At 40.6% G+C, this 72,089-nt stretch overlaps 3 protein-coding genes across 3 annotated transcripts; all 3 read right to left on the bottom strand.

Annotated features, from left to right (window-relative positions):
- Positions 1–40,374: 40,374 nt before the first annotated feature.
- On the bottom strand, positions 40,375–42,109 carry LOC145447135 (uncharacterized). The gene has a single exon (XM_080325556.1). It carries the CDS (start codon positions 41,462–41,464, stop codon positions 40,508–40,510), a length of 957 nt encoding a protein of 318 aa, XP_080181682.1. The 5' UTR covers positions 41,465–42,109; the 3' UTR covers positions 40,375–40,507.
- Positions 42,110–47,376: 5,267 nt separating this feature from the next.
- Positions 47,377–50,461, bottom strand: LOC145447131 (uncharacterized). The gene has a single exon (XM_080325551.1). It carries the CDS (start codon positions 50,424–50,426, stop codon positions 49,332–49,334), a length of 1,095 nt encoding a protein of 364 aa, XP_080181677.1. The 5' UTR covers positions 50,427–50,461; the 3' UTR covers positions 47,377–49,331.
- A 4,782-nt stretch (positions 50,462–55,243) lies between these two features.
- Positions 55,244–57,311, bottom strand: LOC145447132 (uncharacterized). Its single transcript, XM_080325552.1, has one exon. It carries the CDS (start codon positions 56,585–56,587, stop codon positions 55,532–55,534), a length of 1,056 nt encoding a protein of 351 aa, XP_080181678.1. The 5' UTR covers positions 56,588–57,311; the 3' UTR covers positions 55,244–55,531.
- Positions 57,312–72,089: the final 14,778 nt, after the last annotated feature.

Here is a 72,089-nt window from a genome sequence, read left to right as displayed (position 1 = left end):
GTGGCGCTACAATATATTGTTGATAAAGAAAAAGTACCGTATTTTGGTGCAGAATTACTCTTAAATATTAGTGGGGCCGGGGCCTGCGATATTTGTAAGCCTCGGTGGCGCTTCGCGCGCCTTACTGTCAATCTGCATTTCTTGATTTTATTGTGCGTATACCCAGGCCCGTAACTGCCGCACCCCAAACCCCCCAATTGGGGGGGGGGGGCGAGCTCGAAGAGGGCTCAAAATTATTTTGTGAATTAGTATAAATTGTAGAGTATTTTTTGAAACTTTATGCAACTTTTTCAAAAAAATTTTCGCGCCGTGCGCCATTTCGGGTTGCCAATTATCTTGATTTTGGGGTTCTCTTCCTCCAAGAAAAAATAGGCAAGATTTATAGAGATGGGCAATTGGCGTTGGCCATTACCGCTCCACGACGCACCAAGACATATAAAGTAGGCCATGTAACATGCGACTCCAAGAAGGGTGCCAGAACAATCGGCAGCGAGAAAACCTTGGCCGAAAAGGACCGCACTAACGCTGACCGAAAACTTCGTTATAAATACAAAATACTGTCTTGGCAATCTGAGCCTCTCAAGACAAATACCATCCCGTAGCGAAAAATTATATGCCAGTGAAGAAATACCAATTTGAAATCGTGTGCGTCTTTTAGTTTCGTAGCCTACGTTTGGGCGATTCTATATTCTTTTATATAGCAGACAGGAGGTCACGAAATAACATCATGTTAAGGAGTCATACCAACGGGCCCTACAGTGTCCAAGACATCTCACTCAGCTCTACCGGTAAATCTGATTACGTGAGCAGAGAGGATAAGAAGTTGATAGCAATATATATGCGATTCCCGATCTTATTGTCCGATTTTATCATGAATTTTCCAAAATTTTCGTGCATCGCGCTGGCTCACTGAGCAGTAGGCCTACAACTGATTTCATCGCAAAAGCGAACAAAGTGATGGGGGGGGGTAGGTTTATCACCCCATGGGAGCCCCAGACCCATGATTTTTTTGCGGGGCTTGACGAAGTGCTGTTTCATTCCTGGCAATGGGTATACGCCCGAAGATGCTTGATTATAATATTTAGGGGTCCTTCCTTTTCAATCACACCTCACTCAGCTCTACCTGTAAATCTGATTACGTGAGCGGAGAGGGGACAAAAATTGATAGCAAGATATTGCAATTCCCGATCGTATTGACCGATTGAATCATGAATTATGGAAGATTTTCGCGCCTCGCGCGATTAGGCGGGAAAAGCTGACCCAGTAAACAGCCCCCCAATATAGAGGATAAGTAAGTAGCGGTATTAAGCGAACAGCCTGAGGGGGGTCTGGTTCATCAACTTATTGGGAGCCCAAGACCAACGTTTTTTGGGGGGCTGGCGAAGTGCTGTTACGGCCCTGCATATACCAGACAGAATACGCATAATTCTACAGAAATAGGTGTACCCGTATTCACAAATATGAGAGCATCGCTTGAAGCCATTGGGATGCATAAGTATAAGCGTGTGCAACCTGCGGGTGCATCATCGGAATTCCATCTCTGACCATCATTTCCGCGCCAGAACACACCAAGACAAGACGGTTTGGCCTGCGTGCGACTCAATGAGAAGTGCGCTGCCGAAAAGATCACTGACTATTACACCGTGGCCCAAAATTATCACTGCATGTTGGCTGGGACCTTCGATATTGATATGTTCAGGCGCCGAAATAGCCGGTACGGAATAGTCCTAACCCAAGTCCCGCGCTGTGCAAATGCGACCCGCGAATGAAAAATAATGCTCGCCATGTTGAAATGCAAATAGAAAACGAAATTTCCCCTTAGTTCAGTCTGGTACGTTACGTGTGAGCGATTTCAATATCTGTCGAGTAGCGACATTCATTACCAGTTACGAAATGACTACATTCTTCAATAAAGTCATTATATTGACGAAATCGATTCATTATAAATCTAAAAGGACGTTCCTCTTAACGCAACAAGAGAATAACTGCACACTGTTTTTATACGTCTGGTTGGGGCTTACTAAAGCGAACGAACCAAAACAAATTATTAAGTCTTGCGTTTTCCGTTAGCTATTTCATCTCGTTCTTGTATCGCGTAATGTCGTTTATGAATCGTATATACAAAGAGTAGTGATTAAATTAGCCTTAAAGGGTTAATTAAATAGTATATTCATATTGAAATGAACCCGAATATTTTCGGCTGACACTCGTCAGGGGTAATCGTCAGCAACTAGTAGAGAATTGGAAAGAACATTGTATATCAACAATCGTATCACAAAATATGACGTCACCAGTGTCATCCGAAAATATTCGGGTTCATTTCAATATGAATATACTATTTAATTGTATGTTGAAGTTCTGTACCTCCAAGATGCTCTTTAAAGGGTTAAATAAGCCTGGAAGGGGTCTGAAGGCTTCGTTCCCCAGTTATTAGGTAGTTCGCCTTATGAGGGCGAAGACCACCGTATTCGGGGTTTGAAAGTACATTTGAACCGGTTGAATATGATTCAAAACATTAAGGTTGCGCTCTCAAAAACGCTAAGCATAGCAAAGCTGGTCGCTACAAACAGCTACACCCTCACATGAGCTTTAACACCATAAAATCAAATGTGCTGTTTTCTGTTGATTTCGTAAGGGGCCGCGACACATTTAAAATGTCGCCAGTAGGGTTACATTCAGCTCAACTACAAATTACAATTGATCCAACTCTGGTGTCCACACCATATAGCTGGGGCGGGCAACTTCTCCGGTCGGTGGGCCGGATATGGAAAAATGAAGTACTTGGAGGGCCGGATTACAGATTATATACATTAATCGCGTATTTATCCACCTATATACAAGGAATAACTCGTACTTAATATAGATTTTAAGTTTAAAAGCATAGAGACCAAAACAGTATTTAATAAATTTATCAACAATAGCTGTTGAAGTCAATCAGACATCTGTAGTCGGTCAAAGTTGATAACAAGTTCTTTGAACTCTGACTGCATGTCGTATGTAGAAACCCTTAGTAAAGACGGCACGTGAATATCAATTATATTGGAACGCAGCCTTGTCTCGTTAATGGTCATTAGGGCTGTTCAAAAATAACTTACTTTTCTGGATTCCAGTCGTTCACTTTTCTAGATTCCAGTCGTTCGGTTATCAAATTGTCAGGTTACCCTAAAAAACGCTGCACACCAAATTTGGTTCAATTCTAACAAGTATAGGGCTCCGCAGATCCAATTAAATTTATTAATTTAAACAGGAAAATTCAAAAAAAAAATTCAAAAGTTTCTGCCAACCCCATGAAATTGTTGAGCTGTCTTCAGAGACGATGCAAAACAAATTTGACTCAATTCCAACCAGCAGAAGCGGAGTTATTGGAGTTTTTCGTTGATAATCGTCGGATTATCCACCAATCAGGGATAATGGAAGTTTGCATGTGCAGTGTGCACTAGACAGGAGTGGATTTCACAAGTCCAAATTCAAACATTGTTTTCCATTTTAGAATCAATTTCCTGGCATGTAAATTGTTCGCGTGCAACTACATAGATATCGTATTACCTCGTATGCGTCAGATATGATTACACGGAAGTGAGAAGCCATATACAATTCGATGATCAAATCTAACATATTGCCGTTTTACAAATATCCTAGTTCGGCAAAACGCTTTGCTGTTCTTCGTATTTCCACAGTCAAATTCACGCTTATATCTGATGATAATGTCAAAAAATACTAGCACAATTGTAAAGTATACCTCACGAGAGTGATAATAGCAACTACAGCGACTAATGCATCTTTGTAAGTAGGCCTACATGATTCGACGTCGATTATACTGGACAAGTATTTCATTTATTTATAATTCACACGGCCTGAATGCCATCATGAATTCTCACGAGAGTGTTAAATTCAAGTTGTGAATTCTATGGTCAAACATATCGTTTTTGATTGCCGATTTTGTCGCATTGTTTTCAACCATCAATATGTACAAGAAATATTGTTATCCTGCATTTTATGATATATTGGCATTTGTTACGGGCGTTACTACCGCGCGGATACTTAGCAGTCAACTGTAACTAAATCAATGACATAATGCTTACATAGCTTTCGGGTTGGTTGGTTGACGCGGAAGCTCAATGAAGCGCGAACGATCAACCAGGTACTAAAAAGTTTCGACTCACGTGGCGTGAAATAGGAATGCAGCATGACACAGTGGCGTCATACGGAATTTTACACGTACACTCGTGCAAGTGAAACCTCGCCAAATGACATACGCACTTTTCACGTTAAACTTGGTCGAGAAATGGAAACATTGCGCAGTACTAGAATTAGAATTTCGTGCAGCAAGAGACTCTTTGAGGTAGCCCTACATAACTTCAACATACACTTTAATAATGTATTTACCATAGAAATATAACCGCATATTTTGTAGCTGACGCCTTTTCGGGGCAATCCTCAACAACTAGAAAATTCAACACACGCGTTGAAATTCAAATGGTCTATGATAGGTATATAAAGGACTCAAAGTAGTATCCTTATTAAGAAACGGCAGGTTAGAAACGGCCATTTATTAAATGGTTTTCACATTGATAGCGGTGTTGGGATCAAATCTCTTCCAAGTCACAAGTCATGTCGAGTCCTTGTACATTTTGACTCGAGTCAAGTCAAATTACACGACTTTTGGACGTTATACTAGGGATGGTGAGAACCTCTGAAAGGTTCAGGTTCGAGTGAACGCGAACGTGACCCTCATGACGTCACGGGACGTCATATTGCTAATTCCAACCCTACATTTCAGTGATTTGATAGTCTATATCAGTGGTTCTTAACCTTGCCTCCAGCGCCCCCCAGGGGGCGCTGGCGATTTTGAAGGGGGCGGAAACGCTCAGGGGGCGATATGCAGGGCGCTGGGCTCAGGGGGCGGCATGGGGGGCGCTGGATAAAAATGGCTTCGCAGTAGATGATGTGGTGGTAGGACATATCCCTAATGAGTATTCAGAGCAAATGAACACCGAAAACTTCGACATATAGGTTTAATTGTTCATGGGCGCCTATCTGACTGGCACCGAATGTTCCTGTCTTTGGCAATCTGAACCCCGGAAGACAAATTCCATCTGGCAGGGAAAAATCACATGCCAGTGAAGAATTCCCAATTTGAAATCGTGTGCGTCTTTTAGTTTAGTACGATTGGGCGACAGAGATATCCAAAGCTAGATATTCCTGTTGCGCGATATCCCTGTTTGGCGATTCTATATTTTTTGATATAGCAGACAGGAGGTCACGAAATAACATCATACAACGAAGTCATACCAACGGGTTCGCCCGCCCGAATATGTTTAATTATTAGTTACGGGCCCTACCGTTTCCAAGACACCTCACAATGTTCGCTCTACGTTTTGACGAGTCTGCGCACACTCAACAACTCACTGCGCAGACCCTTGGACAACAGTGCGTAACGACAAAAAAAAGGTCATAACTTCGGATTGTTGTGCGCAACGTAGATTTTCTGCGCGCAGAGACCGTGTCAGCACTGCGCACGTGCGCAGCTTAGAGGGCACATTGCACCTCACTCAGCTCTAACGGTAAATCTGGTAACGTGAGCAGAGAGGACAAGAAATTGATTGCAATATATATGCAATTCCCGATCTTACTGACCGATTCCATCATGAATTATCGAAAGTTTTCGCGCTTCGCACTGGCTCGCTAAACAGTACAGCTGATTTTGTGGTAAAGCGATCAACGTGATGGGGGGCGGTCGGTTTATTACCCTATGGGAGCCCAAGACCCAAGTTTTTTCAGGGGGCCTGACGAAGTGCCGTTTCGTTCCTGCCAACGGGTATACGCCCGAAGATGTATAATTATTATTGAGGGGTCCTACCTTTTCAATCAGACATCACTCAGCTCTACCGGTAAATCTGTTTACGTGAGCAGAGAGAGAATAAAAATTCATATCAATATACATGCAATTCCCGATCATATTGACCAATTCAATCATTAATTATTGAAATTTTTCGCTCTTGGCGCGTCTAGGCGAGAATAGCTCGCTCAGTAAACGGACACCCAATGTAGGTGACTAGTATCAGCAAATAGCGGATAGCCGAAGGAGGGTCTGGGGGCGAAATTCCCCGGAAGTCTGGCTTATCACCCGATGGGGGGCCCAAGACCAACGTGTTTTGGGTGGGGGCTGACCAAGTGCTGTTACGGCCCTGGTAACGAATTAATTGTACCTACGGGCACGCCCGAATATGTTTAATTATTAATTACGTGCCCTTTATTTACCCATACAACAGCTCACTCAGCGCTACTGGTAAATCTGATTACGAGGGCTGAGAGGATAAAAAGTTTATAGCGACTTATATATGTAATTACCACCTATTCATTCATGCATTATAGAAAATTCTGGTACCTTAGGGCGACCAGGCCGCACAAACTTTGCCTACCATCGAAATCACGCTACGGCGGTCTTGGGGGCGAAGCCATCAGAAGTTTGGTTTATCACGCTATGGGTGCGTAAGGCAATCGTTTTTAAGGGGGTTGACGAAGTGCTGTTACGGACCTCCCTCTTAGTCATTGTCTTTATTACATTCCTTACAATATGAGGTTGGGGGGCGCTGGAACACGATAATTTTTGAAAGGGGGCGCTGGAGGAAAAATGGTTAAGAACCACTGGTCTATATCAATGTACTGGGTACACGATACCCAGCGACGACCCGGGCCCCATAATGCCACAATGCTGAAGTACGTAGGTCCATTGACGTTTTAAACGTCGCCAAATATATCAACTGGGGCAATCAAATGATATAATAATCCCATAAAATCAATATTTTCCGTCGCTTTGCCAACAATTTCGACGAGGACTTGAGAGCGAATATAAGCTTACGCCTTAATGGTCTATGCCAGACCGGACAATGTATTCGGCGTCTGAGTATTGCTACGTTAATATTGAGAAGAGTGTAAAACGTGTATTTATACTTGCTACCGATGATAGGCCTACCCCATTATCAAGTTATGCAGCAGTAGATTAGCCAACACCCCAATCGCACGGATTTGGTTCACAGTAAACATATGAAGTCAAGATTGAGCCCGTACACCTGCTAGATTTTTTACATCAGACAACGACATCAATTCCATTCATTGATTGAGTAAACATCATTCGCTGACTACATGTAGCTTATTTAGCTTTTGATGTTGTGTGATTGCAGGTCCTTCTAACAGCAGAGAGTCACCAAATATTCAAAAACGGAAAGCTGGATATTTCGAACAAGCTTTTGTAACAAAGCAAGTAAAATTTTTGATGTTGTCAAGGTGCATGCTCGTGTGATGTTGATTGGTTTTATGCTGCCAGCGTCACGCATAGAGTGGCCCGCATTTGAAATGCAATAAATTTCATACAAATATGTTACAACTTATTATGAAGTGAAAATTGTAATATATGAAAAGGGTCGACGGTGCAGAACCTACCAAGGTTCGTTTGTGATCGTTAACTTCTACACTTCTGAGGTTCACACACAGAAAGCGAACGCGAACCTCACGTTCACACCATCCCTAGACGTTACTTGAGTCAAGTCAAGTTAAGTCATAAAAATCTGTCGTATGTTAGACGTACGACGTACGAGGCATGATTCCAATCATGTCATTGTGGAAGATGATTAAAGTACAGACTGAGTCGCTATTCTTTCTCTATCGAGTAGCGAATATCGAGTTACTTGATATGCCTGCAACGGGCCGTTGCAAGCTGACATATACGTAAAACTGCTACACTGCGTCGATTACTGTCTTCCAAATAGATTATAGAATATCAAACCCCAGAAAATTAAAACAAAATGCTATGACCCAATAGACAATTCACCTACGCATCCATACGATACAATTGTTGAGGAGTAATATGAATGTATTAACGATATCAGTTCGAATTATGCAAGAGGATCGCCGAGGTGAGCACTGGGCACTCTATTGAACAAAATACATTGTCATAGATATAATACTACTATAGTCTACGACAAAGTGAGCTCTAATCACTTCGTTAGCGGTCAATTTATTGGTGACATAACGACGGAAGCTCAGTAAAAGCAGGCTACGCATTCGTTGACTGACTGGTTGCTCACACAGGCAGAGATCATGTAGGCCTACATACATGTTATACAGTTATAGAAAATTAGTCGACATCTAATACTTAATCACTTGAAATTAACTTTAAGATTTTGCCTTGAGTCACGAATCAATCGACATTTTTGAAACGCCGAATCAAGTAGAGTCATTTTTGCAAATGGACTCGTGTCTAGACAATTCATCTAAAAAAAAGACTCGAGTCGTCCCAACACTGCTTGATAGCATGGGCTTAATTTGATTTGGTGCAGGTAGGGCATCTTTTTGCGTCGCAGTATAATTTATTAAGCAGTATAATTTATCAATGTATGTGCCGATGCCGTTTATTGGTATGTAGGTCACACATCACTGCGTTTGCACTACTGCAATTGTTATCGAAATGGGGTCCGCGGTCCTTTTGGGGTCCGTGAAACATTTGTTTGGGACCGCGAAGCAATTCCAAAAAATTCAAACTATCCATAAAAAATTATTTTTGGAATATAAAAAAATTCTGGAAATTTATTTTTTAAACAAAAGTAGAATGTGGCGCTACAATATATTGTTGATAAAGAAAAAGTACCGTATTTTGGTGCAGAATTACTCTTAAATATTAGTGGGGCCGGGGCCTGCGATATTTGTAAGCCTCGGTGGCGCTTCGCGCGCCTTACTGTCAATCTGCATTTCTTGATTTTATTGTGCGTATACCCAGGCCCGTAACTGCCGCACCCCAAACCCCCCAATTGGGGGGGGGGCGAGCTCGAAGAGGGCTCAAAATTATTTTGTGAATTAGTATAAATTGTAGAGTATTTTTTGAAACTTTATGCAACTTTTTCAAAAAAATTTTCGCGCCGTGCGCCATTTCGGGTTGCCAATTATCTTGATTTTGGGGTTCTCTTCCTCCAAGAAAAAATAGGCAAGATTTATAGAGATGGGCAATTGGCGTTGGCCATTACCGCTCCACGACGCACCAAGACATATAAAGTAGGCCATGTAACATGCGACTCCAAGAAGGGTGCCAGAACAATCGGCAGCGAGAAAACCTTGGCCGAAAAGGACCGCACTAACGCTGACCGAAAACTTCGTTATAAATACAAAATACTGTCTTGGCAATCTGAGCCTCTCAAGACAAATACCATCCCGTAGCGAAAAATTATATGCCAGTGAAGAAATACCAATTTGAAATCGTGTGCGTCTTTTAGTTTCGTAGCCTACGTTTGGGCGATTCTATATTCTTTTATATAGCAGACAGGAGGTCACGAAATAACATCATGTTAAGGAGTCATACCAACGGGCCCTACAGTGTCCAAGACATCTCACTCAGCTCTACCGGTAAATCTGATTACGTGAGCAGAGAGGATAAGAAGTTGATAGCAATATATATGCGATTCCCGATCTTATTGTCCGATTTTATCATGAATTTTCCAAAATTTTCGTGCATCGCGCTGGCTCACTGAGCAGTAGGCCTACAACTGATTTCATCGCAAAAGCGAACAAAGTGATGGGGGGGGGTAGGTTTATCACCCCATGGGAGCCCCAGACCCATGATTTTTTTGCGGGGCTTGACGAAGTGCTGTTTCATTCCTGGCAATGGGTATACGCCCGAAGATGCTTGATTATAATATTTAGGGGTCCTTCCTTTTCAATCACACCTCACTCAGCTCTACCTGTAAATCTGATTACGTGAGCGGAGAGGGGACAAAAATTGATAGCAAGATATTGCAATTCCCGATCGTATTGACCGATTGAATCATGAATTATGGAAGATTTTCGCGCCTCGCGCGATTAGGCGGGAAAAGCTGACCCAGTAAACAGCCCCCCAATATAGAGGATAAGTAAGTAGCGGTATTAAGCGAACAGCCTGAGGGGGGTCTGGTTCATCAACTTATTGGGAGCCCAAGACCAACGTTTTTTGGGGGGCTGGCGAAGTGCTGTTACGGCCCTGCATATACCAGACAGAATACGCATAATTCTACAGAAATAGGTGTACCCGTATTCACAAATATGAGAGCATCGCTTGAAGCCATTGGGATGCATAAGTATAAGCGTGTGCAACCTGCGGGTGCATCATCGGAATTCCATCTCTGACCATCATTTCCGCGCCAGAACACACCAAGACAAGACGGTTTGGCCTGCGTGCGACTCAATGAGAAGTGCGCTGCCGAAAAGATCACTGACTATTACACCGTGGCCCAAAATTATCACTGCATGTTGGCTGGGACCTTCGATATTGATATGTTCAGGCGCCGAAATAGCCGGTACGGAATAGTCCTAACCCAAGTCCCGCGCTGTGCAAATGCGACCCGCGAATGAAAAATAATGCTCGCCATGTTGAAATGCAAATAGAAAACGAAATTTCCCCTTAGTTCAGTCTGGTACGTTACGTGTGAGCGATTTCAATATCTGTCGAGTAGCGACATTCATTACCAGTTACGAAATGACTACATTCTTCAATAAAGTCATTATATTGACGAAATCGATTCATTATAAATCTAAAAGGACGTTCCTCTTAACGCAACAAGAGAATAACTGCACACTGTTTTTATACGTCTGGTTGGGGCTTACTAAAGCGAACGAACCAAAACAAATTATTAAGTCTTGCGTTTTCCGTTAGCTATTTCATCTCGTTCTTGTATCGCGTAATGTCGTTTATGAATCGTATATACAAAGAGTAGTGATTAAATTAGCCTTAAAGGGTTAATTAAATAGTATATTCATATTGAAATGAACCCGAATATTTTCGGCTGACACTCGTCAGGGGTAATCGTCAGCAACTAGTAGAGAATTGGAAAGAACATTGTATATCAACAATCGTATCACAAAATATGACGTCACCAGTGTCATCCGAAAATATTCGGGTTCATTTCAATATGAATATACTATTTAATTGTATGTTGAAGTTCTGTACCTCCAAGATGCTCTTTAAAGGGTTAAATAAGCCTGGAAGGGGTCTGAAGGCTTCGTTCCCCAGTTATTAGGTAGTTCGCCTTATGAGGGCGAAGACCACCGTATTCGGGGTTTGAAAGTACATTTGAACCGGTTGAATATGATTCAAAACATTAAGGTTGCGCTCTCAAAAACGCTAAGCATAGCAAAGCTGGTCGCTACAAACAGCTACACCCTCACATGAGCTTTAACACCATAAAATCAAATGTGCTGTTTTCTGTTGATTTCGTAAGGGGCCGCGACACATTTAAAATGTCGCCAGTAGGGTTACCATATTTTTGTGGTTCAAATTTCGGACACTCTTTAGCGCCTACTAGCGGGTATTACAATGAGTTATGAACACATTGTCAGCCAGAATGACGTCACACTAGCAAAGCTTGGCCCATCGACTGCTACCAAACGGCGTTAACCAATTCTAGGATAATACCGTTATCTTGTAATTGCGATTACAATTCGACTTATTTCAGTAAATGATGGTTTTTTTTTCTTGATTGCATTTTTTGCGAGAGCAGTGCGTGGTCTGCATATTAATGTCGATATAGGTTGCACTAAATCGCTCGCTGAGCAAAGAAAAATTTCAGATAGCATAAATCTGTTTAAACATAATATTGTTTATGTTGATTTACGAACAAATTTTGAGCCAACTTCAAGCCGTTAAAATTCAGGACATTTAGGCATATTTTAGAATTTCCTCCCGGACGCTGTTTTTACAGTCAGCATGCCAGTCGGCAAATTAGAAAGACAGATAGTGATGCTTCTGAAACTTAATCATCGCAGTCTGTCCACGCACTACGTGATTACGATCAAGTCACTGCTTGTAATTCTGTTATTGGGCAAATCCCGAGTGTGATAAACATTACTGTGACAGCCAATATTCCATGGTTCCTCGTGGCCGTTCTCTTTTTCATCTAATGGTCTTATAATCTACCGTCATAAAGTTGCGAAATACGATCCTTTGTAGACAGAAGAAACCCCAGCACACATTAGGAATATCTCATTGATGCTAGGTGTTGTTGTTTTCGGTCATTTATATCGGATTATGTATTCACTAACGTTTGTTTTGTATCGTTGCTACCGTACCATACTCTCTACTGGATGTTTGTTTTGGCATTATGACGTCAAACAGGCTAAACATTTCCTCAATTTAGAATTTGATACACATACTAAAAAGAGTTAGTAGAAAAGCTTTTAGTGAATAAATCACCAATACAAACATATTGTTTCTTGTTAATCTCGTGATCTGTACCACGAATCGCTTTACTTGGCGGATTATTGTGTGTCGGTCTGTTCCCTGTTTCAGTGAGCTTTCCTGCGAAATTTTGTTATGTTGAAAGTATCCCCGACAGGGCGTATCTCGCGAAGTTTTCATCTGTATTATCTACTTAGGTTTCACTTCAACTTTCACTTTTTACTGTCACTTCTATACTAGACCTATATATATTGCGTAGCAGCTTAGCCTATTACAAGTCTGGCTTCATGGTTAAAGCCAATAGAATGCTGTTTCGTATAGGCGCTTATACAATACTTTATAATATATATGTCTCGTCAGGTTCCGTTTATGAGCACTTGAGCAGGTATCTGTGAAAATTACAATAATTTTACGTTAGAACAGAGTTCGTCATATCTCGGCTACAATTTAGCGCCATCTAGCAGTTGAATATAAAGGCTATAAAAAACTGCGAAGTCGCATTTCTTTCAAAAGAAACTGAACTATCGAAGCCCATTTAGTCGATCTAGACCAGTGGCTCTCGACCGGGGATCCGCAAAGCATTTCAGGGGGTCCGCGAAACCTTTATAATTGAAAATTGATTGAAACCTTAGTTTGTACGCTTTTTAAGCTATCGAGAAATCACAAGACAGTTTCGCTTCTTGACTGCTGAAATTCAGGAATCACATCAGCAGAATGAGAGAGAGAGAGAGAGAGATATGATATTCTTTTTCGCCTGCACCATCGAGATGCTTTTGACGACGGAGTTGCGATACGGCCCCATGAGGTCATCTAGTCTGCGCCCCCGTTTTTTTTTCTCCTCCATGCTATCCGTGATTGCTGAGCGCCTAGCAGGATAGCTGCGGATACCATTTTTCGAGTCTTTGGTATGACCCGGGAATCGAACCCACGACCTACCGCTCGAGAAGCCGGACGCATAACCATTACACTATCTCGCTCGGTGGCCGTCTGGGATGAACTATCATACTCTGCCAATTCATTTCAATTGTCAATAGCCTACTGATACAAACATATCGCTGTTTCGTGATGTTTTGTTGGGGTTTGTGGAAAAAATAAAAATTCGGGGTAGCAAGGTCAATCAGGCTTACTTTGAAATCAATTAATGGAGTCATTTTCCTAATCTGTACAAATATAGGGATTGAAACTCACCACGGAATCCATTTTCACTCGTGATAGAGATAACACATAACCATACTATTCCAGAATAACTACAAGATGACCTGATAGATAAAAATTGCTATGGAGTGGTCGCGAAATGTTCGGTAATAAATCTGTTTTTCAATTTTCGTGCAATATATGTTGCGATCATAGCCAAAGGTATAGTCGGAAGCTTTACGGGTTAATGTTACATTCTCCACCACCTATCTCTGTGGAAATGGATAATCGGCCTCGTCAGGGGATAAGCGGCAAATCTTTTTGTTAAATAAAAATGTCCCCGAATTTCAAGAAATTCAGCTGCAAAATTGGCTTTGACTAATATAGTCTACCCAATTTCTACATATAACTTTTTTTCTTCAGGAAGAGTCATTTTGTTGCCATTTATCATTAGCCCTTAGCATTAGCCCAAGACAGATGACGATTGTCGGATATTTGACCTACATTTGACCTAAAATTTGTGGGGCCCGAGGGGTTCCGTGAAGGGGTCCGCGAAGACAAAGAGGCTGAGAAACACTGATCTAGACTATAGGGTTACCATATATTGGAATTGGGAAAGGGGGACACTTTTACCAAATTAGAAAATTTTGTCTAACAAGACTGAAAACAGCTGATTTTGCTATTTTTGCAGGAACATTTGTTGAGTTGACTAAAAAAAAAGTCAACATTTCTACTCGACTCCCGAGTTACCCACTTTTTACTTGGATTGTAGTGTTGACTAAAAAAAGGTCGTTACTTTCATTCGACTCCCGAATGACCCGCTAGAACGTCCGTATTGCCTATTTCAAGGGCTGGGCACAATGATTCGAGTACTCGAATCTGAATCGAGGGTTAATTTTAATGATTCGAGTCGAGTAGTCGAAGACGATTTTTCGAGTACTGAAATTATACACTCCTCGCCCCTGAAAGTTAATTTATCAGCTAGAATTAGAGTTTGTATACTAATTTTCACTGTTGAAGCCTTGAAACCTTGATTGGCCGTATCGCAGCATACGAAACATATAGTACAAAGCTTCGAACGTTACTGGAAATAGTATATTTCCGAAGTCATGATCAATGATCATCCAACAAAAGTGTCACCAAGTGCAATGAAATCGGTATGGTCGAAAACATACAAAAGTATCTTTAATGTGATGGATAACAGGCATTATATTCTTTGTGGTCGCATAAAAGGTACATACTTGAACTTTGACATATCTATTTTATTATGACTTCATGATGAGTGATACTCGATTACTCGACTCGGAGCATATTACATGATGCAGAATCGAAACACTCAGCTACTCTATTTTGCCCAGCCCTACCTATCTCCCGTCCTCTATGCTGATTTTGCGTTGCACCTGTCCATTATCCTTGCTGTAAAAGCTGCAAAGGAGGACGAATTGCCTAAAAGCAGGACATTCAGGCGTCCTCGGAGGACATTTTCAGAAACCCGAAAAAGGAGAATAAATCCTCCTAAATGAGGGCGTATGGTAACCCTATTCTAGACAGAACTTCAGAGACACTTCAATAGAACCACTATAACACGTCTAATATCAAAAAATATCATTAAGTGAAGTGTCCAATATTTACTTCATGGCTACATATATTTGTCGTAATTGGAATTTCGGTTAATTTTGATTATTGCAGATTCGCTGGTCCCTAGCATTTATCTTGATGTTTTTTCCGGTCTGCAAGGTCAATAACGTTGAGAACCATGCTCCTGTGGGATGCCAGCCTAGACAAAATTGAAATTGTACAACAAAAAATTACTATCTCTTTCCTGCGAATTATAACTTTGCGACCGTTATACCTGCTATCGCGGAGTATCCGACTTATCCACGAACACCGTTCTTGACAGCATCGTAGGCCCGGCCAGTATCAAAGAATGCGTTCTTTTACAAGGAGTCCCAAAAGTAACCCAGCTTCGGCGGTGCCGTGCTAGAGTATCCTACTGTAGGTTCGCACAACTCATGCCACCGTTTCTTGCCGACAGACCAGATGTAAATAAATCGTTGGCGGATCAGGAAATCTACCCTCCAACAGGGTGTGTTCCCTACACAACAATCAGGATTTCTCACACATCCCTTCGAAGAAAGGCTTCTAGGTCGGACCGGCGAAGATTGGATGTGGACTTTATTGGTGCAGACTTTTAGTTACCGGCTGACAATTCACTGCTTATTGCAATGTTTTATTTGCCGGCCGCGCCTTTAGTTATACCATAGTGATTCGTCTTTAAGAATATATATATTTATCATCCGACACACTTCTCGAACAGGTCAGACGATGGGGACATTGGGAAGTTCGACCATACAGCGAGAATTCAACGGCGAGCCGTTTTACACACCAGTTCACTGCATCATGTATAGTCCGCAGTTTTTTTCTTTGTCTTCACGGTATTTGCCACAATGTACCGCTGCTGGCGCACACATCTTTTTTATGCCTCTGATTTCTCGAATTTCGCGTTTCGCTGTTCTTCCGAGGGTTTTTGAATTGAAGATCGTCATGATTCGTCCGCCCGTAAGTAGCTTTCACTTCTCTCGTTAGGTTGTAGATGTTCCCCATTAAACAAATCACTGTTCGTTAGACGGAGTCGACGTTATCTTATTTCTTCGTAATGATTAAACCCGGGCTGTGTTACTTTATATAACCTTCCGACTAATAATTTATTTATTCATGTATTAATTTCGAATATTTGAATTTTCAAGTCTGTGCGATCCTAATTGGTGATAGCACATATATGTTACACTAAGTTTGTGAAGACTGGCAACTTGACAATGTTGGGATTGTATCAAATATGAGTTGATTATAGCATTCAATTATATCCGATTATCATATATGAATTACTATATTTGATACAGGCCGTCCATTCTATTGGAATTCGTGGCATAAGATGTATATACTAACCGATTATATACAATGCAATTAATAAGTTGTCAACATTGCCATCTTATGCTAATCTAGCATTCTGGAGGGCGTTTAGGACCTTCAAAAGAGACACGGCGCTAGTCATTTGCTCGAGGCGAAGCCTCGTGTCGTCATATCCATATATCTGATTTTAATGCCTAACTAAATAGAAAATTTTTCCAACAGTTCTCTGTAGTGGGTAGCATTCTTCTTACGCTCAGTGTCCCCTACCTGCCGAGTTTATGGCTAGCTTCCCCTTGCTGTTCGCAAACGCTTCCAGGGGGCGTTGCCGTTTACTTTAGAAACCCGTTGTATCAGGGTTCCCTAAACATAAACGCTGCTTGATGTTAGAACGTAATATCCAAGCACTGCAAACTTGTGGGAGCACTGGTTAGGCAGATATAATGGACTGCTTGAAGGCTGGCTATGACCTTGAAACAAACCAAACTAAAAAACAAACAAAAAAAGATTCGCAAGATCAGGGGTTATAAAGTAGCACATTGACAGTTACAGCTATTTAAATGTAAAATCTTGAATTTGACTAGGTAATTTCGTTATTGTTAGATTTCATACAATACTCATTAATTTATAATTTAGTCACATCTCCCCCAGGGTCGCGAGCGCCGTCAAATTAGAAAGTGTCGTCACTGTGGAGCCGCGAAATCAATACCTAGGATAATATTGGCACAGATATTGGATACCACGCCAAAGCGAAGGTTGTCATGCTCAATCGACCCCATCCCTATGTTCGTAAGCACACATTGTTTTGCTTTAGCCGTAAAGTCGGTATAAGTCTAGCATTCATCTCATATTATGATCCGATTTATATTATAGTTCTCAAAAGCTCCCGAATCCATATGTACAATCAGAAGCAAATACATATTTCGAAGCACCAGCGAATGATGAAGCAAGATACCTTCCGTTCTCTCCAACTGACAACAACATATGTTTTTTTTTCAAAAATCATGATATGTGAGATCGATTTAGGGGTAGGCCTATATCAGTGGTGCAGAGTCCGGAAATGGCATTACTTTTGCCGAATTGGCTCTATTTTTTGAGATATTGCCTCTTTCTACATATGCCATGAAAAGTAGTATGTTTGTGGGTAATAAAGGGTAACTCGTGCTTGAGGGGGTGAATATGGGCTTAGATTAGTTTACATCGTCACCCATGAATTCCTAACATGTGCGTTGTAGTGTACTGACTAACCAATAATTGGTTTTATCCTGAAAATTATCATTTAGAAAATATTTTCCGACAGATCACGTCAATTAACACCCCCCCCCCCCTCATTTAAGCTACAGAAATAGTCAAATGACACTTACACTTATCTCATCACCGATGATTAGTGGGCTCAAATCTAAAACGCTTTCCGACACTTTTTAATATTAGATACTGTCCCTTGCTATCATTTTCAGAAATTTCAATTCATGGGTGTTGTAATAAGTATGGTCAAAATTGAGTGATAGCTAGACAGAGAAAGTGTCGTAATTACCTAGATTTGTTTTGTTACATATGTTACGAGAACACGTTGAACATGAAGTGATTCAATATGTGAAATGTCACCAATTGCGATTAAAAGGAGTAATTTGGTATGACGTTGAGAGATCAGCAAGATAAACGCCGGGCACCGCAAACGGTCTGCCAGCATTAGGCTGAAAGTTCGCGCTTATGGACTCAAGGTAAAGTCAAAATGTTGCAATTTGTAATCTCCGTAGTTTTGTGCGAGCCAAAGAGCCACCATGATGATTGATATTTTTACATGAATGAGATGTAAGGTTGGAACAAAAACAAGAGGTCATAGCACTTCCTCAATATTGACTCTGCTTTACAGCCAATTACTCACTCCCCTGAAATTCCAGTTGCAGCTTTACGTCCCTGCCAGATCTGATTTCGAATGATGCTACGATATATGATGTAGTAGAATATGCAGATGGCAATAGTATATGCTGTAGAAAATCCATTAACACCGACTCCCCAATATTATTACGAATACAGAGTGAACCATCGCCTTTCACTCGAGATCAGCTAAACAGCGAATGTCTTGAGTTGTGTTGAGACGACAAAAAAAGAAACTATGGGGATATCATGGGGGTGATGTTCATGAACGTTCTTGGATCAAGGATAAGCATGACCATTAAAGTTCAGTATCATCGCTTCCCCCAAAAAACGGGAAATATGAGTGAGGAACGAGGTGGGAGGTTTCTCCTATAGATCAAATAAATGGAAGAGAAATATCAAGATAGTTGCTCACATTACAACTGATTACAGCCAGCTGGCTATTGCGGATCTGCCCCAATCAAAATCGTACAAGAAGACTTTCCTGCATATGACTTCAAGCTAATTTGAGTTATTAACAGGAGTTTCATCTAAGAACTTCACTAATGCACATCCCGATATTGCTTTATTTCTACGAGAAGATTTGAATACTCATTGTACACAAAAATATTGCTTGCTTGTTTATTTCGTCTGTGTTTACAAATTGTCCTCATGCATACTTGGATTGTTAGTACGGAATTATTGCTACTTGTTATTCACTTCAAGCACATTGATCGGTATAGGAAGCTTGTTGTCACAAATTACAATATATTAGGAGAATCCTATAAAAATACGAAAAAATAGGGTATTTTTGTATTCGATATGTGGAAAAGAAGATTTATGCAGCTCAGGTTCGTTTCGCCGATCTAATTTTGTTTTACATTTCTCACAATATCGGACCTACTAAAACATATAACATAGGCTGTTAGGATAAAATGCAACCTAATTTGAATAAAATAAAAAAATGTTCAAATTCGGTGATATATCGAACAATAGAGCCAATCTGCAGAAACCAATGCCATTTTCGAGCTCGTGCTCCCGATTTACCCTAAAATCGTTCTCACCTACCATTATGAATATTTTTTTGTCCAGTGTTGTGGCTCATGCAGAATTGCATACTTTTCAGCAGTGCGCTCTTGACGAAAGTAGCCTACTGGATATTCGCACCCAAAAGGTGGCGCACGTTCTCGTGGTGTCGTTCGAATATTTCACAGGACTTACCGACCGAGAAGTATATCCTTGTCTTCCTTATTGGTTTTGCTTCTGAATCTGTTTAAAGCCCGTTTGTGTGCTGCTAACACTTGAAAAGAGAAACCCGTAAATTATTCGAGTTTTATCAAATGTTCTACTGTAATGGATGTTGCATTGAAAAATATACTTGTTTGTGTGTTTCAATTTACTTACTGCACGGTTTGAAGTAATCATCATTATGAATTGCCGTTGTTTCGTGCTCGGTATTATTCAATGGCAGGCTTAGTTCTTCTGGTTATTCTGGGAAGAGGAAGGTTTTGCTTTCATGCACCACCTTTTTAGGTATGAATACACACTCGTTTAGCGAAGAGTGTTGCCTCTCTTTGCGCACTTGTCACATCGAGCTTCCACAACACGATGTAGACTTCATGGTGGCTCTTGAAGACCTCCACAGAAACAGCATTTCCTAAGTATGACTCCATTTCATTATTATGATTTCGGCAAAAAAACGGCTTGATTATGATATATATCAGCAGCTGTTGATTATGAATGCTTCATTGTGAAAATCGTAATGTTTCTATCATTTGACGACCTACTGCCATCCAAGCAACAACGGTCAAGATGCGTTTAACTAAGCATAACCAGTCATCAATACATAAGTTACTATTTGAAATTAGGTGGAGTGGTGATTATTATCCTGCTGCGAGATAATGGCGTCTGCATTGTATTGATATCCCGATATATTGCATGTTGGGTGTTCTTACAACCGCACTGCAGCAGTGGTTCTCAAACTGGGGGCGCACCCCCTTTGGAGGGCGTGAAAGCATCTGAAGGGGGACGCGAAGCTGCGCTCAACTGGAAAAATTTCCCGCTCCATCTTTCAGAATTCTCTCATCAACAGTCATAACCTTCCATGCCATCAAACTATCCGTTAGGATTGCTAGCATTCTGGTTGCATTTTGTGATATGGCGATATGGGGCGCGCGAAATTTTTCACTATCATGAAGGGAGTCGTGTCTAAAAAGTTTTGGAACCACTGCATTACAATGTACATCGAACACAAATTAACCTGGTATAATATCTCTTTCTTGGTCACGAATATTCAGTTTATCTCATAGTCCTTGTACGAATAAATATTAATCGTTCTTTCACAAAGAAATCGATTAGGTACGTGAAGTAGTCGATTACGATTACGATTACTTCGGAATTTTTTCGAATGTGATCGATTGCGATTACGATTACTTGAAATTGCCGTAATCGTCGTAATCGATTACGATTACCAATCGCGATTACCCCATGTCTCGTCAAGACACACATATCCGACTCTTACAGCAGACGTCACTCTGCTTTGTAGTGATTTTCATTACAATATCTATGTTTTCTGTGTAAATAGTGTTCAATTCAATTCGTTTTGTTCTTTTGACATTGTTGCTGTTGCACAGTTCATTGTGTACACCAGAGGTTACCAACTCAATATCGCAATAAAATAGGCCATACAGTTTAACAACCAAGTTTTTCAAACTTTACGTCGGTACAATGTTATGCTCTCTCACATAGACGACTGGCATAGTTACCACAAAAGAAATAATTAATTTTCAAAAACATGCAAATACAATAAGAATATCATTTCATTATATTTTGAACTCTGAGCTGTTCACCCGGCAAAACCTTTAAGCGACTAAAGAATTGATTTCTGAGTTATCTATACACGTTATTTGCAGGAAACCAACTTTTCCTAAAGTTGGGTACTGTGGGGAAGCCTCAAGTCGTTTTCTAAACTTCTTGGTTGTTGTTGTTGTTGTTGTTGTTTATAGTATTCATTAGGAATGGTGCGAACCCCTGAAAGGTTCAGGTTTGCGTGAACGCCAACCTTTTTGAAAGGTTCTATGTGAACGCGAACGTGAACCTATGACGTCACGCGACTTCATACTACTAATTCCAGCCCTACATTTCAGTGAAGTGATGTATTAATGTGCAGTGTACGTACACGATATACCTAGCGACGATTCAGGACATATTTTGCCGAAGTACTTGCTCGCGTTTTAAACGTCACCAAATGTATGAACTGGAACAAAATCAAATGCTGTAATAATCCCATAAAATCAGTATCATCCGTCGCTCTGTCAACAATTTCGAAGAGGACTTGCACATGAATATAAACTTACGCCTTAATGGTCTAGGCCAGACAGGACAATGTATTCGGCTTCTGACTATCGCTAAATTGATATTGAACAGAGTGTAAAGCGGGTTTCTATATTTGCTATCGATATTACCTCATGATAAGGTTCAGAGTGCGGAGCCTACCATGCAAGGTTCGTTTGTGAACGTTAGCCTTTAAATTTCTGAAGTTCGCACACAGAACGCGAACGTGAACCTCACGTTCACACCATGCATAGTATTCATGGTATTTGTCAACTACGATGGTAATTTACACCAAGCCGATATTCCTTATTTTCAATTCCGTAACGGCCGACTTGTAGCACGGCCCACTTCTAGGCTTTTTAGGACACCGCTCACGCGGATGAGATGGCGAGAAGAAACCTAGATAAACCTCTAGCACTTAGGTAGGAATTCTGGAGTGGACTTCGGTCGGACTCGAGCCCACAACCCATTGGTGTTGTATCTGTAGATTAAAACACAACGCTATCTCGTCACTAAGCGTCTTGGTCTTGGCCGTGACTGGGCCATAGCACGTTGAGGCATAATATGCCCATTCCTATCCGCTAATTCTTTCTCCATGTTATGCTGTTATATCTGATATCTCAATTCAGTTCACGGCCGCAAAACCTGACCTCGTAATTCGCGAGTTGGTGACGCCTGGTGTACACCATGTATAAGACGAGTATAGTATCGTAGATTTTTCTTTGACAAGGCGAGCGTTTGGGGTTCACCCTAGCTTTGCAGAGTAGTGTATGAGTTCGCCAGGTTAGTAAAGGTTAGGAACTACTGATCTATAGCGATCATTGTGAATCAGATTAATTCATCGTCCAAAATTCATCAAAGTAACTGCCACGAGAATGAAATCGAAAGATTTTTTTTAAATCCGCTCGAACTGTAATAGGTTTGAATATGTCATATCCGTGCTTTTTCCCATCTGGTATGCTTTGACTCTGATTTATACCAATAACTCAACACTTGAGTCAAGTCAAGAGAATTACTTCAAAATAGGGAATCTGCATATCATATTCTAAAGTGGTAAGCCATCTTTATCATTTCAAGTCTCATTTGTGCACTCATCAAATACCAACCAAACATTGAAATGTTATGCAGATATATACATATAAGTATCGTATATGCACGGATATAGTATGAATGCAATCGTTTAATTGTCAAACTTCTACATGCATACTTTCCAAACCTGTGTGAAGCGAATGACTGATTTTACATGTAAGGATTCGCTACCTTAAATCAGTGGTTTCCAGTCTTTTAGTCTATGCGGCTCCACCCATCTGTGATATAACTCGACACCTACCCACCAAAGCGAATCGAACCGCATTAGAACACGCTTTCAAAAGGGAAGGATCATTGTGGTGATTTAAATTAGCCAGAAAACCAGTGGATTTCAAAATCGTTGACAGCTATGAATTTGTTTATCTGCAGTTAGTGGGTCCAATGTGGCGATAAAAGTACAATGTCACTAGCAATGTCTTGCTTTTGCCCACATTGCTCCGCAGTTTCGGTCTCTACCATTCCATTAACAGCTGTTTGATACGGATCGGAATCGGAGAGGATAAGATTTTAAATACTGACATCTACAGATCTGCTAGTATTCCGTCTAGGTTTTTGATCATTCAAAACCAATTAAGATTACGCCAAATTACTACGAGGTTTCGAAATTTCTGGTTCAAGTGTCATATAGTGATATTTTTCTGGATCCAGAACATTTTCACATCCATAGCCAATAATTTCAAATATTAGCAGAATTTGGCAATATCTTGACCAATGGTATAATTGAGGGGTATAGTAATGGCGTCACCGGGCAGCCTCTGCTGGTTCGTTGATTTTCAGAAATGCAGTAGACCGTCTTTTTGTATCGTGTAGTCGCTTGGCTCGATGTTCATTGTTCACTTACGCGACGGTGATAACCGTTCAGAAAAAATCGAATAAAACGCGCCTACTTCTCAAGTAGAATAATGAGAAAACATATCGAATTCGCATCCGTCTAAACAGATAGTTTATTGACGGCATAGCGCACAAGCCAGCTTTCGTAATTTTACTAGGCAACGTTACCTCAGTAAATCTGCGAATATCTCAGACCATTGTGGTATTACATCGCATTGGCTACTCATACTCACACAGTTATGTCCATAACGATTCGAATCAGTGACGTGCGGTCCAATGAGGCAGGTGAGGCAGTGTCTCACCTGTCGTCAGGGTGCGTAAGTGAAAATTGTAAAAAACCCTCCATGAGTCGATGATTATTGATATTTTACATCGATGTTCATAAATAACTAAATTTGAATATTTTTTCACCCAACATCATCAATTTGCATAATTATTATTCAAAAATACAGCGCGAAAGGAGAATTGAGGCACAGGAGAGGCACGGGCGGGTCGTGCCTCACCTGCGACAATGCAATTCATCAGAAATAGCTCGGAATTCATAACAACTGGTATCAATCAAATGCTATCGTCACACTGATTCCGAAAATCCAAATATGAACAGTGTCAGAGCACCAGAACCCCCCAAAATCGCCAAGGAAGGTGACATTCGGTTTTATTACAAACAATGCCATCGCAGAGAAACAATGGCCAGGTGAGGCACAAACGAATCTGCCTCATGCATTATTCGCTAACAATTGGACAATCGCAGCACAGTTAAACGCGCTATCGATTTCGAAATACAACAGTCCTGTACGAATTATATTGTAGCGACGGCCAATACGTAATGCGGAGCAAACACATTCCCTTACTTACGTAGCTGTTATGTATTTTCTGTTAAATTGTGGTATGTGATAGCTGCTTGCATAGGCTGCATTGTCGTTGTTTGTGGCCTTTATGGTGTGTTCAACTGCAATACCTATAACCTTTAATTGTGGTATGTGATAGCTATACTTACATAGCCTGCGTTGTCGTTGCTTGTGGTCAGTGGTGCCACTCCTAGTGTTTTACACTAGATCTAGTGTATTTTGACTTAGCCTAGCGTCCTAGTGTATTTTCATTCGAAATTCGGCAAATCTAGTGTTTTTTACTGAAAAAATGTTTGTAAATGAGGATGCTACTGTCATGACCTTCGAATAACTTTTACCGGTCTAAACTTGCCCATTTAGCACAACAGCGACCAGTCCTACATGCATTGTAGAACGTGGAATCGCAACGGCTACCAGTGTTCAAAGAGAATGCTCTCTATACCCGCTGCTGTTGTTATTCACATAATGGGTCTCTTTATCAGGCACTTTACGCGCATGCGTGTTCGTGTGTGTGCGTATGTGTGGGGGGTCCGTGCCTCACCAGCCATGAACCTCATCGCACGTCACTGATCCGAATGGAATCATTCTGACGTACTTCTTAAAATAAAGTAAGCTCATTGGACTCATAGAGTCATTCGATATACGACTGCTCAATTATATCGCTGGAGAATTAGGATAGGACGCTTTTCGTAACGAGCGAATAAGCATATACACTTGTGTCACAGATAAGGAGATGACCTGATTGTAGTGTCTCTTGGCATCATATAATAATATTGTGTCAATTTCAAGCTCGATACTCTGTATAGTCGCAAATATTTCCCGTTTTCAATGAGATCACTCGATTTCTGTCTACTTTTCATTTCGTTATCGTTCAACGCTACATTATGATTATTAACAAGAGTTGCCGTTGCGCCGGCGCTTACAGCAGCATGCGTCTGCTTGGCAGTCATCCGTTACTAAATCAATCAAAGTGCGCACTGCGCAGGCATTGCTTTCCGGGTAGTTGAAAGTGAAGAATTCAAATCCAGATGTAAAGAGAAGTAATTGATTTGGGCCTCAGTAGAGCTCTTCTTAAAAAGGTGAAGATTACGAATACCCCATTGCGCGTGATCACTGGTAAACGTGTGTACTATGCGTTGTGCATTGTGCAGCGCACGTTCGACCGCCCAGTAAACATATGGTACGCATTAAGGCATATATGTCACTTTTCGCTGCAAAAGTAAGAGAATTGCGTTCGACAAAATAGTGTTCAGTCCCACTCGATGTGTGGCGCGTTATTTTGCTCTAAAATTAGATAAATTAGTATTCAATGTTTGAATTAATATTTAGCAGTCTTTTTTATAAGCATCAACATTCCTATAATATGCCGATAAACGATTCATAACGTGTTTACGATGTATCGGCTACAGGGTACCTTGTACACATTTATCACGTTTCCGTCGCTACGATGTTGGAGGAAACTATTGGAAAATGTTTCATTGATCAAAGATTTTAATACGTCTGCGAATTGTTCAGAAAAGACACGGTTCAACTACGGTTGACGAGGATTTCGCATTCCGCTTGTCTCGCGTCTCTCAAATTCGCCGAAAATTATGATTTATTCAGTCATCGCTCTGGAAGACCTTCATTTTACCCGTATGCTAAAATTGCATATTTCCTCCGATATGAATGTTGTCCATACTAGACATGAAACATGGAAAGATACACTTACACACTGGCAATAAAATAAGATTGAAGATAACCAACAGCAATAAACCAATCCACGGATACGAAGCATCATATATGCAGATTGCAGAGTCAAGTTCAAAGCATTGAATTTTATTATTATTTTCATCATTTCTAAACACCACAAAACTGCGATACAATGAGAAGATAGGAAGGTGTCATCGAGACGACTAAGTCGCAGCATTTACCACACTACGATCGTTCCGATAGTATTTTGTAACTGATCGTAATACGAACAGACTATAGCCCATTTCAAAATTTTAAAATACAAATAATAATAATAATGATGTCGATGACAATGTGATTGTGATGATTCAGATTTGATTTCGCTCGATCGTCGACATTATTAGAGACTGTCATTGCATTAGAAATCATCCACAGATACTAAGTGCTATAGAGCTGTTGCTGTGCTGGCAATAATTTAGACACGTTTTGATATTACTTGTTGTTGGTGAATTTTACGTATTCTCGCGCTGGCTATGTCTGCCATAGGATTCGTGCTGCAGAGTTCTTAATAGTTGAGTAGCGAGTATATTTTGTGCGTGCGAAGTATTTATTTATATTAGTCGGTAACTTCTGGTATCAAGTTAGTCAGCGGATTTTTAAACCCAGCGAAATCAAATCGTGTTGATAAACATTTCGTTCTCGCCGACTGAACGCGTGATTTGTTCTCAACACGCGCGCTAAATATTGCTAAAGCTTGTTGACAGAGACAGGACACCGGCGTAGTTACACTGTAAAACGTATGATATCTTCACGCCTTTAGATCAAAGTGAAAGTCACGGTATTACAATTTCCTGATCTCCGACAAATACGACTTCCTTGGCAATTGTGCCTGACAATTCATAAATGGACGGACACATTTGTGATATCAGCTATGTATACGGGTGATCGCAAAATACATATTTGACATAAAAACAATAGACGCATGCGCAACATGACCAACATCTGGTGTAATCTAGCTCACGCTGCAATGCAAAAAGGAGGTTGAACCGTCGCCTATTACGTTGACTCTGATTACGTCAATAAAAACAAACTTGCTTGGGGTTCACCGTGCGGATTGTCTTTTCGTGTAAGCCGGGGACTTGACCCAAGCCAAAGTCGGACACTAGAAAGTTCCGGTGAGTCATTCTTTTTGTTCGAAATGAAATAAAACGCGCCTAAATATGTGGCAAACCGTCACGGGCAACTGGCTGCTCAACAGCGGTGAGAAAATCAAGCTGAAGCATTTTCTAGGCGTTATCCCTTTTCGCCCCATTTCAGACTTTAGATAACTATCCGCGATGGGTTGTTGCACTTCAATAGTGAAATGCTTAGCGTACGCTATTTGCATGTATTATAGAGGTGTCAAACGGCTTTTGGATGAAGTGTTGCCACTAAAATCTTAAAGAGAAGATGTAGCGTACGATAATGACGCAAACAGGGTCAGTCTATTATAGCCTTATCATAGCTTTATCATGATTGTTCTTATATAGCCTACAGTTTGTGTACTATAATAGGAATTAAGACTGTGGGCGAATTTTGTTTCACTTGAGCTTTACGAACTTGATTTACTCACGGCAACGGCGTTCGGTGGTGATTTCTGCGAATCGAAGTGAAATAGTTAGGGTGGTAAGATTTTCAGCAACTGTAACTTAAAAATTGTAAACGGTTAATACAGAAAATATTGAAAGTTATATTGAATTTCTTCAACGTTGCACGTTCCCGGCACGATTAATCAGTCAAACAGAGAATGAAATTGAGATATTCGTTAGCCGATGTTATGAAGGCATTTTGGATGGTGGTCAGCCTGTGTCCAGTAATATATCTAGAAATTTTGCAATGGGTTAAGAAGCGATAAACCGTGACCTCAATATCGAAGAGAAATATGCAGTGCGACAGGACTGTGTAATTTGAATACAGCGGTTTTTTAAGAAAATTGCCCGCTTCCAAAACTTTTTCACACATGCAACGTTAATTTGAAGCGGCATCGCATTTAGAGAGCAGTGTCCCTTCAACTTTGGCATGTTTATATATACACTACATAATGTATTGTATTGAATTGAATTATCCTAATATTTGTAGTACATATGGGCGGTTTGATCACGTTGGAGAATCTAGCTGTATCATGCATTTCAAGTTGTTACGACTACACTATTGATCATGATCGTGGAAATATAGACAGTTTGCTTGATATATTCTCTGTACGCGGCGATATGTGTGCAAATATACCTCCCGATATCCTACATCCATGCGCTGAATATATCTTTTGTGTTCTATCATTCTTCGAGATTTATTTCGTTAAGGTGTGGACGGGCCGTTCAATATTCATTGTTCATTTTATTCTCCCTTATCAATGTGACCTAGCTGGACGTTGGTGTTAGGCCTGTAAGGGAAAGACGCTCATCGAGAAACAAGGAGTCAGGATGTCTTAAATAGATGACGTAGAGAGGGCTGACAAAGATCGATTACGACACAATGAAATTTATGATAACAGGTATTGAATGCATATAAGTGCTGTGCTGGAGGTAGGAGTGCTATATTGTTTTGGTGGTGGTGCAAACTACAGGTTGCTTTGGTAGTCGGATCAAGTCGAGTACTTTCCAGTTACAAAGTGCGACCACAGTATATGCATACTTTCTGTGTGCAACGGTTGAATTGGCAATAAAGCGCATGACAGCAGGATTCAAGTTTTCACGTTTAGCCACGATGAAATTTGAAACATTGCTATCTTGACTTATCATGTCACGGTCCGAGTGTACTTTGGTAGCACCCATTTAGTGGAAGGTTACTCTAAACCTGTTAGTTGTGGTATTTACACAATAATGTACTAACAACGTTTATGTTGGAGTGAGCCCAACCCTTGCAGCACCTAAATAAATCTAGTAAATTCCGAACTAAATGCAAACGAGCGAGGCTGTCCTCGTCTCGTTAAAGTGATTCTTGTACTGCTATTTTAGAGTTTATGTGACACTTTGAGTCTCACACAGAAATAACTACGATTAGTTGACTACAGCTTAATTCGGGAATTCTGTCGGTTTGGTGATATGGGAATCTGTCCCTTTGTGGACCGCGAGGACCTTCTTATCCTTCAATACGGACCACCTAGTTCTCTAAAATGCTGATTTTTTAAGTAACACTTGGCTATCGTTTAATTTTCCTCCATTATGTAGGGATAGATTTTCATGGCAAGCACTGTGAGTTTTGTAGCGGGAGATATCATTTCTGCAGTTGCATATTCTTTGTGATGCTATATATAAGAAGATGAGGCAGGTTTGATGGTAGGGAAGCAGCTTGATTTGCGATGCTATTTCTTATCTGCAGAGGTAGGTTTAATACCCGGAAAACATATACGATCTGCGTTGTGATGCAATCACTATTCATTATGGATATTTCACTGCACAGCACTCTTTATAATGCATTCATTGAACAAATATATTCAGTATATTTGTGGTGCATAATCTTTTGACATAAATGGATTCAATGAACAGATCATCATGATGCAGTTTTTTGATATTGCTCAGTTTCCCTGAGATATATGGGGAACACATTGTTACCAGTATTACGTTCATAATTTAGGAGTCGCTATATGTGCTTGATTTACTTGGATTGGCGAACCAACATATTACTAACCTTTTCGCTTTGATTTTGTGTACTAGATAGCAGAAGTTGTTTCTGTCATGCGATGGAAACGAGGTTGCGGTGTTTTAACTCAATACAGTTCTAGGACGGAAATATTGCTCAGTTACATATAACGTTGCCTGTTCGATCGAGACATGAATCCACAATGACCAAGTATAGCTTGTGAGGGGAGCGAATAGTACTTGTTGACCCCAGATCAAAGCGGTGCGAGTTACAGGATGTAGGCCCATTTCGAACTCGCCTATCCATGGAATTTTGATCATCATTTTCATTCCATAAAAAGGTTCACAGGGTAAGACCTACCAAGGTTCATCAGCGAACACGAACTTTTGGGTAATCATAGTTCGTGACTGCAGAATGAATGATAACCGGTGTAACAAAGTAGCGGAATAACTCGAGATATTCAAGCAATTATTAAGCTTAGCAAATCATCAGTCGATTGAGAGAAATTTAAAGTCGCTCTTTTACTCAGCAACACACGCGCTCGGCCTTTATAAATGACCATCGTATAGTCGAAAAACACCAATAATACCACGAACAGCAACAACACAAGAACATCAAATGGTCAGAAAATCAAATGACTCACGGTAGTGTCAAAAGCCGAGATGTCATAGTTTCCGAATTATGTAAACATCCACTTTGTTCGCAATGGGTCAATTACATGATACTCGAATACACGACTATGAATCGTATCAGTTTGGTGCTAGATCTTTTCCATAACCATTAATACAATAGCTTTATTTATTGATCCATAAAAGACAGTGCCGACACGCTAAGACGTGGATGATTGCATCAGTATTCTTCAATTGTTCTGTTCGAATGTCATGCCCTGCTTACCAATGAAGGTATTCCGTACTAAAGTATATTGATATCTATGAACCAAAATTTTGAAGCCACATATCTCGATTTGAAGAACTTCTTGGAGGTACAAAACTTCAGTGCTGGTGACGTCATGTTTTGTGATACGATTGTTGATATACAATGTTCTTTCTTATTCTCTACTATTTGCTGATGATTACCCCTGACGAGTGTCAGCCGAAAATATTCGGGTTTCATTCCAATATGAATATACTATTCAATTATATCTCGATTTGTGTGTTTTCTCGTATAACAAAAGACATACACAAAACTTTGAACATTCTTGCATTGAATTTAAAACATATTTACAGCGTCATTTAGTGGAGGAAGCTCCATTTCAATCAAAAAGCATTTTGATAACCGACTAGGTGATGACATTAGCGTCATTCCGAAGCCAAGCGCGACTGTGGATTGTTTTTCGAAATCCGTTCCGCCATGCCAGCTGCTTGTGATATCTCAGAAGTGTATTGGCTAGGTAGCTCACAGATGCGGTACAAGTAACTTATCCATTGCGATGACATTTCTTTAACCCAATGTTTCCTTTAACCCTGGGGCGGGCAACTTCTCCAGTCGGCGGGCCGGATATGGAAAATAAGTAGTTGGCGGGCCGGATTGCTGAATCGATACATTATTCGCCCATTTATCCACATATACAAAGAATAAATCGTATTTAGTGAATGTATTTCAACGACAGCATAATGTCATTTCAAGGCGATTTCTCGCCGATAATGACGAAAACAATCTGGATTTGAGAACAGCATTGTCATACAGCCGCCGCCATGTCTGCATCTCTCTGATCAATTATCACACGGTTCAATCTATAATTAAGATTTACAGGCGTTCGATAAGCTCGGTACCCCAAATTTACCAACATATAAATTCATTAGGGGCTGAGTACATGGCTAATGCCGATAATGCAAGTCTTCTCGCTAGGACGAACTTACGCGTAAGCAATACTCTCTCACGCTGCGCACACACGTACGTAATAAAAGTCACTATAATTTGACGTCTAAGCAAGTAGTGGGGAATCTCGGCAGACTGGGACCGCGTGCCACATTATCATGTAAGACGGGAAACTGTCCGCGGGCCGTATGTTGCCCGCACCTGCTTTAACCCATTTAAATCTGCTAAGGCTATGGTTGTAGTAAAATTGCATCTCTTCATTGTGAGTTGTCCTATAAATAAAAATGCCCGAATGACATGCAAAGTGTTGTCCGTGTGACTGTAATAAGGACGTAAACGGAAATTGTGCCACACATTTCACGTCATCTAACGGAACACGATTGCCGTTATTTGACTAATGCTGTATATATCAAGTGCAAACGCGGCAATAACTTCGTGAGAAAATGTAGCGTCCACATCTCCTCTCGCAGCGTATAGGCTTGAAACCGGGAAATCCAGAATCTAGTAGTTCGGGGCGAAGCATGTGCATTGTGCATGAGTGTTCACTGTTCACTGTTCAAGTTCATGGTTAGACAGCGTGTTAAACGGAATCACGGAGGCGAGAGTGTTTAAGGCAAAACCTGTTGACACAATAGAAACTCATTATGTGTAACATGCGTCAAGGCACTGGTAATGCGAATAAGCCGCTAGGATTTGAAAGCAGAATGTTTAGTGAGAACGATACTACCATAGGGTTGCCATACGTCCGGAATTTCACTGTTAAAACTGCGTCCGGGAGGAATTTCTAAAATATGCCTAAATGTCCGGAATTTTGAAGGTTTGAAGTAAGCTCATATTTTTTTTGTAAATCAACCTAAACAAGACTATTTTTGGGCAGATTTTTGCTACTTGAAATTGTTCTTCGCGCTGCGCGCGATTTAGTATCATATATATTGGTTTTAATATGGGGACTACCGCCCTCGCAAAAACTGCGATCAAAAAAAAACAAAAAAACATTCATTTACAAAAAGAAGTCTAATTGTAATAGCAATTACAAGATAACGGTATTCATAGAGTCGCAGTTTTAGGTCGTTTGGATGCTTTATTCAAAGATGGTGGTTCTAAACCTGGGGGTAATTCGCCTTTATTCTGGGGTTCGCGAAGATGTTGAACGTAATTAGCTTCCAAAATAGGCTGTGAGTAAATCTGGGCAAATGTGCCGACCTTTAATTAGTAATCAGCTCATCAAATTCTGAGCTGGGCCACGGCACATTTTGAAATTGGAAATGGATTCGCGACCATAAAAGGTTGGAAACCACCGGATGTGTGGTGTTTATATAGCTCAGTGGTGAAGTGCACACCCGCATTAGGCTGATAAATGATCTTATCGGCGTAACATTGAACATGACTTAACGATGTACAATTGCGCCCCTTGCATTTTTGAAGCCGTCATCCTCCACCAGCTCTTTTCTACCGCTGACTCTGATTATGTGGGCGGAGAGAGGATTAAAATTATACAGTAATATATGGAAGAACCAATATTATTGACAAAATTCATTCAAATCTTTTAACGACCAGATGTATCTAGTAAACCCCCAGAAGTTGCATCGAATACCCTACGATGGGCCCAAGATCAGTGTTTATTTGGGCGGGATGGGGCTGAAAATATGTGGTTTTGGCCCAGGTTACAGCATACAATACACAACCATATACTCTTGAACCGGATCACGACCACCTCGAGTCGATAGACAAAGCGTTGCTGGTGTGACGTCATATTGATCGACAAAGCGCTCACAACTCATTTTGAAATCCGCTAGTGGGCGCTGAAGAGCGTCCGGAATTTGTGAAACAAAAATATGGTAACCCTATACTACCAGTATAATATAACGTTGAGCGGTGGGCGTTAAGGCGATAAGTCATATATCTTATTTCAGTTGAAACCCGCGGGAGTTAATGCTATTAATAAGGGTAAGAACTGTAAGACTATTTAGAGTATGCCCTTGCATGAACGTGAAATAGACGGTGTCTTCATCGCTATGAAGGATAATACTGCATTCGGTTTCATCTGGACACTTGTAATTGAATTGAAATACTTCCATACCGGTTAATTTGTGGTAAATCCGCCTCTTAGTGTCAAAGGCTTATTTCAAGAAATAATGTTACTAGTAAATGCGGCCGTACTTGCGAAGAGTTGCACAGTAATTTCCATAAAATCCAAGAAGTTAGATGCAACCGGCCAAAGATATCGCATGTATAATTGTACATGTACGGACATTGTACATTTGCGATGTACCAGTTCATGCAGCTGGGGCTTACGAGTAATCCATTCCAGTCAAATATAGATAGATTCGATTACTATTAATTTAAAAATGAGTTGAGTGACGCATATCACAACAATGACTTTTGTGTCGCGACTATAGAAGAGCAATGCGACCAGAATGGGGATAATTATATATTATACCAACAAAACCAACATCTACTAATTTATCTCAAACTATAAACGCATGATCACGGAGAGAATTGGTGAAATTTGCGAAAGCTACTCATGGAAACACCCTCGTCTCGAATGTAAATTAATGAGAATTACTATTGAGACAGCATATCGCGTCATCGTTTCTACTTTCTGCTTTACAAAAGGTTGAGTCAGGGAAATCGGGAATATCTTCTACTGTAAATAAAACAAACGGGTTATAGTTGAGTTTAAAAATAATGATAAACGCCACCGACAATGGCACTGCATCTACGACGCCAGAGTATGATTGGATTACAATGCTTGCAGTCTCACATGCCATAAACACTATCCTGGTCTGTTCAACGATATGGATACTGGTGTGTCTTGTTATGCACTGAACTTCGGGAAAACTTTGGAATATATCCACACGGAGAGGACAACTATACTCTGCGTGTACGGCAACAGTGATCTGTACCATTCCGAGGTTGATACTGGATCAAATATATTTCCATTTGCATCAGATCGAAGGAGCTTTAGAACATTGTGAAGCGCTGGTAGATCTCTCTAACGCTATATGCCTGTTTGCTCTGTTAGGGACGTATTTATTTTTATGGTTGCGACAGTGGGTTGCTTATAGCCAGCCTGTGATACGCAACATAACTTCAAAATGGATTTATATTCTCAGTTGGCTTACTTTTATCCTAATCCTCGGAATTGGCGTTTTATCCATTTGTATTTTCGTGATACCGCCATCTTACGAATCCAACGGCCGACTGTGCGTTTCCATGAGAGTAGGCGATTTGCCAACACAATCCCGAGCATTGGTTGCCTATAATCAGTATGTTGTTGGTGGATGTATCATATTTTTGCACTTCCTTGTTATGTTATTGTTCATCTACCCTATTGCGCATACTCGTGGAGATGTCTCAAGTCAGAATCGCAGAAACCAACGTGGACTCGTCAAAGATATTATTATTCGATCTTTACTATGTGCAACTGTGTCAGTGATATCCGATCTCTTAACTTTGGGACTGATTGCAATCACGCCATGGGAGGCGCCATTGTTAGTCACAGACGTGATGTACAATACGTCGTTGGTTATCAATGTAATATGCATTGTGTGCACTTTTAAGCACACGACTGATATTTTTGCGGTTTGCTGCAAGACATCTAGTGAAAGATAATTTCGTCGATGTGAAGTTTCCTTGTATGATGAAAAACTAGTACAAGTATGCTCTACACATCTATATCAAATATGTTTTCGTAATAAACAAATATACATATTTGATGAATTAAGTCATCGTTGCTACTCAAGTATAAAAGGAGGAACAACGCGCAAAAGTTATAACCGACAAAAATGAGAAGTATCGATTTCCAAAACCCGTCAAAACTACTTCAACTGAAGAAGAAAATGCATAGTCCAGAAACTACTCAAGGAAGCAGTTGCAAACAGTAGATTTGGTTGAGGGATCGCATAGTTTTAGCAGTTCATCAGTGGTGGTACTAATTCCGAAATTACATGATATATCTTCGCGACTAACGCAAAGTAACTAATGAGTAATGACACCGCAGATAAGTGGAATCTTCGGAAATGTATCTAGATATCGTGATATTGAAGGTTTTCGCAATTCTTAACGACAATTACACTCGCATAGCAGTGATGCAAACTTATCACAGAACTGTTTTCTACTTTTGGAATTACAAAATGTAAAAGTTAGGAAGTTTTGCTTAAAATGTTCAAATAGATTTGGAAGTAGTCGAAACCTATTACAACAGTTCGAAAAAGTAAAAAGCGATTCGTTGCTGACCATCTCTGCAAATATCACGTTTTTATGATAAATTGCTTGCGCCACAGGTCAAGAGGTATACCTATATTTCGCAAATATACGTATTCTGCGAATGAATTTAATATTTACGATATTTAATGCCTGACGTAAGTTAGCATTTCGTTCAAATGCATATAGATAAATTCTCAGTCGAATGAAAAATATTCCAATTGTGGATAGTGCAAAAACGCCGTGAGTAACAATAAAATAAACAATAACGCAAGTGAGTACTATTGACCTCAAGTTATTATTAATAAATAATATGTCCATATTGGATTCTATTATGTGCTTTAAAGAATTTATCTACGGATAGTTCCGTTCTTATTATCGTTGTGTTACAATGAAGACTACCTAATATAAGAGAAAGATGGAGACTTATACCTCGCGTCATAATAACTTCGCAAAGTTTTGGCTACGTTATTGCTTACGTGAAGTACATATATGTTTATTCTAAGACAGTGTATGGAAATCGAATTGATGGTCAATACATGCGGAAATGTAGACAAGCAGGGATAAATGAGAGTAATTGTTTTTGATACTATTAATATTAAAACTATCAAGTGTCCAATGACATTTTTGACATTCTCATATGGATAATACCGGTCCGAGTTAGTATTTATCCGTAACCACGGCGACAATACAGGATAGTTTGGGGAATGGTTACCTTGTCGAAGTCGCGGGGACCTAGATTCGTGCGTTCAAATGATGAGATCAGTACGGAACAAATTAAGCTACACATGCAAGCTCCCCATCTTTGTAGTAGCAACATTACAATGCCTTGGTCGCTTCGAAACCTTCCACTACATGGAGGCAAATAAAGATGATAGCCAATATTTATTTCCAATTGGCGATGGACAGAGTATGCTAATATTTTTGGAAAGAAATAGCACATTTGTTCATGAGTGCATCGGGTTGTACTACATTCCATCACGAGTCGGTCCTTACCCTCAAATCCGACTTTGTACGTGCCGCAATAGGGTTCAATATTATGGAATTATATATTATGCGAGGATTGCTAAGTGTCCGAGATGGTAGCACATCTTCCACTTGGATATGGGAAGTAACATCGACATCGGCAACATTTGCAGGAAAGCGCACCGTATCATAACATACATAACGAATATGGTAGCTTTGCTCTCTAGCCCCCGTACTAGTATTAAATTTGCCATATTATCTGATAGAGAAATCCGACATTAAGACAATCTACATATGGTAGAAGAATAGAATTGGCCAAATTTACATGGCATGGTGCAAAAAAAAACATTCGCAGTTGTACACATTTCGAATAATACATACACAGGCCTACATAGTACACAACATAACAAATTGCATATAATAATTAGTTTCAATTGATACAATACTGTGCAATACACCCCAACTAGCGTACATCCCGCTATCGCCTCATCTATATTTTCCCGGTACCCTGTTTCGTCGACTCCAGATCGCTTAGAATCGTAAATTGTATTCCAGAGTAATATTTATCCTGTTTTCTAACAACTCGATACGCATGCCGAGGCTGTTAATCTGTAAGAACGAAATACCACCATTTGCAGAACTTGAAGCACCGCAGGAGTTTGATTTTACCATGGATGCAGTATATAACCGCGTTTGTGTTGGCCGTGTACAATTATTGCTATTGACTGTACACAAAGCATCAACCAACATACACGCGGGCCTTGCCAAATATCTATGGATTTAATAACATGTCTTGAGCCAAGATCCTGCCACACGGTTGAAAAGGTTAATAAGTTTCTCGCGGGTTAGCATGAAAATATCGACTTACGACGTAATATTGTACCCAGTTTGAGCATGTCCACTAATCGGAGGGAGTAGACAGTTAGGAACCATGCTAATGTGATCTAATCGTACTGGTTCATTAATGAAAATAACCTTGACGTGTGCTTCTGTGAGGTAAACCGAAGTCTTATAAACAATACGGCCATCCTTTGATAAAAATCGCATTTTCCAAGTGATTACACATATAGGCCGAATTAGGGGTCGACTATAAATAGGTGAGAAACTGAAACTGAATTCGAGTGTCATTTTGCTATTCGAACATACGGCAAAACTATTAACGTTTAGTGAAGCTGCGAACGTTCTACGTTCGTGTTCGGTTTCCAATTTCAATATTTCAGAGGCTTGTGCCGACAGACAAACCTTGGATACTGTTATGAAATAGAAGAATTCTGCAGTCATCGTAACAATGTTAATCGGAATTCCTGGAATTCATACAACCTGTTACGCACTGCATCGAGGCGTCTTAAATTAAATTTAAAAGATATAGTTGAGCTTAACCTTAAATAACTTATCGATGGCCTACACCAGGGTGGCCCACCTGCGGCCATGCAAGATTAATTTTGCGGCCGTCCACACTGGAAATTTTTTTGCGCTTTGCGCGATTCTGGGTGACCTAATTTTTTCGATTAAATGTAGAAGTGTGCTTGCAATTAGGGATGGTGTGAACGTGAGGTTCACGTTCGCGTTCTGTGTGTGAACCTCAGAAATTTGGAGGTTCACGTTCACAAACGAACCTAGGTAGGTTCTGCACTGTGAACCTTTTTCATATATTACAATTTTCACTTCATTGTAACATCTTTGGTTGAAATTTATTGCCTTTCAACTGCGAGCCACTCTATGCATTGCGCTGCAGCATGCCATGCAGCAAAAAATCAACACTAAACCTTGAACCGCAATCACGCAACATCAAGAGCGAAATAAACTACATGTAGTGTATAGGTATAGTCAGCGAATGATGCTTATTCAACCAATCTATGAAACTGATCTGATTGTCTGATCTATCTAGAGGGCGTACGGGGTCAATCTTTATTACATATATTTATTGTCTCATCAAAACCAAATCCGTGCGATTGGGCTGTTGGATACTGCTGTATAACTTGTTACAGTAATATCGGTAGCAAGCACAGAAACCCAATTTACACTCTCATCAATATCAATGTAGTAATACTCACACGCCGAATACATTGTCCGGTCTGGCCTAGACCGTTAAGGAGTAAGCTTATATTCCCTTTGCAAGTCCTCGTCGAAATTGTCGGCAAGGCGACGAAAGATATTGATTTTATGAGATTATTATATAATTTGATTGCCCGAGTTGATACATTTGGCGACGATTAAAACGTCAATATGTACGTCAGCATTGTGGCATTATGTGACCCGAGTCGTCGCAAGGTATTGTGTACAACTGTACATTAATATAGGCTATAACTTCACTAAAACGTAGGGTTGGAATTAGCAATATGACGTCACGTGACGTCATGGGGTTCACGTTCGCGTTCACACAGAACCTTTCAAAAAGGTTCGCGTTCACACGAACCTGAACCTTCTGGAGGTTCACACCATCCCTACTTGCAATCTGGTCCCCACCGTACAAATTTGAATCGCGGAGGAAAATAATGTGAATCACAAAAAATACTAATTTGGAGTTGTTTGCGTCTCACGAAAAAAGTTTGTCTGGTACGTTTTTGGTGATTCCAATCCAATTTTGACTAAACCGGCAATTCAGCTTCGCGCGCACCCCAATAACTTTTCACAAAATTTCCGACGAATTCGAAAATAGCGTTATCAATAACGGACTTGGATTTCGACGGATATAGAATGTGTAGGTTTTTTGAAATGGTATTCAAAAAAGGCAGTGCCTTAGAAAAGGGGGTTGCTTCACCCTACGGGAGCCCAAGACCAACGTTTCCGGGACACGGACGAAGTGCTGCTTCAGTTCAGCCTATACCTGTAACTGGTATATACTGGGCTTTGTCAGCTTAAAATTTCATAATGAGTTTTTCCAACAGCTTGTGGTCCGAGGGTGCTGTCGTCGCGCTAATGTCACGCTTTTTCGGTAATTGCTCTATTTTGTGCGCTATGTTGTTGGCAATTCGAATCGTTCTAAATGAGCCAGTTTTTGTAACTGGGGAAGATATATAGAAATCTTTGAAGTCAGCAACGTCAACGTCAACGTTTCTGAGAAGGAGCGTTCCGCTTCTACAATTAGAAACTTTCATGCGAGAATTATTTCACAAGAGAACAGTGATGCCACAGTAACCGCAATGGCTGCCCGCGATGCGAAGTGCACCATGCAGTGTTTGGCGTTCAGATGGTCCATTACGACTTCCCGCTGGAATACGGAGGTGAGCTATATAAGTATTCAAAATGCGGCCGTGAATAGCTAGAAGGTTGAACACTGTGGCCTAGACGCTGACCAGAAAGAAGTAATAAATACAACTCCTTATCATGGTGATTAGAGCTTATACTCATACTTATTCACAGTATGTAGGTCATTTTTTGTCAAATGTACGTCACGCTTCGCTTCTCTGCGCTGCCGCACATTAATGATTTCAGATTTTGTAGTGTTCTTTCTGTCACCGCACCAATGGTAGACTGGTTTCTCGGTAGCCGTTCTCTATTTCATCACTTTGGTCAACCGATAGCAGACGATAAATATACGATAAACTGTATCGGCTCTACAGAAGGCGCGCTTATCTTGATTTAATTTTTGATTGGTTGAGTACCAATCGGTGCCTTGATTCTGATACCTGTTCGATGTTACCGTTGTTTTTGGCGCTGTTACTCAATGGTGCTGGCGTTAAATCAGCTCAGCACTTCAAAACAATATCACAACTTTGGTAGCTTTTTCACGCCCAATTCTTTACCACGTCCGTCTTTTTTTCGCCTGATATTTAAGCAGCACTGCGAAAGCTCGTGAACCACTATAAGTTGATCACAAAATATTTCACAAATATTTTTATTCATTACATAGAATTAAGATCATTCCCAATACGAGATGGAATCGCATACGTGATCATTATTAACCGGATGGTATTGCATCGGTAAGCAGAAATGCATCTTTATATGCTTCAAACGTAAATTATCATCAATGGATACATATGAAGATGTAAACAGAAAGGCGAGTGATCATATTACTAAAAATCAGTCTTTATACCATGTTCCGCCTCCTGCAAAACACTAGTATGATATCCAGGGGATGCTTGAACGTGCAAACCACGCAGCACATATTTGTGAATATCGACGCGTTGTACACCACGTCCGTAATTAGCACCGGTGATCCCCACGGAGTCAGAGCCAGTATGAGTAGCGCCATCGAATCGGACGACACGGCAATGATAGCGCTTATGGCAGAACGGCGTACCATTTTACTGACGACGCGGCTCTGATCGTCTTGTGACGATGCTGACAATGCCATTCTGTTCCGGATTAGTGGGTAGATAAACAGGAATAGCAGTAAGATTTGTAGCACCACCAGCGGGCCACCGACAAAGTATTTTTTCATCACCGCCCAGTTCTTGAATTCCGTTGGCATATTTTCTGTCTTCATTCCCACGCAGTATTTTCCGTTTGAGGTGTAGGAGGGTGGGATGACGTAGAAACACATAAAAACAGTATCTACAACTACGATGTAACCCAGCGCAAACCAACTTAGCGGGCGTATCCAGCGAGGAGTCAGTCTGTGCACAGACGGATCGCTGTATATAACTCTTTGTCGCATCCATAGAAATATGTAGGTCGTCAACACCGACGCCGCGTACGATGAATTTGTCAAGTCTACAAAAAGCTCACATTTCTCAAGTCCGCCTGGAATGTTATGTAGATGATAGTAGACTTGGTCTAACGTTAATCTTGGAAGAGCACAGACGATACTTGTAGTACAGGCGACGTATAGCTTCCCTCTTTGCGTTGAAAGGGTCCACAGTTTACGGCGGTTTCCATGCGCTACCACGCTTGCTAGCAATAGAAATGTCGAGATTAGCAGAACAGTATTCAGACCGTGCGTCAGATTCAAACTAGCTTCCCATTTTTCTTCATCCTCGGTCGAGTTACAATTGGATATATTGACTTCGGCAGTTCCTATTTCTGACATCTTCGACAAAGCCATTGCGCTGAGATGCAACCGACATGCGTTTATCTCCACATGTGCTTGGTATTGAATCTCCAACCTTGCAAATGAAGGATGGTATATATTTGGCGCTATCGGTACTGATCGATATCGAAACGATCATATTTACTAGTAGATGGATCATATCATGTTCCGGCATATCAGAATGTTAAATCACGAATCGGCTAATTATGAGTCGTTGTTGTGTGTTACAACAGACGATGTAATAGTTGATATTGCGTATCTCGAGTGTTCCAATGTGATATAGACACCGTCATCCGCGAACCCGATATCATACTGCATGTGGTGGATAATAGGCAATAACAAAGCATTATCCTTGGTAGTGGGTATAACATCTCCGCATATTTTTATCTTCCTGAGATCAGGGATATGAGCCACATTTGTGGCCTGATCGAATGCAATTGATGTCATTCTCCTATACGCAAACACTAACTTCGGAGTTACAGTATGACCCACATGAACGTGCGGCTTGTCAAGCCTTCAAGTTGTGAATGCATGAGTATCTCAAGTCGTGATGAGAGTAACGCAAGATTCTGACTCAGTAGCATACACTTTATTGGTCGGTACACTCGATAGATTGCTTGGTGTTCGTTTCACAAGGAATCTTACGCGAAGGGGAAATACCTTACGCGCTTGAGTGGGAATTACGCATGTGATGGTTTGACAGTAATGAAGCTGGTGATACTGCGTTCTCGGTATATAGACCTTGAAAATAAGCTTTATGGCTATGACGTAGCTTCTTTTATTGGCACGAGTGTGTAGTATGTTTGATCACGACAGCTTTCCTCGAATGAAGTCTGCACAGGCCTAATATGATACAGCATTGACTGTTTTATAGCCTACCTCTGAGTCAAATTTCAGTCATTTGGAACCAATACGTTACCATCGACGCTACCGGTATATTTCATAACTCCGTAGTTAACTATAGACAAGCGCTCGCACCTCAACGACTACCATTTTTGGATACTTAAACACAACGCGATTAATACTACGATCGCGCAACGGAAGGCAGTAAGGTCTCATGAAAGTTAGGCTTCAAGGCCAACGAAAAAGGCAATGTTTTTCTTAATTGTCTGAAGGATGTTATAAATATATATAGATATATATTTTCACATGCAATTTGGGCTCTCAACAATCTTTGTGAAAATTTGAAATAACAACATAATTAGCGCAAAGTTTGATAATGTGAGATACGACCGCGCAGCGGCTTGTTTGTCAGGGCCAAGACGGGACTCAGTATTTTGACCCGGGTTCATTTTCGACTTGATGCCGCATTCGCTAGACCAACGGGCTATATACTCGGCAAATTAGGATTTACAGGTTTGTTTCGTTCGTAAACAGTAAACGCTCAATAGTAAGGATTCCAGTCTTAGCGGCGGAGTTTTTTTTTGTAATCCGAGACATCGCAGCAGATTTGAGGGGTAAAGTGAAGCAGATCCTTTTAAAGTGCCTTATCCGTCTCTATGTGAATGTACGTTGTTGATGTAATCGACTCAATGAACCGGAATAGAATTCTTTCTTCAGGTATATCGTAGCCCAGGCCTTTCGTGAATGAAGTTCAACAATGGACTGCAGATATGAACTGTTTCATGTTGGCACTGGCACATACTACATATAATCATATAAATGGAACCCTTTAGTTTAGGGTTACCATATTTTTGTGAAGCAAATTCCGGACACTCTTTAGCGCCCACTAGCGGATTTTAAAATGAGGTGTAACACATTGTCCGTCAATATGACGTCACACTAGCAAAGCATCGCCCATCGACTGTGATACACTATACAGGAATGGAGCGGAACATGGGTCATGAATTCGGCCATCTGTAATTTGAGCTCTGGTGATTGCTACTTGCTACGGTCTGCAATAGATTTCTCCACGGGCTGGATGAAATCGTCAGCGGGCCGTGTCTGGCCTGTCAGGATTTTAATTGAAAGCCCTGTTATACTGTTAGGTCGGGGCGGCTTTCTGGTTATGTGTTTTAATCAGGTTCGAAACAACATTTTTTTGCCCAGTTCCGCCCAAAAGAGCATTGATCTTGGGCCCATCATAGGGTAGCCGTTATAACCTGTTGTGCACTTACTATATGCATTTGGCTGTTAAATTTCATGTATGAACCAGGGTTGTAACCAAGTCACAGGGCTCCGAGTCACAAGTCAATCTCACTTTTATAGTTTTGACTCGAATCAAGTCGAGTCATTTTCAATTCACTACCGAGTCAAGTCCGAGTCCAAGTCAGCGAAAAGAGGGCCGAGTCCGAGTCATGGTATTATGACTCGAGTCCGAGTCCAAGTCATTGTGTTGACTGCTCAGTATCCAGTTAAAATCTTGTTAACCCCATTTTTTATAACTCTGGTGATATCGAATAGTTCGCATTTATAATATACTAATTTTCCTCAGTTTTAGTAATTTCTGGTTGCATTCTCAAGTACCAGCATCAATAGACGAAATCCCAATAGTGTGGTTATTTACTATTCTTCGAAATTACAATGAAATGTAGGTCTTGGTCGTCGGAGTCTCGAGTCATATGACTTGGTTCGAGTCATGCGCAATGACTCGAGTCCAAGTCGAGTCAATACACAGATTGACTCTAGTCGAGTCGAGTCATTTCCGTGTTTTGAGAAAAGGACTCGAGTCAAGTCGAGTCATCAGAAAATCGTGACTCGAGTCTGACTCGAGTCTAGTCATGACTCGAATCATTACAACCCTGGTATGAACTCTGTCAATAATATTGATTCTTTCGGATATTAGGCTACTATAAAATGCACCAGCAGGTTACACATTCGGTGATTTCCAACCTTTCATGGTCGCGACCTCATTTCGCACTTGAAAATGTTCTGTGGCAAAACCTCAAAACTTGATAAGCTGATTACTAAAAAAATTCAGCTTGCCCAAACTTACTCATGGCCTAGGAAGCCGATTACGTCTAAAGCCATCGCGATTCCCAGATAAAGGCAAATGACCCCAAGATTTGGAACCACTGTCTGTGACTGAAGCATCCCATCGGCCTTAACCAACTCTAGGAATAGCTTATAATTGCGATTACAATCAGACTTTTTCAGTAAATGATGGTTATTTATATCTATTTTGATCGCATTTTTGACGAGGGTGGTGCCTGGTACCCATACTAATATCATTATACGTTGCATTAAGTCGCGTGCGGCACGAAGAAGAGTTTCGAATAGCATAAATCTGCTTGAAAAGATTATTGTTTATGTTGATTTACGAAAAACGTTTGAGCCTGTTTCAAGCCTTCAAAATTCCGGACATTTTGGCATATTTTAGAAATTCCTCCCGGACGCAGATTTTTCAGTGGAATTCCGGACATGTCCGGGAAATTCCGGACGTATGGCAACCCTACTTTAGTTCATATTCGGTTTCGCTTCGTCTTGGTCGAAATCAGAGGGGAAACGATCCTGTCTTAATTAAGTGAAAAATCAATTATTCGTTTCATAGTCATGCGTAGAGGCAGAAAACACATTCAAAATACTGTAGTGTTCCCTAATAGATCAGTTGCAGCAGCGCTATTCTGCAGTAATTGACCTTGATCGCATGAAACGCACAAGTGCTATACAATCAGATTAGTTGTACTCAGGGCCGTAACAGCACTTCGTCAGCCCCCCCCCCAAAACGTTGGTCTTGGGCCCCCCACAGGGTGGTACACCTAACTCCTGGGGGGCGAAGCCCCCCAGACCCTCCTCACGCTTTTCGCTCTTTACCGATAATTATCATCAGTTACATTAGGCGTCCGTTTAGTTGGTTAGCTTTTCTGGCCTAAACGCGCGAGGCGATAAAAATTTCCATAATTCATGACTGAATCGAGCAATATGGTCGGGGAATGCATATATATTGCTATCCATTTAATCATCACTCTGCTCGCGTAATCTGATTTATCGGTACAGCCGAGTGAGGTGTGTTTGAAAAGGTAGGACCCCTCAATAATAATTGAACATCTCCGGGTGTATACCCGTTGGCAGAGAACGAAACAGCACTTCGTCCGGCCCAAAAAAACTTGACTCTTGGGATCCTATAAGGTGATACGCCGACCCCCCCCCCATCACGTTGTTCGCTTTTGCCACGAAAATATAGTTTTTACTGTTTAGTGATCCAGTGCCAAGCGCGAAAATTTTCGATAATTCGTGATATAATCGGTCAATAATATCGGGAATTGCATATATATTGCTGACAGTTTCTTGTCCTCTCTGCTCACGTAATCAGATTTTCCGGTAGAGCTAAGTGATGAGCCTTTTAAACTGTAGAGCCCCCAAGTAATAATTAAACATCTTCGGGCGGGCGGACCCGTTGGTATGACTTCGTTACATGATGTTATTTCGTGAGCTCCTTTCTGCTATATCAAAAAATATAGAATCGCGCAAACGTACTAAACTAAAAGATCACACGATTTCTAATTGGTATTTCTTCACTGGCATATAATTTTTCCCTGCGGGATGGTATTTGTCTCGTGCGGGTCAGATTGTCAAGACAGGAACATTCGGCGCCAGTCATTTAGGTGCCTATGGACAATTGAACCTATATGTATTTTGTATATATAACGAAGTTTTCGGTCAGCATAAGGGCAGTGCTTTTCGGCCAAGGTTAACTCGCTGCCGATCGTTATGACACACTTCTGGGAGTCCCATGTTACATGGCCTTAAACTTTATATGTCTTGGTGCGTCGTGGCCCGGTAATGGCCAACGCCGATATGCCAATTTCTATAATTCTTGCGTATTTTTTTCTTGGGGGAAGAGTACCCAATAATAAAGAGTAAAAAAGTTTCATAAATTTTCCAAAATTACTCTATAATTTAAGCTAATTCACGAAATAATTTTGGGCCCCCTTCGAGCTCGCCCCCCCCCCCCCAAATGGGGGGTTTGGGGTGCGGCAGTTACGGCCCTGGTTGTACTGTACAGTATTTCGATACCAAACGATTCAAGAAACACTGTATACGTTTACTGTTTTACTGTGTAACACACACATCCCCGATGAAAATAGTACAATAATTCCTAATGTAACAGTATTAATCTGTGCTGCTAGAGCTGAAATGGCATTTTGACTGGATATAAGAATGCCGCAAAATGCTTGGGGAATATGTAGTAGCCTGATATGTCATCTCCGAAAAACCTGTTTTCCAACGCTTCTAAGAGATGGTACTAGACTTGAGCCAAGATATATCAAGGTAACGTACAAATTATTTATCGTTGTTACGGGATCAATGTTGTACAGTTGTTCTTTCCAGAGATGAGCGGATTTGAAATTTCTATGTCCTAATCCAATCCAAATCCGAAGTTTCAATTGTCAATCCCAAACCTAATCCAAAAATTTTGTATAGTCAAATCCTAGTCCTATTCCGATTCAAACTTAAAATTCGACTTTGAAAGTCTATCTCTTCTGACTATAATTCTGTAAAATGAGGACCAAAATCCATGACGTAGCTTTGGTAGGACGACAAACTTTGTCGCCATTCGCCTCAGGACAATAATCTTCCGAAAATCAGTAAATCCAATCCCAATCCTAATCCATTATTATAAGATCTCAAATCCTAATCCAATCCTAATCCGCCAAAATTTTACAAATCCGGTTTTTCTTAAATCCTAATCCTAATCCATGCTCATCTCAGCTTTATTCGTGCTCCACGTTTTGTAGCCATCGCCGTCTAACATTACGAATACAAGAATCGAGACAGATAATCGCAGAAGAATGGTGGTTGTTTCTTGTGAGGTTGCATTTCACTCGTTCCAACCGTCATTTATTTTCTTGCAGCGTTGGGATCAAGTCACTACCTTCGAGTCACGAGTCATCTCGAGTCATTGCACATTTTGACTCGAGTCAAGTCAAGTCAATCGATTTTCGAAGGTGACTCGAGTCAAGTCAAGTCACGTGTTTTTTGGAGGTGACTCGAGTCAAGTCAAGTCACGATTCAAGTCAAATTGGATTTTCGAAGTATGAGTGATGATGTAAAGTCATTAAATTTTGCTAACTGGGTGAAAGACAGACTAATTAGACATTTATGTTGCATCAAATTACAAATATAAAGTTAAATATACATGCAAAAAGGCACTATATCGCTCACGCACACTTAGAACTGCTAATAAAATACTTGAGTAACTGCTGCGTATAGATACATGCTACAGTCTGTTATTATCAACCAAAATAGAGGATCGAATACGAAGCCTCGAGAAGTCGTAACAAATTGATATGTTACAGTATCCTACACTACCCATCTACACACCTGCGAGAATATAAACACATAAATGATGTTCGTTCGATTTAAATTATATACCAGAGGGTTGGTAAAGGTGGGCGCTGCGTACTGAGCTTTGAGAAACAAAGATGCGTTGCTATTGGATTAATCCACTACTGCTACGACAACGGAAGTTGTGATCGTTTCGTTTGCGGTCAATTTGCAATCAGTAAATTTCTGGTTGCCCTCACAAGTGACATCGGCGTATCGCGAACAATCCGAACATACATAATAAAAGGGTGATTTAATCGACACCGTCTAGTTGATGACTTGAAATTGACTTGTTAATTTTGCTCCGAGTCACGAGTCAATTGACATTTTTGAAGCGCCGAGTCAAGTCAAGTCAAGTCATTTTTACAAAGCGACTCGAGTCAAGTCAAGTCATACGAAAATGTTGACTCGAGTCTGACTCGAGTCAAGTCATGACTCGAGTCATCCCAACACTGTTTCCTTGTGACAGCTTCTCACAGTATAACTTCTGGTGATATCCATTCACACACCTGACACCGCCTTCACGCAATCAAATCATTCAGATTTTGCACTGCAGCGACATCGCGTGTTTCTTGTAAAGAATTCAGCCATATTTATTGCAAACCACGGCGGAAATGCTATCGATGCTTATCTTATATACCATATATACAGTGATAGGTCCGATTTATGCGTGGGTGTATTTATTGCGTCGCACATAATATTTTTAGTCAACTCACAATTTGTTCGAAGGCAGAAGTAGGTGTTGCAAATCCAGCCCATTTACTGGTATCAGACTCCAAGCTGTTACACATAGCATCGATATAACATATTTTGCCAAAATTCGTAGCACAATGTGACATCTTTTAACTGGAATTTCCAACTGGTGGCAGTAATCTTTAAAATATATCCCATAAGACTTCATTTATATACAGTAAAGTATGATACTAGCACATCCATTGTCCAACAGTTCTTGTATGTTAGCAAATCAACTTTTCATTATCATCATCACCGTGAAAATAACATCATGTGGTTTTCGTAAATAATTCTAGCAGTATTGAAGAGCCTCCTACACGAACAATCTTAGGAATGATGAGGTTATTGATGCCAGCACGACAAATAAGGACCATTGACACGATTTTTACGGAGCAAGATATCGGGTAGTGCCAGCGATAAATCGGTCGGGCTCTAGTTGATAGGGATTGTCCCCTGGTTGAACCAACAACATCGTAACTTTAAGAATACATGATATAATGGATGTTCCAAGAACATCAGCCATACATACTGATGCTATTCCATGGCGCTCTAATAGTGATTTCGGTTTCTTGCAACTTGAGGCGTATTATGCAGGGCCCCGAAGAGGTTGACAGATATATATTGTGATGTCATATCTTACGCTATACATTGTTAAAGCCGTTTGGTGCTGGTATGAGATTCTGTTAAGAATTATAACGTAAACCTATACATAAAAAAGGGCATATATTTTCATAATGTAAAATAGTCCAATACATGTCTCATATGGCCCAAGGGAAGAAATATCGAGTAACCCAGTAAGGTGCCTGTCAGCATAAATGATATTATTAAAATCGTGAAATCATGTATAAATGATTAATGATTGTGATTACAAATGTATTACGCTTCACGCGGTGCCCGTGTCCCGGGTGAGCTCTTCAGCACTATCGGCGGACGTGCTCTGTAGATTCTTACAGCAAGTTAGCAGAATAGCAGCCGGACTTCTGAAGGTGCAAATGATGCTACACAAATTGACGAATATAGTAGAATTATAAATGATGTCGGTAATCAGCAACGGGGCACGCCACGGCGTTATGCCGAGCAGCATCAGAGCCATGCAATCTGACGTAACAGCTACAATTACGCCGATCAGATTTCTGCGCATTGTCTCCGTTATGAGGTCGGTTTTATGCTCGTGGTTAGTAGGGACGTTAGCGCGAGTCTTGGCCATTGGGTAAATGAACAGGAAAAGAACAGAGACTTGGACTGAAAGCAACAAGCCGCCGACGATGTATTTATTTTTGAGAGCTAGCGATTTAATATGTTTCGGAAGATCATCTAGCTCGACACTGACGCAGTACTTCTTAGTAGATTCGTACGATGGAGGTATTATAAATACGCATGAAAACACGACCGCGGTCATCAAAATAATTCCAAGTGATACCCAGCTTAATACGCGTATCCACTTCGGTGAAATTCTGCGGATGGTGTCATTACTGTGGATCACCCATTGTCTCATCCACAAGAATACGTAGGTCGCCAACAGTGCTATCGAACAGCTTGCGTTCGACAAGTCCGTCAGCAATTCACAGTTTTCCAAGGCTCCGACGATATCCGCTAAGTGATAAAAAATTTGATCCAACACCAATCTTGGTATCGCCGATCCGATGGTCGCAGCGCATGCAATGTATAATTTTCCCCGATGCGTTTTCAAGCTCCACATCCTGTGCTTGTTTCCGTGCAAGATCACGCAAACCAATAAGTACATTGTAGAGCATAGAATGATAGTATTGATAGCATGCGTGGCAGAAAGTGTTGCAGCCCAGTCTTGCTCTGCTGATGTAACGTTGCTGTTAAGCGATGTTCCGTTACCAGCCGACATTCTGTCGCTGATTAATCGCGTGGATTTCTTAGTTCCTAAAGTTTCACGTAATACACTGATATAGGCATCTATCCGACAAATAGGATTTCTATCAATTATAGCGCTGAAACGGGTTGCCATACATTTTGGAGAAATATTGCATTGTCTTTCATCTTCCGGTAGAAGGACGTACTTTGCAACGAAATGATAAATTTGAAACACCTTGACTGACCAAGCTGCGCACTGCGCAGGCATACATGCGATAGTTTTGAAATCTATATTAGCCTATAAACGACAAAAGCCTATTTGTGTCCTAAGGATGAAAGCATACAATTGAACATGAAAGTTGGACTTATATTGTGCAGTTAAATTGTATCTGCTATATAATAGACTATATTTGCAGCTTCCTTGTCCAGCGCTCATGCATTCACGGTATACATATGTGCACAGATCCTGTCTGTATATATATGTATATCATGAGTCGGTGTATAAGCCGCCAATACATCAAGGACAAAACATATAACGTCCTATATTCGTTGTTAAAATGTGATATTTGCTATGGCATGACCTACAATATCTTTTCTCCGAATGCTCTGTACTGAAAGGAGTATACTGCATACTTTCCTACTTCTTCTTTTATCAACCTTTCATCTGAAACGATGACAGAAGTGCACACTTTAAGGCCAACCTGTGTAAATGATATATGATTCAGAGACGACGCATAACTACATCTTGACACTTGAGTAGTGATTGCATTGTTGCAGACATGTCGTATACAAGCTTCATTATTACACAATATACAGGAAGCGGTCGCTAATAATACGCACATATGTTGATAATAATCTAAGCAGAGGCTCTTCAACCTTATTTGTTGTGGTACACCCATTTGACGTTTACTCAAAACTCGTGCACCTCTGATCACGTCACCGATTCCGCAGTAAGCGTAAACCAGGGGTGTTCCACTTTCTTGGTGTACTCGACCGCATTTCGATTACATATATACCGTAGCATACGGCCCCATCCATCGGAGAGTCGTCATGGACCATTTGAAAGACAAATACTCATGTTAAATTGACTATACGGGAAATTTGCACCGCGGATTACCCTCGTGGCGTTAGGAGCTATCACTGATTTCTTGATCACCTTTCGTATACAACCTCCTAGGTGTAGAAGCAGAACATCCCCATAGGATTCCTATATATGCACCAAAATCGCGACTATAAATGTGAGTCAAAATATTATAGATAAAAAACACAATGGAATGAGTGGCGCTTATAACAACTGGAGACTTTTTGCGCCACGGACATAAACAAGTTAAACGCTATACAGAACGTTCATAATATATATGAGAAATATTTAGGAACACATGTGCACATGAAAGGTTTTTATAGGTTTCACAACGTTACTCGCGTCGATCTAACATATTCAACTACATATCGAAGTACTTGTGGGTCCGTCAGTAGAGTAGGCATGTCGAAAGCTACATTCTTCGAATTTGCATGGCTTCGTAAGCATTCTCTTTGATTGCGGTATTTTCTGAAATTCATCAGAAAGCGCTCTACGGTTTCATCAATACCGCATACGTCGCACAGTCGCAAGTCGATGCATCCGATCCTGTTGAGATGGTACTTCAGTCTGCAATGCGTCGTTCTTAACTGTGGAATAATCGAGTTTCGGAACCTTGTGTCCACAAAATAGTATAAAAGTCAATGGAATTGGGTTTATAATCGCACCGTGCGCGAAGTTTTTTTTTCAACATCTTGAAGAATGATTTCCGTCGATAATATTGGTAGTTTCACATATTACTGGACAGTGGACAGTATTGATCGATTCCCAGCTCGCGTGACCAGATTAACGGGTAGAGTAATGATGGAGAGGTGTCTTCGAAAAATTTGGCCACGAAATTAATGCTTATGCTTATTCCGGTTTTTATTAATCACTTTTTAGCATGTTGTTATCTCTTGACCTCCCATCAGGATTGACTGTATAGTCAAATACATTTGAATCGCCCACACGTACCAGTGAAACTCTCATTCGTGGGACGCACGCGATTCCAGCTTGGCATTTCTTTATGGGGCGCATCATTTTCCTCTCTACGGTTCGCATTTGTACGGAGGGGTTCAGATTGCAAGGACATACTATCATATTAAAAGCGAAAGGTCATCCCGAATCACGCTAAGCCCGAAGGAAATTTTTAGGCTGAATTAAAATGTCTCAACGATTTGGGGACCAATTCGTAAATTCAAATTGCATATTGACACACGCTAATTTAATTATGTGTAGACGGCCACATAATTATTGTTTTACGGCAGCAGCCCTGGCTTAAACGCAACAAGGATCAGAGGAAATGCTAAATACTAATCGGGATTCGAGGTTACTGCACCACCACCTAACACAGTGTTTTTCAAACTCTACCCCCAGACCCCGCTGGCTATACGCTCCCGCAATTATGTACACTGCGTTGTTTATTAGTATATCGCAGGAAGTACCAATTCTACATGTCTGGGCTGACTCAATGCTTTTCTCGAGGACCATTATAAACAGATATCGCAAGCTGAACAGTGAACGCATGTTAACTTCACCCTGATCTACTCCAAAACCAATAAGTCCATTCCCAGCGGTTTCATGATGAGTGGAGACATTTGCTCATGACATCCGAATAGGAATGTAATTTACAAGCTTCGTGCAGTTGTTATGAACATTGTACTATATTGCAAATCCTGTCAACCTGTTCTAAAGCGTAAACTTGCCGATTTACTGTGATAGCTAGTCATCGGTCCATTGTAATGCGGATCTGGTACACCCCAGTACACCCCATTCGAGTGGTACACCCTGTAAAAGTTCTGGTACACCCGAGAGTGCACGATACACCAGGTTGAAGGGCCCTGATCCAAGTGGGTACATCGCGCTGTGTGATTCACAATATTTTCCGTCGCTTGTCCTAGTTCTTGTAGGCTAACAAACACTACTTTTCATTATTATCATAACGGAAATAACATCCTGCGGTTTTCATAAATAAATCTAACAGTATTGAAGAGACTCCAACACGGAAAAACCACATGAATAGTGAGATTATGGACGCCATGATGGCAAATACAGACAGGAGCCGAGCCATGACAATATTGTTACGGAGCTACCAGATATCGGCAAGCAGATAGATCGGTTGGGCTCTGGTTGATACATACGGGCTTGTCCCAAGGTAGAACCGACAACAACCTAACTCCAAGTATACATTATATCCACGACGGTCCAAGAACATCAACCATAGCTACTGATGCTATTCAATGGTGCTCTCATCGGGATATCGGTTCTTATAGCAACTTCAAGCGTTTTATGCAGGACCACGAAAAGGTTGGCACATACATAGCCTAATGTTGTGATATTATACGCTATACATTGTTAAAGCCGTTTGGTGTTGGTCTGAGATCCTGTTAAGAATTATAACGTAAACCTAAACAATGAAAAAGTATATATTTTCATGATGTAAAATAGTTTGAAACTTTTCTTATATGGTGCACGGGAAGTAATATCAAGTAATCCAGTATGGTGCGTGCCAGCATAAATGATATTATGAATAACGTGAAATCAGGTATATATGAATACAAATACAAATGCGTTACGTTTTACGCGGTGCCGGCGTCCCGGGTGAGATCTTCGACACTGTCGGCAGCAGAGATGGAAGCGGGCCGGGTGAGCCGGACCCGAACCCGGCCCGAACCCGACAAGTTCAGCCCGAACCCGGCCCGAACCCGACGGTAAAGTTTTGAGCCCGTTTCGGCCCGAAACCTAGTTCAAATAGCAATTTTCAACTGTTGCGAGCAAATAAGCTGATATACGATTCAAATTTCGAGCTTTTCAACGCTTTCAATGCTCTCACTTCGTTTTCTTTCGATAGCAATCTTGCATATGGCAAGAGAACTTAATATGTCTGAATGAGAATACGCTGAAAACAGCCCCACTGTTAACTTAGTTCCACCATCCTTTTTGCAAAATGTGGACTGTATTAAATGGTTCAATATTAAACTAAATTAAAGCAATAAAGGAATGAAATTGGCCAAGATGAGAAAAAATAGTGTGTTCAAAATACAAGTCAACTGTCATCCATACAAAGGGCGTTGCATTCACACGTTATACGAAGAATTGATTATTTCAATAGCCTCAACAGTTACTGGATACAGTCGGGTTCGTCTCTCAATTTGTAAATGGGTAATTAACAATATGAAGTTATTGTTTCGCGTTATTCTGAAGTTCTGTACCACAAATCACTTGTTCAAATAAATGGGTAATGTATGGCATCTTATCAATTCGTTCTCAATCAATTCTCTATCCTCTATTTTGGCTGGTGACTATCAACGTAGTTTACCAGTTATACGTATATGTGAGCGATACAGCGCCTGCTTGCGTGTATATTCAACTCTATATTCGTTTAGCGGTTCAGAATCAGGGACCACTCAATATGTATTTCAGACAGCTAGCAAAATGCAATGATGCAATCATGCCTCATACTTCGAAATGGCAACTTGACTTGAATTGTGACTTGACTCGTGACTTGACTTGACTTGACTCGACTTGACTCGAGTCACCTTTGAAAATCGATTGACTTGACTTGACTCGAGTCAAAATGCGCAATGACTCGAAATGACTCGTGACTCGAAGGAAGTGACTTGATCCCAACACTGCTATATAACAATACTACCGCTGTCACATAGCCTAATACAATATAAGTTAGTTTCCGTATAGACCTAAAGCAATTCACCATGGACGACAAAATCACTATGGCGCATCTAAAAGCTTTCTTTAATAAATATTAACACCGCCGTAACACATCTATCGATCAATTCTGCTGTGCCACAACGGAAGCCGTCGTCTATACCTGCTTCTAGCTGTTCAGTTCATCATGCCTCATCGAAATTAAAAAACTAAACTGGTAGTAATCCAGGCTCCAGCATGGTAATCCATCCATCCGTAAGTCATGTTTTCGTCACAATGTGGCCTGAACAATGATCAATGTCTGGCGTATTTGGGACACTTGTTTACTATTTAGCTGACATTGTTTCATTATTCAATCATAGTCTTCGGGCCGTCTTATAATGAAGTTTATCTGGGTTCGTACTTCGTATAAAATTTATTCACAGATATTGCCATACTTATACGTGATACGGTATTGGTGTATCTTATATGTAGTTGTGCCACTTTCGAACAAAATTGCAAATCAAATGCTTTTCGTAGTGACTATTCGGCCCGATTCAATCCCGATAATTTTTATAACTTTGGGCCCGAACCCGGCCCGAGCCCGGCCCGAACCCGGCCCGAACCCGAAAAGCCCGGCCCGACTTCCATCTCTGGTCGGCAGACGTGCTCTTTAAATTCTTACAGCAAGCTAACAGAATATCAGCCGGACTTCTGAAGGTGCAAATGATGCTACACGAATTGACGAATATAGTAGCATTATAAATGATGTCGGTAATGACCAACGGGGCACGCCACGGTGTGATGCTGAGAAGCATCAGAGTCACGCAGTCGGACGTAACAGCTACAATTACGCCGATCAAATTTCTTCGCATCGTCTCTGTTATGAGGTCGGTTTTATGATCGTGTTTACCAGGGACGTTGGCGCGAGTCTTGGTCATTGGGTAAATGAACAGGAAAAGGACCGAAATTTGAATTGATAGCAATAAGCCGCCGAGGATATAGTTACTTTTAAGAGGCTGCGATTTGGTATGTTTCGGGAGATCATCTAGCTCGATACTGACGCAGTACTTGCCAGTGGATTCGTACGATTGAGGTATTGTAAATACGCATAAAAACACTACCCCGGTAATCAAGATCATTCCGAGTGAAACCCAGCTCAATATTCGTATCCACTTCGATGAAATTCTACGGATGGTTTCATTACTCTGGATCACCCATTGTCTCATCCACAAAAATATGTAAGTTGCCAACAGTGCTATCGAACAGCTTGCGTTCGACAAGTCCGTCAGCAATTCACAGTTTTCCAAAGCTCCCTCGATATCCGCTAAGTGATAAAAAATTTGATCCAACACCAATCTGGGTACCGCCGATCCGACGGTCGCAGCGCACGCGATGTATAATTTTCCTCGCTGAGTTTTCAAGTTCCACATCCTGTGCTTGTTTCCGTGCAAGATCACGCACACCAATAAGTAGATTGTAGAGCATAGAATGATAGTGTTGATAGCATGCGTGGCAGAAAGTGTAGCAGTCCAGTCTTGCTCTGCAGATGTGAGGTTGCTGTTAAGCGATGTTACGTTGCCATCCGACATTCTGTCGCTGACTAATCGCATGGATTACTTCGTTCATAAAAGTTCACGATGCACTGATATTAGCATCTATCCGACAAATAGGATTTATATCAATTGTAGCGGTAAAACGGGTGACCAACTGACCATATCTTGTGCAGGAACTAAACAATGAAAATCATTGCAATGCCTTCATTTTCCAGTAGAAGTACGTACTTCGCAACGGAATGACAAATTTTAAATTCCTAACACCTTGGCTGAACAAGAGGCAGGCAATAATGTGATCGTTTTGAAATCTAAAGTAGCCTATGAACGACGAAAGCCTATAGGTGTTCTAAGGGCTAAAGTACACGATTGCATATGAAAGTTGGATGTGCGGTTGCATTGTATCTGCTATTATCGGCTATATCAGCAGCTCTCTTGTACATCGGCATATGCACATCATCCACTCGTGGTAAGCATATACAGATTATACACAGACCGTATGTAAGTATATGTACATAATGAGTCGCTGTATATGCCGCAAAGATATCGAGGACAAAAATATATAACGTCCAATATCTAGTTAAAATATGATATTTGCTATAGCAATATTATTTCCCGAATGCTCTGTACTGAAAGGAGTATCCTGCTTACTTAACTACATTTTCTATTAATATGCGTGTTAAACCTTTCATCTGAAACAATGACAGAAATGCACACTGTAAGGCAAACCTGTTTAAATGACATATGATTCAGAGACTACGCATAACTACATCTTGACACCTGAGTAGAGATTACATTGTAGCATGCATGTGTTATACAATCTTCATTGTAACATAACATATGGGAAGTGCTCGCTAATGATACACACTTCTGTTGATAATAATCTAAAAAGTTACGTGGCGCTTGCGTGATTCACAGTTGTTTCGTGTGTTGGTGAGTAGGCCTATACATCCGCTTAATAAATTGTAGAGACGGTCTCTTCAAAATAAATGCAATCGTTTCCTATAATATGATATAAATATACATCGCAATATATACATCGATACTTTCATTACTCACTAGTTTCATTCAGTATTTTCCTATTGTATCATGGTTCTGAACATGTTTCAAATATAAAGCGCAGATGTGGTATTTGAGCTTTACAAACTATAATTATCTCTCGGATATCCCGTAACTAAGTTTAATTTTACTCCAGACCTTCTTGGTCGGTATTGGACATGCATATTGTATAGCCGGGAGCAATTCTGAAAAACGTATATTTCAACAGGAATATAAAATTTTCCGTAACAGGGCAAACGAACTTTTCAAATTCCTCGTGGTCTTCTACCATGTGATGCAGTCGGCATAGCCAGAGCGTTTCACCCCTTTGATTTCAGCGACTTGTGGGTTTTAAGGTGGTGGCTTTATTGTCTGTGGAAAAGACTATGTGGTATTCGCTTCCTTCTGGTAACGCTAAGTGTATACACAACAAACAAAATTTTGTAACGGTTGCGCGTGAAGATTTACTCCAAAATATTATGCATAAACACTACTCAGAATTTAGCAACCTCGTAGAATTGTGCGATATCGCGCGACAAATTCTCATTGTTTATTGTAAAAGGCAGTCAATATTTGCCGAATTATATACCCATCAGCAAACCCTCGCCAAGTTTGGAATTTAGTGATTTACTTTCATACGTGGATAAGTGACTGGTTACCGGTGTTGGTGCGAATTGAGTCATGACTTGACTCGAGTCAAATCTTTAAGACTTGACTCGAGTCCCTACGTAAAAATGACTTGGCAAGACTAACTCGGTGTTTCAAAATTATCGGTGTCGACCAAGTCGCTGTACCTGTAGGTATACATGTTTTCGACACGCTGATATGACGTGCGTGAGCAACCGGTCATTCGACGACTGCGCAGCCTGGTTTTACTGAGCCTCCGTCGGTATATCACAAATAAATTGACCGCAAACGAAGTGATTAGAACTTACGTTGTCGTAGACTAGTACTAATTTATCTTTACTAGTGAATTTTCTCTCTACCGACTGCTGAGTGCTCACCTTAACGAAGCTAATGGATGATTTAAAAGTATTACTGATATAGTTTATACATATATATTACTCCTCAACAATTGATGCATGCTTGGGTGTGTAGCTGCATTGTGTAGCCCACCACCTAGATATTAAAATGAGCACTTGAATATGGCGAGCAAGACCACTTGGATTGTAATCGCCAAACAAGCAATCAACTAGATCGTCAACGTCAACGTAAATTTGCTTCAACTTTCAGAGGCTTCGTATTATTTCATCATTTGGCTGACAGTTACCGACATATTTGAGCAGTTCTAAGTTAGGCTTACCATATTTCGGAAATGAAAAAAGAGGACACTTTTTCAGAAATTTCAGTCAAGCATAACTGGAGAAGAATTCTCAAAAACAGGTAAATTTCACCCGCTTCATGATCGGTTGACTAAAAAAAAAAAAAAAAAAAAAAAAAAAGGTCATCACTTCCACTCAGAGCTCAAAAACACGTTTTTCTCTCCACATTACCAGGTGGATGACTAAAAAAAAAAAAAAAAAAAAAAAAAAAAAGGTCTTCTTTTAGCTCAGAGCTGAAATCACCACTTTTCCCTCCGAAATACCCGCCGGAGCTTCACTTCTGCGCTAATTTGCGGCATATCACTCGCAATTTCCTCTAAATCTGACCTAAATTTTCAAAAAAGAGGACAAAATCTCAAAAAAGAGGACAAAAGGGCGTCCTCCGAGGACACTTTCAAAAAAGTCAAAAAAGAGGACAAATCCTCTTAAAAGAGGACGTATGGTAAGCCTATTCTAAGTGAGCCATAAGCGCCCTTTCGAAGGTATAATTAAAGCTATGCATATATTCGTTGCTCGATTCACAATTAATAGCAGCACAATTTGTACTGCTAATCATCTTGCAAACTGCAATGACTTGAATCATTTCTAAATTTCAGCCTGACTTGTCTCGACTAGACTCGAGTCACTATATACCAAATATCCAGTGACTTGACTTGACTTCAGTCAAAATCTGCAACGACTCGGTTTGACTTGTATACAGCGACAATCAAGGTATTTGCGAATCTGGATACAAATCATTAGACGATGATGGGATGAAACCAATTATGAATATTCTAATACATTGAATCATTACTACTCCAAATATTATAATATATACTGAAGCCATACCGATGCGTACCATCTGAAAGCGTCACTGTAAGACTTCAGATAGAGTTGCGTAATGTTATGGATGGCGTAACTAAGGCTTATTGTAATAATTGGTGTGCTCAAGTTGGCCTGCCCCTTTTATTTGTTTGCATTGACCATCAATAAATCATGGAAAATGATAACACGATAATACAGCTACATTACGTTGGGAGCACAGCAATGCTTGTGGCATGTATGCCTCATCTTACCAATATATATGCTTTTAAGGGGTGCGTAAGAGCAGTGTTTCCAATTTCCAGGAAGGCCTGATCTGAGTTGACCTGAGCGCTGTTGTTAATTGGTACAATACAATCTCTTTACTTTAAAAGCACAACTTTCACAATTGAATTTTACAAAACAATTGCATTTCTGGGCTTTGGTACAGATAGGATTATGAAACGTTTCGAAAAATGCGACTAGATAGCCTCGTTGGAATACAAAATATATATAGCAACACACCACTGCCGGTGGTTGTCATAATTTAATGTTTAGCCAAGTTCAGGGTTGTCCAAAATTTGGAGAATCTAAAATATGATGCGTATCCATGTCTCATTCTGAGGATCATAAAAAACGTCAGTGAGTCTGCAAGAAGCTCACAGGAGAGTCGTCAAGATTTGCCGAAAAGCGTCCGAAAGTAGCTGATGAAAAGTGGTCGTGCCAGCGACCAGAACGGCTGGCAGACTAGCAATCACGAAATCACGACATCTTCATTGGCTTATCGATGCCAATAATCGAAGGCTAAGTAATCATCATGATTTATCACAAAGAAGTTGTGGTTAGTGATGCAGTCAAAATGTGGCAAGGAATTCCTTGACCTCACCCTGAAATGTCACAGTATTTGTTCTCACGGGTATACCTGTCGCTTTGCAACTTTATCGCAGCGAACATTGATGCTTTACCTAGTATTCGAATGTATTTTCGAACTGCCGCAGGTGTGGTTACTCGATTTTGACAGAAAATGCAGCATCAATCGGCTTTTTCCGAGAATTGTAACCTTTCCCCTCTTATAAGTACGTCATAATCGTCTAAATAAGGGTTTCGTTATGCTTTTGTTGGTGCATGTAAATGTCATCTGTAATGACAGCATTATTTACTGTACGCCACTGGTTCCTAATCGAGTTTCAATAGATCCAACGAGTTCGCTGAGCCAGTTCGGAGAAAGTCAACACACACACACACACACACACACAACTCATACCGCAGACGCCACAATGATTTTCAGGAAATATTCATTATAATCTTTTCGTCGTTCTCAAACTGGGGCCCGCGATCCATTTAGGCATCGGGAGTCAACCAGAAAGCACCTTCCGAAACATTAAAATCATCATCAAGAAAAAAGTTCTATGGAATATGAAAATGTTCGGGCAACTTATTTTTCAAACGAAACTCTAAGCGAGCCAAATTATTTCATAAATAAAAAAAATAGAGCGCGTTACCGCAGATGTTTTACTTAGTACTTCGGGCAAGCTACCACGTTGCACCTATAACTGCACACCTAATACATTACTATAGTTTACTGGTGCAAATCAACAGAATTTTAAAATAAAAAAATCAATAAAATATGATTTTCACGCACAACGAGAACATCAGATGTTTGTTTGTTTGTTTGTTTTGGGGTATTCATGGTGTTTGTCGACTACTATGGTCATTTACACCAGGCCGATATTCTTCTTATTTTCCGTAACTGCCGACTTATAGCACGGCCCACCTCTAGGCTTTTGTAAGACACCGCTGACGCGGATGAAGTGGCGAGGAGGAGCACAACGAGAACGTCAGATGTATAGCTCTTGCAACTGAATGCAGATTCTGCTATTCCCTTTCAGGCACCAGTTCGGAAATGCGCGAGGCTTTGGCTGAGTAAGGGCTATGATTTTGTTTGGGCGAAACGCAACAGCGCGATGCCAATTGCTTAATTGCAAAAGAGCTAATAAGTGTTGGAAATTGCTCGGAGTAACTGACCACGATGGTCACAGAAACACCACGAATACCACAAAACAACAACATCCAACATATACAGTGGACGTCGCTTAGTTCGGGCCCTTTAGTTCCGTTCTATTTTGGCCGAACTAAGCTTAATATCGATCGTCCATAGCATGGCATGCATAAAGAAAGACATCGCGTTAGGACCACTGTTTAAATGATGAATTACAACTGCGCTGTACTGCAGTACTTGGCCCTGAACGCATGAAACACGCAGGACTTATACATTATCCAGTTATCGAGTTACAATATTCGTTTGTAATGACCAGAGTCAGACTCGAGTTCCACTTTTCGTGAAAGTACATTTTCCTGAAAGTACTTTTTGGATTAAGTCGACTATAGTATTAGAAGTGGGTCGTGCAAAAATCTCCACAAAAGGAATCGTAATAAAGAATATCGGCCTGGTGTAAATATTCACTGTAATCGATAAACATCATGAACATCACAAAGAACAATGCTTGACTCGTCCATGTTACTGACATTACATATGACTTGACTCGTGCCATCTATTTTGATAGCCTTCATCGACTGTCTCAAATATTTTCATTCTCATATTTCTCTCTGATGCAGCGATGCAATAAACCCACTATTTTTCTATAACAGTGGTTCTCAAACTTTTTGTCTTCACAGACCCCATTTTGCGCGGTAACGGAACCCGCGTAACCCTCAAGTTTTAGTTCAAATCTTTCTCAATTATCGTGCAACCGTCATCTGTCTTGTTGTAATATCAACTGTAGGCTAGTGATAAACGGCAATAAAATGACTTTTCTTTTTAACCAACATCATAGTACTTATGTAGAAATTGAGCAGGCATTTCTCAAATTTGGGGGTTTAACGGAACCCACGAAAATTCTTCGCAAACCCATAGGGATCCACGGACCCCGGTTTAGAAACACTGTTCGATAACAATATTAGTCCGCTGAGCCGAATAATTGGTAATAATCGTAGGCATTTATAGTTTCATCTGCTCAGGACTTATAACATACAATGCTGTACATAAGACACAATGCGATTCATTAAACAGGATTCTCTTGCTATTTTCTTTCGTTCGATTCGTCCTCAGGTCTTTCTCTGGGCTTTTTCCTTGTAAAGACGCCTTAGAAATAATTGAAACGGAGATGAAAGAACCCAGATATACCTTCGACGACTCAAAACGTGCTACTGGATATAGATTCGAGAAGGGCGTCGACGGCGCTGGATATAACGACTACGCAAACTCGCCCTCAGAATTGACTGAGTAATAGGTATATGACGGATAGTATGATTGGCAGAATAGAGCTTGTGCTTGGAAATTTATAAGTAATGCTGATATCTCTTTAGATCAGGGGTGAGCAAACCATTCATCTCGCGGGCCGCATTCAACATCTGAATCCATTTGCGGGCCTCATTATAGTACGCTATAATGTAAGCTAACTTTTATTTGATTATATAGTATCGAAGGAGACATGGAGATAATACAGATATATGGATTAAAACAATTCAAACATTGATATGATGATACCGCTCACGCGTCAGAAACATCAACGGGATTTTATAAGCAGGCCATCTTCTATCAATTCGTCAAAATTAGGGATGGAATTAGGTTGTGCCGATTCTTAGGACATGTTGGAAATTTGATTATGTGAGCAGCGATCGGCTCACGGATTTGCTGATTTTGCGTTTGGTTAAGCTTCAGAACGTACAATACTGACACATCATAATCAGCATGTTACCTTTAAATACTTTATAGCAAAAGGCTTACTGTGTTAAACTTGCCTTCTTCACGTTCTTTTGCGAGGACGATATCAACATAATTTACTGTTGTCTCAAACATTTGATTAATTCGGTTGCATATTTTGCACCTCATAATTTGATACATTGCGCCTATAGCTAGTAGTGCGGAGCATGGACCGGAGCCGGACTGGATATCTGGCCAGATATTTACAATTTTGGCCTGACCGGATCGGAGCCGGATCAGTACTTTTTCTGTTACAACCGGAGCCGGATCACTACTTTTTTGATACGGCCAGAATCTTTATGGATAAGCATGACTTTTATAACTAAATCACTACCAACCAACCACACGCAAGTAACCGTCAAGCCAGTGTGAACATAAACGAGGCATATTTATCAATTCACGGAACCTCCGTACCGAGTAGGGCTGGATTTCTGGCCGGACTTTTTCATTGTTGGCCGGAACCGGATTGGAGCCGGATCAGTACTTTTCCTGATACGGCCGGAGCCGGACCATAGAAATGAACAACCGTATCGGAGCCGGACCAGAGAATTTGTCGATCCGCTCCGCACTAATAGCTAGGTTGTTCGGATTGAAGTGATGTTTCAAATTGCAGCAACGAACTCATTACAATAATGTCATGTTGTGACAAGTAATACATATTATGCGCTTCCTTCGACGCCGAAACAGAAGTACCTATCACTTGATTCTTTATTAATTGCATAGCATTCACCTTACACTTTTCGCTTTTTGTATTTATTTGAACAACTCGTTATAAATGAATTGAGGCCGAAGTTACGAACAATTATTTGCACCTAACTGCGCATATAGGGGACGCGCGCGATATGGTTTTTCCAAGTACAACACTGGAAGTCGGAGTTCTAATCCAAAATCACAATTGTTATCCGAGCTAATAGATTTCCGTTTTGCGCTTCTTGGATATTTAACAACCGAAACGTTTCAAAATGCGTGTGTCCCGTCCAGAGATCTGGCTGCTGCGCCAACAATGAAATCAAAAAATGGAATATTAAGATTATAACTCAATCAATATCATTACGAAATATCTTAGGAAAAAGTTTAGCCAAGTCTCTCTAGTAATTAGATTTGTGCTTCGCATTTTATCAATATTTCTATTATATTTCTCGATGCCTTCGCGGGCCGCACAAAATGTCGTCACGGGCCGCATGAGGCCCGCGAGCCGTAGTTGGCCCACCCCTGCTTTAGATAGATAGAAATTGCCAATTCTTCACAATACAACTATCGCGCGATCAGCTGCTGCGCCTAATTTGCCGAATAATTACACAATACACATCTATATGCATAATTGGAATCAATTTTCAAAGGATAATATCCACTTGAACATAATGCAATAAAACACCATTTTTGCCAGAACAGCACTTGCATCTATCCATCACTTGAAGCAGAGTGGTTCAAATCCGGGCACAGGGGCCGTATGAGGACGCGAGGTGATCCAAATTTCTTAGGTTCTCACACAGAACGCGAACGCGAACCTCGCGTTCACACCATCCCCAGTGTCGGGTACTGTGGCTGTGGTGGTTTTTCAGGCTTGAGATCAAACCATATATGTGTAAGTACCAGGGCTGTGGAGTCGGTAAATTTTACCACTGACTCCGGCTCCGACTCCGACTCCACACATTTTCAATATACCGACTCCGACTCCGACTCCTGGGTCTTTAAACGTACCGACTCCGACTCCCGACTCCGACTCCAGCATTATTACCAATTTACTTCGAAAATTATATGCCACATTGTCGGTTGAAAGACTATCATACAACCATTAAACATATGCAAACATATGATTAACTGTGGCATGCTAAATTGTTTCATTGTGGCACAGCTCGAATTATCCACTATGCAATTAACATTAAATACAGATTTGCTAAATATCCTTCCTTATTCAAGTTTTTATAACATGGACTCTCTAATATCCTGAAATGTATGAATCATTCAAATATGGCAGATATCCAATCCTGTATAATAAAAATGTAGATAAAAAATCCAGGTGTAGCTCTTGTGTATGACTCGGCAACTAATAAAGAAATTGAACTTACTCATTGCACACTATCCTGATTACAAGCACAAACACTCTTACTACTAATAATAGACATTGGTCATAAATGGAATTTAGTTAAGTAGTCAAAGACCATAGCCTATGTCTAGTCTACATGTACTTAATCAAGTATTCAAGAATTGGGACTAGCAGTCTTTCTTAATCATTTGTTCGACCCAAACAGCTAAGCTACACTACAAATATTTTTAATTTTGTCAAGTGGGAAGCATCGTTTGGTCATATTTACACCATTTTCACAATTTTACAAAACCAGCCGATGCATTTTCTCTGTCACAGTATCATGATATAATTCCAAAAATTGCATCAATTTTGAATGCATCGCGAAAAAGCCTCTTGCGATTTTCTTCCCCTCTGCAACTGAGTTGTAATTTGCAAGTAATGTCTAATTTTATCTATATCAGGGGTGGGCAACTTTTTCGGCGAAAGGGACACCTGAGATTTACGAACCATTGCGCGGGCAACTGGAATTTTGATAACCTTTTTTTAGTCATCGATAGGAGCGAACTGAATTAGGTAACATTGCAAACAAGACTTATATTAATACGCTCTAAAATTGATAACAATATGTCATGCAACCGTGCAGTGCGCAATCAGGCCCTGGTTGCGCGAAGCGCGAATTTTTTTTGCAAGATAACGACTAAATTAGGCTATAGCTATATCAATAAATATGTCGGTAACATACATTGGGGGTCGCATCTGTACTGTATACCACTTGGGCTCATTTGGCTAGGACAGGATTATTCGACGTTTAGACATAGCAAAATCGACGGTATCAGTGAACATGCCTCTATCATTTTGTGCAAATGTTTTGTCGACGATCTCGCTGCGAGTGCACAAGCGAAGCCGTATCTCCTAATTGCGAATATAGTTGGACTCAATTCTGTGAATAATATGTATTTATAATTTTCAGAAGGGGGCTCAAATACTGAATGCAAGAAATCTAGTGACAATGAATCATGCGAAGTAGCCTACCGAGAAAAATTTCAAGTCAAATAAATCTGCTATGAAATAATCTACTTCATGGTCATTGGTCATATAAGAAGATCTGGGATAAATGTGGCTGACCCCTGGATACGTCAATGCGTCAGAACTGTTGTTTTAGTCATCATCAAATTTCGCAGTCATGCTGATCAAATTTTGGTTGGCCTTGCAATTGTACCTGATGTCATAAATAATTTCGAGAAATATCTCGCAGGCCACACCTAACCGTCTCGTGAGCCAAATTTGGCCTGCGTGCCACGGGCTGGCCGCACCTGATCTGTATGGTTAATAATAATAGTGATTGGTGGTACATAAAAATTCTATTGAAAATTCTTTGAAAGCAAATGTTTTCATGATAGAGAAGTTGGAGTCGGAGTCGGAGTCGAAGTCATAGTCATTCTCACAAACTCCGACTCCGACTCCAGTCAGTATTTTCCCACCGATTCCGACTCCGACTCCGACTCCAGCTATTATAGTTTTCACGACTCCGACTCCGACTCCGACTCCATCAAGCGAAAATTACCCCGACTCCGACTCCGACTCCACCGACTCCGACTCCGACTCCACAGCCCTGGTAAGTACTGCGGGCGCGATAGCAATTTCAACGAATAACTTGTAGCGGGATTGTTTGCTTAGTTTCCTGCTTACGGATGCCTACCTCTGAAATTACAACATATATTGTCTCATATTAATTAGCGGCGATACCCAAGAGATTCTTGTACTGTTATTTCTGTTGTTATATTTCCGGTATATAATTCATTTCACTTCATCAGATAATAGTACATAATCTGAAATAAGCAGATTCCATAATCGTGATTAGCATCAAGATCCCCCCACTACAGATAGTGCACAATGCGATTCGCAAACACAGTGCGACGTAATGAACAGATAAGACAGTGGTGCTTGGGGACACTTACGCTAATCTGCCAGTCTTGGAGAACACCAAATTTTCGTAAAGTCGTAAAAAAACAATACACATCTTATTACGCGTATAACGTATTACTATAGATTACTGGTGAAAAAATGAACTGTGCATCAATCAAGTGTTAACAGAACAAATCCACTCAAATGTGGTTTTCGCATAAAACGAAAGCAATGTAATAAATATTCATCGTAACTGCTTACAGCGAATGATAGCCAAGTCGGGCGCGTCATCACAAATCATATATAGGTATTTGTTGAGTCTTGACCTCCAGCGAACAGCGGTTTAGAACCAACGAGGTTGCAGGATGGCGAAATAGACATTAGCGGTCTCACGATGTAGCAATCGATGTAAACAAAAGTATATGTGTACTGTGCAATGTACAGTAGGGCTGTTCAAAAATAACTTTTTTTCTGAATTACAGCCATTCAGTGATTAAATTGTCAGGCTACCATAAAAAAAACGCTGCACACAAAATTTGTTTCAATTCTAACAAGTATAAGGCTCCGCAGATCCAATTTAAAATTTTAATTTAATGGGGCAAATTTGAAAAAATTTCTAAAATTTTTCTGTCAACCTCATGAAATTGCTGAGCTGTCTTCAGAGACGATGCAAAACAACTTTGACGCAATTTCAATCAGTAGAAGCGGAGATTTCAAGTTTCTCGTTGATAATTCTCGGATTATCCACTGATCCCTAGTAAATTAAAATTTTAAATTGGATCTGCGGAGCCATATACTTGTTAGAATTGAACCAAATTTGGCTGGAATCCGGAAGAAAAGTTATTTTGAACAGCCCTGATGTACAGTGTACACTGTACTTGGATGGTGTTGGGGTATATCTTCAAGGGCTACTTCATTTTGCACTCAGTTCAATGTCAACATTCTGCTGTGGTCCACGGAAACGAGCCTTAACTATTTTGCAACAAAAGAAAAGAATATCTTCATTAAAAGTACAAACGATACAGCATTGGTTAATAAATATGGTTACGTTGTAGAACACGTCCGTGATTAAAGTAGGGGATCCCCACGGCGTCAGGCCGAGGAGCAAAAAAGCCAAGCAATCCGATGCAACAGCGACAATGGTGCATGCCACACAGCGACGGATTATCTCTCTAATAGGGTCTTTTCGATTGGCGGCGCCATTGTTTACATTCCTCCGGGTGCGATACATAGGATAAATAACGAGAAATAGCAGTAATATTTGAAGAACTAGAAGTATTCCAAGTAGTATATACTTTCTAACACCTACAAGTACTCTGACTTCATGTGACATAGTCGCTATTTCCACACCAACACAATATTCCCCGTCGGATTGGTAGGTCGGCGGAGCCACGTAGACGTAGGAGAAAGCGGCCGATGCCACAACAATCACACATAAAGTCACTCCGCTCACTTTATATATCCATTTTGGCGTGATGGACCGAATTGAATCATGATTGTAGGTAACGCGTTGCCGCATCCATAGGAACAAATAGTTCCCGAAATATGCAAGAGCGCAGCCAATGCTAGCGACATCCACCAGCAATTCACAGTGTTCCAAAAGCGCCGGGACGTCGTGAAGGTGGAAGCATATCTGGTCCAAAAGAAATCTCGGTATTGCACAGCATATCGCTACGGTGCACGCGATGAATAGTTTGCCCTTTGGTTCTGAAATATCCCACACAGATTTCCAACAGCCGTGCGCCACGATGCTTATTGCGAGTAACATTGAGGAAGTAAGAATGAAAGCATTGGTAACCTCGCATGCTAACAACATCACTTTCCATTCTTCAGATCTTGGTCGATTGGTACTCGTTACATTTACAGTTTCCTGCGCAACACTTGATGGCATTATATTCATAGTCGTAAGTAACTGAGAAGTTTTGGTGTTGAAGCTATCATGTCCTAATGCGACATAAAGAATGCGGCAAGCTATTCTGCTACACGCCATAGGTATCATAAGATCGATCGCAAAATGATTGGAAACAATTATTTTTAAGTCAGCGATTTCAAGTACCGTAGGGCTTTCAAAGTATCAATCGTGCCTAAATGAGATCAATTGAAAACGGGGAAACTGATAGAGAGAACAGTATCAAACATTGCATCGTCCCGCGGCATCTCCACCGGGTTACGGGAACTTGGGAGGGTTTAGCTACAGTAACGAAATTAAGTTGTCATATGAGTCGGCCTGTAGTAAAATGGCCACATCTTGATCAGTGTACTCTACACTGTGTACGTGACGTTTTAGTACCGTCAATATCAATCCTTAATATCAAGCCATGTAGTCGAATCATATCCTGAAATGGTACGATATAGGCGCATGTCGCGACATTACCAATAGAAATCCGCATTGTACTTATTGTCCAATGGTTTTAAATACAATATTGAAATATAAAAGGTTCCATTGTGCACTAAGCGAACCAAAACACAATTTCTGTCACTGAGAATCCGCTGTAACATCAATATTTGACAAAGTAAATCGGTTCCGCGCACTGCAAAATGATCCGTGTCAGTAACGCATTGAACTCCACTCTGACGAGTGACATCGTGTCGTGACGAGACGATTCGGGAACACAAGCGTATCAAGTCAAAATTAATACAAGAAACGATTACAAACGAGAAAGCGCATACCCAATCAGTTATTAGTCTAGTAGGCCCAACACTATGTGGTTATTGCATCGTATTGGGTAGGTCGAGCTCGCATCGCGACGATTGTTTTCAGATTTGCTGTATTAGCTGTACAAATCTAACGCTTTATAAATCCTTACTAGAGAAACGATTATGCGCGGAAATGAATTCCCATTCGCAGGCTTGCACAATTCCACACTGTCCAATTCGCGCTCCGAAATCGCTCACGATTGATTTCGAAAACGGGGAAGAAACGCATATTCGCTTAAACGTAATTCAACTTAGAGAAGGTGAACGTGTGTTTGCTAATCGAGACAGGAGATGGTGTTTCTTAGCGGTCGCGTGTTGAAGCCGACGTCCCTAACGAAGTCGAGTCGCTTCGCCTGATTACTAATTATTGAGTTCAAATTAGTCATGCATATTTTCACATGTCGTAATTCTGCCTAGATAAGCGTCTGTACGCTCTGCGCAACACATAGCGATGATTATGTCGACACGAAGGTAGTGTTGATGTCGAAATTGCGTATAAATAGGTGCTCACAATAATTACAGGGTATTGAGCGGCGTACATATCATATCCAGGCTAGACTCGTATGAATCGTTCTATCGAACGAACGCATGCATGCCTAATAACACAATAATAATATGGAATGTTTTTCATACTTTTCGCAGGACCAGTCTGTAATCTATATTCGTAAGGTAATAATATGGCTTATCTGCGATGAAGCATTATTGTCCAAGAAAGAACAGACAACATGCAAGCCGCATTGACGACACTGCTTTTTTCAATATCTCTGCAATATGCTCATACACTTGGTAAGTACCAGCCTACTCTGCGATATTTGTGAGGTTCTATGGGGCATTTTATACTTTAATTTGGCTCTGGCGTCAATTATGTTCGAGACATGGGGTGATTCCTTGATCAATGTAATCGATTGCGATTACAATTACTTCTCAAGTATGGAATTATGATTAGGATTGCAGCAAAATCCCGAAATAGTCTATTGCGATTACGATTACATGGAAAAGTAAACACGATTATTCTCGATTACAATAATTTGGCTTTAAACACATATTGGATGATAATGTAACGATTGCGATGACAAAGCCTTGTGAGTGATCAATTTTCTTTTTAAATGTGACTTCATTTGCTTGTTACATCACATAAAATCCATTGCTCAAGTGTATAGTTGGTGATTTCCCGCCCCAACAATTGACATTGTAGCAACAGCCCACGCTAACATGGTATATGAGCGGATGGCTATGGCGGCAGATTGAAATGTTGAGTAAAGAATTGCGAAATAACGCTTGGTACATGTTTCATGTAGGGCCACAGGAAAACCAGATAAAGTGAACATATAATTCTGTCATAATGAATAATGCTTCTCGTAGTTGAAAAGACGCATGCCAAATACCCATCGTCAATAATCCACTTCATACAGATATTGCAAGCTGTCCTTACAAGTGACGGAAAAGGACAGCTCGGTCATGACTTACATTAGCATTACTTGATTTTTAATGCTTTCATGTGAAAATCCACATTCATTGTTTGACGGGTACAAAATGTCAAACTGTGTCCGTTGTACATAGCCTACTCCTCTCCAAACAGGAACAATTAAATTGCGTTGAAGTAAGGTTAACCAAGCATCAATAATTACGTTACTATTTGAAACTATCGCAGAGTGGTGAATATTATCCTCCTCCCGTGAGGTAGTGGTGTCTGGTTTGTTTTGACTTTGCATGGAGTGGAATTAGAGCACGGCTATTTCCAAATTAGATTCAAATTAGAATTTTTTCTAAATTAAATTATAATTTGAATTACTGAATTCGCGAAAACTTGGACATTGAATCAAGTTCCGTTTATATCAAATCATAATTCATTTTTATGAGCATTAGAATAGCAAATGTCTAATACTTGCTATTAGGGTTGTGTTTAAAACAAAAATCAATTTAAAACAAACATGTTTGAAAGAAGGCCCTTGTTTATACATGTTTTTTATTGTTTTTCTCTTTATCTAAGGCAGGGGTTATCAACTTCCCTTGTATAACGGGCCGCAT

The sequence above is a fragment of the Botryllus schlosseri genome, chromosome 9 (assembly GCF_051294905.1).
Source record: "Botryllus schlosseri isolate E-star chromosome 9, Bs_hap1, whole genome shotgun sequence".
In the NCBI taxonomy this organism is placed as follows: Eukaryota; Metazoa; Chordata; class Ascidiacea; order Stolidobranchia; family Styelidae; genus Botryllus; species Botryllus schlosseri.
The sequence above is the reverse complement of the archived record's forward strand: the minus strand, read 5'-3'. Positions and strand labels throughout refer to the sequence as shown.

What these genes read in the sequence shown, in the direction of transcription:
- LOC145447135 (XM_080325556.1), bottom strand. Translation starts at nt 41,464, where the DNA reads ATGGCTTTGTCGAAGATGTCAGAAATAGGAACTGCCGAAGTCAATATA.
- LOC145447131 (XM_080325551.1), bottom strand. Translation starts at nt 50,426, where the DNA reads ATGGCAACCCGTTTCAGCGCTATAATTGATAGAAATCCTATTTGTCGG.
- LOC145447132 (XM_080325552.1), bottom strand. Translation starts at nt 56,587, where the DNA reads ATGCGATTAGTCAGCGACAGAATGTCGGATGGCAACGTAACATCGCTT.